The 60,948-nt window shown below is 53.4% G+C and overlaps 17 protein-coding genes across 18 annotated transcripts in view; 8 read left to right on the top strand and 9 right to left on the bottom strand.

Annotated features, from left to right (window-relative positions):
- Window positions 1–1,038, bottom strand: part of PV07_04992 (uncharacterized protein) — a 1,434-nt gene extending 396 nt beyond the window's left edge. The window contains exon 1 of the mRNA XM_016391853.1: window positions 1–1,038. This exon is cut by the window's left edge and continues 396 nt beyond it. Coding sequence (XP_016249372.1) covers window positions 36–530 — 495 coding nt within the window. The 5' untranslated portion in view covers window positions 531–1,038 and the 3' untranslated portion in view covers window positions 1–35.
- Window positions 814–3,010, top strand: PV07_04993 (uncharacterized protein). Its single transcript, XM_016391854.1, has 2 exons — window positions 814–853; window positions 907–3,010. The coding sequence occupies exon 2, from the start codon at window positions 1,692–1,694 to the stop codon at window positions 2,526–2,528; it is 837 nt and encodes a 278-aa protein (XP_016249373.1). The 5' UTR covers window positions 814–853; window positions 907–1,691; the 3' UTR covers window positions 2,529–3,010.
- On the bottom strand, window positions 2,849–4,790 carry PV07_04994 (uncharacterized protein; the record flags this gene model as incomplete). Its single annotated transcript, XM_016391855.1, has 6 exons — window positions 2,849–3,349; window positions 3,417–3,801; window positions 3,870–3,988; window positions 4,046–4,323; window positions 4,384–4,683; window positions 4,742–4,790. 6 exons carry the CDS (start codon window positions 4,788–4,790, stop codon window positions 3,044–3,046), a joined length of 1,437 nt encoding a protein of 478 aa, XP_016249374.1. The 3' UTR covers window positions 2,849–3,043.
- A 2,497-nt stretch (window positions 4,791–7,287) lies between these two features.
- On the bottom strand, window positions 7,288–8,170 carry PV07_04995 (uncharacterized protein; the record flags this gene model as incomplete). The annotated part of the gene is made up of 1 exon (XM_016391856.1): window positions 7,288–8,170. Exon 1 carries the CDS (start codon window positions 8,068–8,070, stop codon window positions 7,288–7,290), a length of 783 nt encoding a protein of 260 aa, XP_016249375.1. The 5' UTR covers window positions 8,071–8,170.
- Window positions 8,171–12,280: 4,110 nt separating this feature from the next.
- PV07_04996 (uncharacterized protein) lies at window positions 12,281–15,394 on the bottom strand. Its single transcript, XM_016391857.1, has 3 exons — window positions 14,198–15,394; window positions 13,994–14,100; window positions 12,281–13,945 (listed from the first exon to the last, which is right to left on the bottom strand). The coding sequence occupies exons 1-3, from the start codon at window positions 15,113–15,115 to the stop codon at window positions 12,772–12,774; spliced, it is 2,199 nt and encodes a 732-aa protein (XP_016249376.1). The 5' UTR covers window positions 15,116–15,394; the 3' UTR covers window positions 12,281–12,771.
- A 76-nt stretch (window positions 15,395–15,470) lies between these two features.
- Window positions 15,471–18,773, bottom strand: PV07_04997 (uncharacterized protein). The gene is made up of 4 exons (XM_016391858.1): window positions 17,624–18,773; window positions 17,094–17,570; window positions 16,966–17,040; window positions 15,471–16,909 (listed from the first exon to the last, which is right to left on the bottom strand). Exons 1-4 carry the CDS (start codon window positions 18,366–18,368, stop codon window positions 16,161–16,163), a joined length of 2,046 nt encoding a protein of 681 aa, XP_016249377.1. The 5' UTR covers window positions 18,369–18,773; the 3' UTR covers window positions 15,471–16,160.
- An 826-nt stretch (window positions 18,774–19,599) lies between these two features.
- Window positions 19,600–21,207, bottom strand: PV07_04998 (uncharacterized protein). The gene is made up of 3 exons (XM_016391859.1): window positions 20,650–21,207; window positions 20,269–20,423; window positions 19,600–20,164 (listed from the first exon to the last, which is right to left on the bottom strand). The coding sequence occupies exons 1-3, from the start codon at window positions 21,033–21,035 to the stop codon at window positions 19,743–19,745; spliced, it is 963 nt and encodes a 320-aa protein (XP_016249378.1). The 5' UTR covers window positions 21,036–21,207; the 3' UTR covers window positions 19,600–19,742.
- A 3,931-nt stretch (window positions 21,208–25,138) lies between these two features.
- PV07_04999 (uncharacterized protein) lies at window positions 25,139–27,244 on the top strand. The gene has a single exon (XM_016391860.1). It carries the CDS (start codon window positions 25,162–25,164, stop codon window positions 26,836–26,838), a length of 1,677 nt encoding a protein of 558 aa, XP_016249379.1. The 5' UTR covers window positions 25,139–25,161; the 3' UTR covers window positions 26,839–27,244.
- Window positions 27,245–27,504: 260 nt separating this feature from the next.
- Window positions 27,505–30,610, bottom strand: PV07_05000 (uncharacterized protein). Its single transcript, XM_016391861.1, has one exon. The coding sequence runs from the start codon at window positions 30,544–30,546 to the stop codon at window positions 28,612–28,614; it is 1,935 nt and encodes a 644-aa protein (XP_016249380.1). The 5' UTR covers window positions 30,547–30,610; the 3' UTR covers window positions 27,505–28,611.
- Window positions 30,611–30,886: 276 nt separating this feature from the next.
- On the bottom strand, window positions 30,887–32,467 carry PV07_05001 (uncharacterized protein). Its single transcript, XM_016391862.1, has 2 exons — window positions 31,255–32,467; window positions 30,887–31,172 (listed from the first exon to the last, which is right to left on the bottom strand). Exon 1 carries the CDS (start codon window positions 32,196–32,198, stop codon window positions 31,416–31,418), a length of 783 nt encoding a protein of 260 aa, XP_016249381.1. The 5' UTR covers window positions 32,199–32,467; the 3' UTR covers window positions 30,887–31,172; window positions 31,255–31,415.
- A 265-nt stretch (window positions 32,468–32,732) lies between these two features.
- PV07_05002 lies at window positions 32,733–36,117 on the top strand. 2 transcript variants are annotated; one of them, XM_016391864.1, is made up of 5 exons: window positions 32,733–33,322; window positions 33,387–34,727; window positions 34,779–35,077; window positions 35,125–35,428; window positions 35,525–36,117. In XM_016391864.1, the coding sequence occupies exons 1-5, from the start codon at window positions 33,299–33,301 to the stop codon at window positions 35,525–35,527; spliced, it is 1,971 nt and encodes a 656-aa protein (XP_016249383.1). In that variant the 5' UTR covers window positions 32,733–33,298; the 3' UTR covers window positions 35,528–36,117. The 2 variants fall into 2 exon arrangements, with proteins under 2 accessions (XP_016249383.1, XP_016249382.1); XM_016391863.1 differs by having other exon boundaries at window positions 35,567–36,117.
- A 212-nt stretch (window positions 36,118–36,329) lies between these two features.
- PV07_05003 (uncharacterized protein) lies at window positions 36,330–48,781 on the top strand. The gene is made up of 2 exons (XM_016391865.1): window positions 36,330–36,709; window positions 36,774–48,781. Exons 1-2 carry the CDS (start codon window positions 36,652–36,654, stop codon window positions 48,254–48,256), a joined length of 11,541 nt encoding a protein of 3,846 aa, XP_016249384.1. The 5' UTR covers window positions 36,330–36,651; the 3' UTR covers window positions 48,257–48,781.
- PV07_05004 (uncharacterized protein) lies at window positions 48,674–51,619 on the bottom strand. Its single transcript, XM_016391866.1, has 2 exons — window positions 51,350–51,619; window positions 48,674–51,301 (listed from the first exon to the last, which is right to left on the bottom strand). Exons 1-2 carry the CDS (start codon window positions 51,444–51,446, stop codon window positions 49,239–49,241), a joined length of 2,160 nt encoding a protein of 719 aa, XP_016249385.1. The 5' UTR covers window positions 51,447–51,619; the 3' UTR covers window positions 48,674–49,238.
- A 209-nt stretch (window positions 51,620–51,828) lies between these two features.
- Window positions 51,829–52,752, top strand: PV07_05005 (uncharacterized protein; the record flags this gene model as incomplete). Its single annotated transcript, XM_016391867.1, has 1 exon — window positions 51,829–52,752. One exon carries the CDS (start codon window positions 51,829–51,831, stop codon window positions 52,750–52,752), a length of 924 nt encoding a protein of 307 aa, XP_016249386.1.
- A 386-nt stretch (window positions 52,753–53,138) lies between these two features.
- PV07_05006 (uncharacterized protein) lies at window positions 53,139–54,088 on the top strand (the record flags this gene model as incomplete). The annotated part of the gene is made up of 2 exons (XM_016391868.1): window positions 53,139–53,163; window positions 53,211–54,088. The coding sequence occupies 2 exons, from the start codon at window positions 53,139–53,141 to the stop codon at window positions 54,086–54,088; spliced, it is 903 nt and encodes a 300-aa protein (XP_016249387.1).
- A 680-nt stretch (window positions 54,089–54,768) lies between these two features.
- Window positions 54,769–56,228, top strand: PV07_05007 (uncharacterized protein). Its single transcript, XM_016391869.1, has one exon. The coding sequence runs from the start codon at window positions 54,782–54,784 to the stop codon at window positions 56,120–56,122; it is 1,341 nt and encodes a 446-aa protein (XP_016249388.1). The 5' UTR covers window positions 54,769–54,781; the 3' UTR covers window positions 56,123–56,228.
- Window positions 56,229–57,127: 899 nt separating this feature from the next.
- On the top strand, window positions 57,128–59,414 carry PV07_05008 (uncharacterized protein). Its single transcript, XM_016391870.1, has one exon. The coding sequence runs from the start codon at window positions 57,365–57,367 to the stop codon at window positions 59,147–59,149; it is 1,785 nt and encodes a 594-aa protein (XP_016249389.1). The 5' UTR covers window positions 57,128–57,364; the 3' UTR covers window positions 59,150–59,414.
- Window positions 59,415–60,948: the final 1,534 nt, after the last annotated feature.

Raw genomic sequence — 60,948 nt, forward strand, 5'->3', positions numbered from 1 at the left:
AACCCAAATCCATCCTTCCCGGCCCCTGACTGATATCAAATTTCCCGTTCCCGGGCTTCTTTGCCCCTGTCGTTGGCTTCTTTCACGGCGGCAACGGCTCCCAAGGCCTCGGTGATCAGGTGGATGACGTGGTGCCGCCTGTCGCCCAAGAGCTCCTTTCCCAAACTGTACGCTCCCACAGCCTCCTCCAAGAGCCGGCGGTGATGACCTGGCTCCTCGTGTTCGTGGTGATGTTCATGGTGCGAGTACCGACGGGGCCGTGGCTCATGGCGATGGTGATGGCCCTCGTCGTCGCTGCTCTCGTAGTCGTCGTCCTCACGCTCCCGCTTCTGCTTCTTGAGAAGCTGGTAGGCTCCGACGGCGACGACGGCGCCAACGGCAGCCTTCACATAGTGTTCGTTGGCGTCCTTGTAGTCCTCGGAGATTGCCTTGCCGAGTTCGTTGGCAGCATAGACACCGCTGCCGGCCATAACAGCCACCTCGGCATTGGTCTTGAAGGAGTGCAGGCCGTTGTTGTTTTGTTCCGGCATGGCCGATTTTTCTTTTCTTGCTTGCTTGCTTGCTTGATTGCGAAGATGGATTTGTTAGGGGGGAGATGGATGCCAACGCGACTCGAAAAGATGGCAATCAGGATGCTCTTATACTTGTGGGGTTCTGGGGTGTAGAAACTTCCGGTCCGTCGACCATCAGGTGCTCAAGATCAGCCCGCTGGTTCGCCCCGTCCCATAGGGAAAGGTTGGGGCTGGTGTTTACGAGCATCAGGTTGTTTTCTCGAATTCATTCTCCTTGGCAGACCTACAATCCCCGATCTTGGTCCATGGTACATCAATACTGCTTGCGAGGCTGTTCGACGGTCCGTACCAGAGCTAGAGTCTGGAGCCTGGCTAGACTAACGGATGCGGCCAGTTGTGGTGCATGCTGACACCTCTGGCAATCCCAATGCAGGTGATGCCAATCTAACCTATCCCTATCACGCAAGACATGGTTTGTTCACGTCCTCAGAGGGCAATCGAGAGAAGATTGCTCGAGGTCATTGGCCAAAATCACACCGGTCGACAGTCGTACCATTGTTGCATGGGGCAGGCGGAGCCAGGCATACACCGCGTCACATGAAGCAACACGGACTATATCTGAAGACGACACCCCTTTCCACCAACTTTGGACTGTGCCAAGGGAGCTGCCTCGCAACAGCATCACCATTTTAACGATAGTGTCGTTGATCGAAGAGTCACTCTCTTTTTGTTCTCTCGCTAATACCTCTGCTGGTGGGAGAATGTGGGAGAATATCTCCAGATCCCCCAGAATCAACTAGCTCACGCGATCATCAGTCGGATGGCCGTCCGAGGCTCTTTTCGATCACACCACCCGACAAGGCCAAATCGCGAACACTCTAGAACCGTCAAATAGTCTTACCAAGACACTTGTGGACTGGAAATCGTTGGATGATGCGAGGTGGAGTGAGCCATAAAGCCCGCTATGCCACGTGACCCTGTGAGTACAATCCCCTCCACCACTCCGCCCCTTGCCCTGCTTCGCCGTCCCAAACTCATGTGACGGATCTCTGGGTGTTTGTCAACGTTGGTCGAGTATAAATAAGGGAATGTAAGAACAACCCCCCAGAAATAAAGGAAGAAGACAAGCTGTCTCGAACTACCAACCAAACCACTCGACATAAAGCACAGTCACACACAATGTCTCCGTTGAATCTCAACACAGTCCTCAAACCACCGCACGTTACCTTCGACTCGCGCGGGCCGTACCACCGCTCATCCATCCGCTCGGTGTTCGACTTCTTGGGCGCCGGGGAGCTGGACACGGTGTTCAACCAGAAACATCATCGCCGCCACAGCCAGGGCCACTCGGTCTACGAGGAGGACGTCGTCTTCCCGAACTTCACTGTCAGAGAAACGGCCGAGGCATACTTTCTAGAAGGCGACTTCCCAGGCATCCACAACCCGAACGACATCAGGATCGAGCGCCTGGGCTCCCAGGGCCTGCTGGTCGAGGCACAGGCGCCGGAACTCGATCTGTACCACGAATGGGGCAATGTCTGGGGCATCCGGCCGGAGAAGGAGGCGCGGGTGGAAAGAGGCGCCAGCCAGGCCACCGCCGAGGGTGGACCGGGGAGTGCGAAACCCCGGGGCGTCGACACGAGCACTCGCTCCCCGGACCACGAGCACGAACACGGTCATAAACACGAACACGCCCAGACCGGCGACGGCGACGGCGAAAACCCACACGGCGACAACGAGGGCAAAACCGGCGGCGAAAAGGGCAGCGAGCCCGCGAAACCCCACAAGCTGCACCGCAGGGAATCGTCCTCGCACGCCGAGGACGACGAGCCCATGGCGACGACGCTGCTGTCGGAACGGCACGCGGGCCGGTTCCTGCGGTCCTTCACCTTCCCGCACACGGTGGACCTGGACCGGATGAAGGCGCGGCTCAAGGACGGGGTGCTGCGGATCGCGCTGCCCAAGGCGTCGGTCCGCGAGAGGGGGTCGAGCTACAAGGTTGAATATGGCGGGTGAGGTGAGGTGAGATGAGGTGCTGTCGCTCTTAAGTTTTCATAGGACATGTACCCAGCTGGATCTTCGGGAGCAAGGAGTTGAATCTGGCTCGCGCGGTCAGCCCACGGAGCTGCTCGGGAGTGCTCTGCACGCTCAACGAGACTCACCTTTAAAAGCTGGGCTTGACCTAGCGTCGGACGGTCGAATAGTCAAATAACCCCTCAAGTTGTAATGTAGCCATTTCATCCCATCAGGCCTGTAGCCTCACTGTGCGTTGCCCGTCTCCTGGGGCTTCCTGGACGAGCACTACTTGACACCCATATAGATCTTGGAAGACAACGCAACTTTTCAGCCTCGAATCTCCGATCCAGTCAGGGCCACCACCAGGTTTGAACCAGCGATAGGGGGTCTGACTTATGTTGCTCGCCGTCGAAGAAGAGAGGTATGATGGTCATCACTTTTAAGGATTCACAGACACAAAACCCTTACTTTGGAGTTTGCACGTTATTCTTTTTTTCTGCAATGTCGCACCCCTTCTACCCGGCACCGGACATCACCTCCTCCCAAAACGACCTGACCTGCTGGTAAAACGCCTTTTCAGACCAGACGAACTGCCTGAGAACGTCGACTAAATCGGGCCAAGAAGCAGTCAGGTCGCCACATTCTGACGCATATTCCTGCCGCAAGAGGCCGACATAGCCCGACCGGACGGCGCCGGCGGGAGCGAACGCGCCTCCGATATACAAAGTCCACGCCAGCAGGTCGCCATGGCCGTCCCAGAGTGACTTGTCGTGTTGTTCTTGCTGCTGCAATTTCTGCAGGAGCTGCGCGGAGATCCACGGCTAACGGGGGCGCACTCACATGTCAGCTCATATACGGCCGCCGCTCTGGCTAGGTGGTGCTACTTACTGGGATCACGGACAACCGCCAGATCTTGCAGCAGAGCATCGACGCAGCCAAATACACTGCCCAGCGACAGCATTCCTGAACGAACGGCAGCGTCGGAAGGCCCACCAGCTTGGACTGCACCCACGCCTGCTGATTGTCCACGTGCATCATGGATATCGTGTCCTCGTACGCGAAGAACGCCGAGTCCCGACAACATTGCATCGCGTGTATGTCGACGAGGACCTCTAAAAACTCCTCGGGGAATAGCTGTGCCTTTCTCTGGAATCCTGGAGACAGGACAAAGATGTCCGGTGGAAATATATCTCTCTCCCACCGCAGCTCGTGGAACGTATTATGGGTCACGATGCGTTCCGAGGCGGTCAGGATGTGTGCGTACAGGTCCTGCCTATTCGATTTTCCATCAGCCCAAAAGGCGAGGAGCAAGCAGAAAGAGAAGATGGATTCGTTGCTCACCAGAAGATGGCACGCTTGATGCCGTCAGTCAGGTATACTTGGCCTATCTTTGAGGATTCAAGCAGACGGTGGATGGCTTTCAGATGGATTTCGACTTGCGCTCGCATCCCCAGGCGCGTCTGAATACGCGAGGTTAGCGTATGCGCAGCGGAAAAGGGGCATTTGGGTTGTCACACCTCGATACCGGCGAGGAGAAGAATGGCACCCATTGTCGAGACGGTGGTAGTAGGATCAGACACGCTGATCCTCTCGCGGATGGCCCTGATCGTCTCGCCCTGGTATTGGAGGTACTCGTGATCAAGCACGTTTTTGGTCGCGGCGAAGGTCGCTGTGAGAAGGACCGCGTTCAAGAGGGCCGGGTCGTCCACCCCTGTGCGGAAGACGGAGCGGAAATTCTGAAGAGCAACTTCGTCCCCAAGGCTGAAGACGGGCTCAAGAGCTTGCTTTGCTTCGTCTGCGTTCCACGTGAGAATCGGCGTAGAAAATCTGGGTGCGACTACGTCAAAGGACCTACCAGATCTGAGGAGGGACTTTAACCTTGAAAGACTGGCCTCACCGTCCTCCGAGGGACTGTGGATTACGCCGAGGGTCGAAAGGGGTGAAGAGGCCAATGCTCGAGTCTGTGTCGCCTTCTCTCGGGTATGTGAGGGGTCGGGGTTGGAAGGAGCGGAACGAAAATGCTGGCTCCGGGATCTCTCGTCCCTTCTTTTACTCTGGAGAGCCTGCCTGACGGCGTGTGACCGGATAGATCGCCTCAGCTCGCGGTCCTTGGACTCTTCGGGGTCTTGTATGGTAACGAAGCGAAAGGATTGATCTGTGATATGTGTTGGCGAGAGACAGTGAGGGCTACTGGCGCTGAGACCGTCACTTACCTGCGCTCTGACCAGTGCTATCCGTTGGGCCTGAACCACCTGGCTCCATGTTTGTTTTTCCCAGCGATTGGCTTTATGACCGGCGCCTCTGAAGCAATGGCTCACGGCAAGCAACACATATCTTTAAGTGGAAAGAAGTTGAGATCTTTCCTAAAACGCGTGATGTGTCAGCTGGTTGCCGAGCTTCTTACATGGCGGACCCGACGTCATCGATGGTGTGGCTGGTGGTGGGTGTCGATATAAGTTCAAGTTACTAAGCGCGACTAAATGGTCCACAAGGCTCTGCCGCTTCGCCAGCTACGTGATAGCCCCCGAGCACGAAACGAGACAAGTCCACTATTGACCCAGCAATATTAACCTCTAGAGTACTCAAGTAAAAGAGGCGAGTATTACCACTCACACAGCCGCCGGTCGGCCAAGACGAAACTATGAGTTCGTATACTATCTACGCCATAGTTGCTGACTACGAAGAATCTGGGAGCAAGATCCACTGCCTGGAAATGGGCCTACCTTTGTTTAGAGTCATGTTGAGGAGCAGTTGCTCGTCAGCAGGGGAAAGACGGCGAGACAGCCACTAACGCGGCAAGCACATCGGTGTCAAGCATGAGTAACTACGGTAAGGAGGGCACGGATAGAGTGAGTCTGTGCAAATGCCGAGTTCTATATAATCGGGGTATCTGGCTCCCTCAATCTCTTCATACACCGTGACATTCAACGCCAGACCGACTAACAGCACAAGCATACCTCCGTCCACTCTCCTAGCTCTAACCTGCGTCGCCCTCCAAATCGAAGAGAGACCGCTTCACCATGGCCGAATCACGTCTATTCACACCAATGAAGATTGGGAATATCGAAATCAAACATCGCATTGTGATGCCTGCTGTGAGCCGAATGCGAGCCACCGACGACCATGTGCCGACAGACATGATGCTGGAATACTACTCCCAGCGGGCCGCCATGCCGGGCACGCTCATCATCACGGAGGCCAACCTCCTCTCTGCAGAGCATAGTGGCTATACGAACGCGCCAGGGATCTGGAGGCCCGAACAGATCACGGCCTGGAAGAAAATCACAGACGAGATCCACCGCAAAGGGAGCTTCATGTTCCTCCAAGTCATGGGCATGGGCCGCATGGCCGATCCATCCGAAGCTCAGAAAGAGGGTTTCACCATCGTCGGAGCAAGCGCCATTCCGTGGACGGAAGGCGCTGATATCCCCCGGGAAATGACCGTCGAGGACATCAAGCGAACAGTCCAACAGTTTGGCCAAGCCGCGAAGAACGCCATCGAAGCAGGGTTTGACGGCATTGAGCTGCTGGCCGGCAATGGAATGCTCGTGGAACAATTCCTCCAAGATGTCACCAACCACCGGGACGATGAGTATGGTGGCAGCATCGAAAACAGGTCCCGATTCGCGGTCGAAGTGCTCCAAGCCATGGTGGACGCCGTCGGCGCTCAACGGGTCTCAATGCGCCTGAGTCCCTGGAGCAAGTACCTCAACATGGGCATGGAAGACCCGAAGCCACAGTACTCGCACCTCGTCAGGAAAGCCAACGAGCTGAACCTTGCCTACCTGCATGTGATCGAGTCGCGCATCAAGGGTGGTGACGACGTCGTGAGCTCGGACAAACTCGACTTTGCCTACCGCCTGTGGAACGGCCCCGTTCTCCTCGCCGGTGGGTACAACGGCGACTTGGCCCGCAGGCTGGTGGACAAGGAGTATCCGGAGCGGGATTTCGCCGTCAGTTTTGGACGCCATTTCGTCGCAAATCCGGACTTGGTGTTCAGGATCAAGGAAAACATACCGTTGAACGCGTATGACAGGGCTTACTTCTACACCCTCAAAGAGCCGAAAGGATATCTTGATTACCCGTTCAGTGAGGAGTATTTAGCTACGGTGAAAGCATAAAGTCTGCTGTACTATTCTTTAGATAGGGAGTTTAGAATCCAATTACAAGACATGCAATAAATTTCTTCTTGGCCACCAAAACTCGACCTGAGACAACTTGTCATCTAAGCTGAGGTTGAAAAACAGACTTCCGCATGCTACACTTGCCACATACCACTTCTTGTCGTTAACCGTGCACATTGTTCGTTCTAGGCAAGACCATTGCTGATAAAGGGGACTCGTTGGTGTAGGTGGACATATTTCATAATCACTCCACGGACCTGGATGGAGAAGATGCTGCATGTGAAAACGCAAAGATCCAGCTTCTTCCCTTGCAGATTCGAGGGCACCAAGGGTACCTCCTGACATCGCCTTCTTATGCGGGTGCCTCTCTGCCACTGCCACCTCTCTCCACCATGGCCGTGTCAGGCAGGGGAACGGCTGACTGAAATGGTTCCCCGAACACTGCCTTAGGCATTAATTACACTAGTTACGAGAAGCCTTGGGCCTAGCACACGAGTGAGACCTAATTTATATTGACTTGAAACTATTACACATCTTGACTTAGATTCTTAGCATGCTTTTTTCGATTTTCCAAGGCTCTGCACATGCGGCTATATTTTGTGCAACGGGACAGCTCGGGCCAGCAGCTTGGAGGACTACATGCGGGCCTGTTCCAGCAAATGCTTCGCTTGCCGCTCGTACTCGGCCATGGCAAGAAACGTGATCGTCGGGCCGACACTGATGCGCGCGACTCCCATCTCCGCCAGCTCCGCGACGGTCAACCCGCCGGTCCACTTCAGGGAGACGTTCAGGCGGCCGTCAAACGCCTTGACCAGCTGCGCGACCTCCGCCTTGCTGACGCCGCGCTTGCCGCCTCCCCACACGAACACGGTCGTGGCCCCGGCGGCGAGGTACTTGCGGCCGCGTTCGACGGCCTCGGCCATCCCGCCGCCCTGGACCAGCGTGTCGCACCGGGCGTTGACCACGAAGTCCGGGAGGCCCTGCTTCACGCCGACGGCGACGGCGGCCTTGACGCGCGCGGCCGCCTCGTCGGGCGAGTAGAACCGCCGGTTCTCCTTGTCGTAGTCCTCGAGGTTGATCCCCACCGCGCCGGCGTCGATGGCCCCGCGCACCGCCTCTTCGAGCCGCTCGCCGTACCCGTCCTGCAGGTCGACCGTGAGGGGCTTGTCGTGCTCCGCGGCCACCCTGCCGATCAGCCGCGCGGCGGCGAGGTTCTGCTCCAGCGTCAAGTCGTCATCGGTCGTGCCTGCCGCGAGGGCCACGGCGTACGACGCGGTCGCGAGAGCGTGGCAGGATGGGAGAGGCGCCACCGCCCTGGCCGAGAGGACGTCGTACACGTTGGCCAGGACGAGAGGTCGGCCTGGGCGATGCAGGCCGCGAAACGACTTTGCCAATTCACTGAGCCCCTTGGGTGCCATTTCTTTGTGTTTAATAAAGCACTGGCTTGACACCAGAAGGACACTGCTGGAAGAAAAGAAGAAACTAGTTCTCTGTCGGTCTGCGTATCTGCTGTTTGTCTGTAGTTTGCTGGCCTCACAAAAGCAAAAGCCAACTAGCAGTATTTATTTCCACCAGAGCGCTTCGAGGACGATTACACCGAGTGCATCAGCCTTGACGCCATACCGGTGCTGTGCTTTGAAAGCAGCGAGTATAGTAATTGTGGTCCTGGAGCCGGGAGGTATTATCAACTGCGCCTTTCCTGATTCAAACAAATCTCGTTTCCGAATTCGGCAAGATCTCGAGGTGGCTTCATATTATTAATAATGGTGGGACCATTCCCACCAGAGCACTAGCGCATCCTCGCAGTACTCACTCATACGTACCTGGCGAGTTGGCCGCACGGGCGGAGCACTTGCTTACAGTTACAGTTGACAGTGTCGTAGGACACGCAGAAATGTGCCTGGCTAGTCTCTGAATCTAGAGCGGGCAAGTCTTCGCAGACGACCCTCATATCTCTCCACATCGGGAGTTCCTGCAAACTCCGAATTGATGGAGACGTTGAACAGACGAAGAGAGCTTCTCCTTTTTGACATGGCGTGATGATCCTCACATGCCTTGGTAACTTGACCTCACATATACGTAGTACGCTGAGAGATATTCACATAGCAGGGTTGAGAATCTAGTTTTGTCGCCGCCCAAAAGTCCTTCCTTGGACCAGTCACCCTTCGCACCCTTCGCACCGCCACCCCCGCCACGACCCTGGCCAAACTAGAGGGTTAATTGGCGCGCTTTCTCGACAACAAGTCCGAGGGGTGTAAGTTGGGTGGACGCACCTCGCATAAGCCAGATGAATCCACTCCAGTTCGGATGTAGCGGGTCAGTGGCCGAAGCGTACGTTATACATTTGCTCCACTCGATGAATGAAGCTGGCCTACATAATCGCTAACCCCATCCTGCTGCGCCCACGTGCGATGACTTATCAACACGCTTCGTTGAATCTAAGGTAAATTCTTGTCTAGTTATATTACGAATTGACTTTCTAAAACGTCCTGGTAGAAACATGCATGCGTGTGCGCCTGCTTCAGGGATGTTGTCCAGCAAAACTCCACCTGCCACCAGCCAAAACCATCCTGCAACGATAGTGTCTTTTTTTCGAGTGATTTCCTTACCCAACTCCCTTGAGAGCTTCCCGACCAAGTGGGACGCCGCAATAAATTTCTAAATCTGTTGTCCAAGTCCTTTCATACCTTGCTCCCCTCTTCTAAGATTTGTCCACTGGTCACCGACCAAGCATTAGTTCAATTTGTGACTCAGGCCTGCGCAAAGCTCGAGCGAGCCCGCAGTCTCGCGCCGTAATAGTACAAGCCAAACATGCCGAAGATGCCCAAGACGCTGATGGAGGCCAGGACGGTGACGCCCTTGTCGACGCCGAGGTTGACGAACAAGGGCCGGGCGAAGAGGACGCTGCCGGCGGCGAAGGAGGATCGGGACAGGTCGTTCGCGGCGAACAGGGACGCCGCGTACTGGGGGTACGAGAGCGGCACGTAGACGAAGATGCTCTGCAGGATGAAGAAGGTGCCGAAGACGAAGAGGACGATGCCCAGGATGGGCACCGTCCAGTGGACGTCCGGGCGCGCGGTCCAGGCGAAGATGAAGAGGCCGATGGGGAAGAAGAACGAGCCGAAGATGCCCGGGACGAGCCGGTGCTCCTGTTCGCGCAGGCCGTTCTTCTGATTGTCCGGGATCATGTACCACCGCAAGTAGGCAAAGTACGTAAGCAGCCCTATCGTTGCGCCGATCTGGCACGGTACAAACGCGACTCCCGTCTCCCCCAGGTTGAAGCCGTACATCACCGGGAAGACCAATGGAAAGACCTCGAAGAAGGTGAAGTACGTGGCGTAGAACAGCGCGGTGTACAGATTGGCGAAGAAGATGGCCGGGTCTTTGATCATGATCTCAACCGGTTTGATCAGGGCGTGGACGGCAATGCTGCGCGCTGTGAGATTCCTCTGGTCGATCTCGCTTTGAGACTGGAACATCGGGGACCCGGTGAGCTTCCTCAGCCGCTGTGCACGCCGTAGGAGGATGTTCGCCGCCGAGGTTTCGGGCAGGAAGAAGAAGAGGACGATAACCACGGGCGCCGTCATCCAGACCATCTCCCAAAGACCCCAATGCCAGTTTTCGGCGCTGACGGCGAAGCCACTCAACAGCGGTCCCAGTGCAGGCCCTCCCCACGCAGACCAGACCCACCACCCCAAAGCATAGGGGAAATACATGATGGAGTAGACGTCTCCGAACGAGGCGCCAGCATTTGCCACGGCCGGACTTCCAAAGAAGCCCTGCAAGAACCGCAAGACCAACAAGGCTGCAAAGCTGTTCGTCACGGCTGTTGGGACGGAAATGATGAAGAAAAGGATAAAAGTGATGATATAGATCGAGTTGCGCCCGATGATGGGAATTTCCGTCAGTGGCGCGAACAGCAGCGGTCCGACACCATAAGCCAGCACGTAAAGCGATAAAGGGAGACTGGCTGCTGTGTGTCCGACTCCAAACTGCTTCATGACACCTTCTTCGCTCGCCGCGTAGATGGCTGAACCAATATAGACGACCCAAGTGTAGAGGCAGAGGAGAAAGATGATAAAGGACTTTTTCCTGCTGCTCCAGTTTAGCGGGTTGTCTTGGTCGTCCGTGGTGTACCAATCCACCAGGATGATGCCGTCGTTGGTCTGCTTGGGCGCGATGGACAGGGACTTTGTCCTTTCAATCTCAAGTTGTCGTTCGATGTCGAAACGCTCGTAACTGTACGGGAGACTCTCCGCTCTGCTTGGGATATGGGAGAGGTGAATGTCTTTCTCGATTTCTAACTCATTCGCGTCGCCATCCTTCCCCTTTCCAAGGAGTGATTGATATTGTGGGGGAAGTTGAAAGTCTGGTCTGTCTTCCGGGTATTGAAACAGGCGATTCCCAGAGGCCCATCTCATGAGCTGTCCAAAGGCAGCTTCGCGCATCAGCTCCGACATGATGGACTTGTTGGCGTCTGGTCGTAAGTATCAGGTGAATGAGAGGTCTGGGAATTTGATATCTGCTATTCCTGTCTGGGTTTCTTGCTGAAATTCTGTCGAGGATGAGGAGTGAGGAGGTGCTGCCTTGGTACATAGCTGGATATCTCGTGTCCAGGCTTCTCGAAGTATTTATAAGGATCGTCCCCAGCACCTGCTCTCATTGATACTGGCGGCCCGATGAGACCCATCTGCGGAAGCATTACTTACGTAGAAAGGGGCCTGGATGCTTGATAATTCTGTAGGGTGATTATTCAGAAGATATCCATTGACGCAGAACAAGGAACGCCCTCATGTTGTCTGCGGCGCTGGACGGCAGGTCGCCGGCACTGTGAAACCGAGTGGAGGGGATTGGAAATCTGTTCAGGAGGATGCCGTCTCGATTGTTTCCAAGCTCAGGGCTTTCAAATCCGCTCATTTGTTCGCGGCAGCCACAGCGGTAGGTAGTGCAAACGGTAAAACATAGATAGTTTGCATGCACGGCACTCCTCAGGTACGTCATCATCTCTTGCTGGCAGACGCATAGAAGGTGAATTCTCATGATGAAAAGCCATCGAGGTCTAGCCTGACGGCTATGTGGACTGAAGAGCATTCGGGCTCCACAGTTGATCGTCTTGCCCAATCCGGCGAAATTTCGTTTCCCTATTTGGCAAAATCTTTAGCGGAGAGTATCCAGTAATAGTGACTAAGCACCCACAAGTGAACATGCAGGAAACATTGCCAATGGGTGGGTTGAAGACTAGGACCATCTTTAGGTAAACCCTGGGTCGTTATACCAATACAGATTGAATCCCCTTGTATGGTCCATCTATGCGAACTTCGTTGCTGAACAGGAGGCACTTTCGTTTGATCTATCGAATTGCACTCTCGACCGCCGCACCGTCCACCCCCTCCTTCACACCTCAGCGATGATGCTGCTTGAGCTCCCAACCGAAATCCGACAACAAATTTGGTCGGCCTGCGTCGAGATTTTGACTCCAGCCAATGCTCAAAATGATCAGATCTGCACGAACGTCGACAGCTTCTGTGGGCGGCAATACCATGCCTTCAGCGCACGTCTGACTCCCCTCCTCTCGACGAGCCGACAGGTCCATGCCGAAGTCTCGATTCTACTGAAGACGACAGCTCCGAGCCATAGATTGAGGTTTTGTTCTCCAGGCTGTATTGTAAATATCATACCGAGGTTGACTGGTCTCCAGTTGGCCATGACCCGGAGCCTGGAGATGTACGTCTATGGGACCTGGGGCGTTCCCGTGGAGGCGGTTCATCGAATTCGTTCCACAATTCTGGGTGATTTGCAAGACGTCGCTGAGAAACAGCTGCAAAGTCGAGGCTTGGAAGATATTATGAAAGAGTGTGACTCGCGGTGGGAGGTGAGTTTCAGCGAGCGGCAACGTGGAGTCTCACCAAGCTGGGTGCTGGAGTTTCGTCGGAAGACATCATAATGTTGGAAGTAACGAGATTGACATGTTGAAGTCTCAGATTGCTTTGAGGAGGTTTGCGGAAGAGGAATTGGAGACGTCGTGATCTTGGGGAGAGGAGAAATAGAGGATTTGTCTGCAGCGTTGCTGATGCCATTGCCATTTGCCGTACAGCCTTCTTTGAGCAGACGCCCGTCACTTACGGGACGGCTCGTTGAATCTGCTGTTCAACTTCATAAATCTCATCAGTGGCGTCCTCGTCAGATGTCTCATCTTCGTCCTCATCGCTGCCTTCCAGCTTCAGTTCATCGTCGCTATTTCCCAAATGTAGTCCATCGATGTGCAACTGATCCATATCATCAGCGCCTTGTTGACTTCCCTCGGCCTCATCGCTGAGCCAGCCTCCCGGCGCAGGATAGGTACGCCGCACAGAAAAGTATTTGGCCTCAATCCAGAACCGAAGATGATTGTGTGTCTCGTTTGCTTCAGCGTTGTCCCGAAAGGATAACTGAACGTACCATTTTTGGTCGAGGAAATGTTCGGGAAACTTCTCCGTGGACGTCGAAGAAACATAGCACTCAATGGCATCCGCTGCGCCACGCTCGCATTGTGTGACGAGGTAGCGAAGAATATCAACCTTTGCCCTTCCCAATACTTGCAGCCAGAGATTCAAGCCGCTAGTCAGAATTCGTGATGCAAGCTCAGGCTGCCAGGCACGGTGCTTGGACATATAACGATGAAGGCTCATGGCAGTAGTCCACACGAGCAGCGCCCATCTCCTCAAAGATTCTGCAGTCTCAATCGCACCTGCCTGTACCAGTTGATCCAACATGAGTATAAGGCAACGCAAAGATTCACCCTTAACGAAGGGTAGAATTGAAACTAGATAGTCCAAGATAGTTGCCCCACTGTCCTCGTGGAATTTTGCCAATCTTGACAAATCAGTAACTTTTGAGAAAGCAGTGAATATCCTGCGAGGGTCCGAGTTTAGGACGTAACACTGTATGAAGGCCACAGACATATAGAACATATCCAATTCTTTGCCAACAAAATTTATTCTCTCTGGCGCCATTAGCCAGAGAAAATCTTCTGGCGTACATCGGGACAGATGAACAGGCGTCCAATTATTGGAATACTTAACGTGATCGGGGTTGCATGAGGGTGGTGACCAGCCGAAGTCAATGCAGCTCCCTCCCTGCTCGACAAGAACGCGGACAGTATCCGTATTCACTCTGGCATACGGACGTCCCCCACCAACTTTGCTTTTGTTGACACCCAGCCAATAGTCGAACCAGGGGTCAACGTGACGGCTGAGAGCCGTAGCCGAAGACGGTGGAAGGTAAGTTCCATTTAGAGCAAGGGTCAGAGCAGTCCTAGAGGGATGATTAGACCAATCAATTGAAACCAAGAAAGTGCCATACACTTGGAGTGTAATATCTCCGGAAATCTCAAGAAAACTTGCGGTCACATCTGCACCTGCATCAAGAAGAACACGGCATACTTCGGCATGCCCGTATTGGCTGGCGACCTGCAATATTATCATCGTTAGTAGGTGCAATCGATGGTAGGTAAGTGGAGCTCCAGCATCCGTCTCATGTTGAAGGGGGATTTTGGACTTAACACACCATTAGCGGAGTAACTCCCTCGTAAGTAACGTCGCAACCTGAAGCTTTTCCATCAGCAATGGACCGCCTAACACCCATCGCGTCACCTGCAGCACAGAGGTGAAATATCTCTGCATCTGGTCGAACGAGTCGATTGATTTGTAGCGCCACCCGGATCCCTTGTGGCCGACGGTCGAACATGAAGGACAGTGCAGTGCTGAAAATCCAAGACGCAAACGAAACAGACATCCTAAGCCGGTTTTGAGGCGCACCATTCTCGGCCTCAGCTCGTTGTGGACTGTGATTGCTTCTGACGTACACATTTGCGATCCCTATGTTGTACTTCGCGATCCAGGAGCCCGTGCTTGTAGTCCTTGTGCTTGTGGCGGGTGCTTTGAGACTGGTCGATTTCGCGGAGAACGCAGCAACTTCTGTAGACTCCTTTCTTGAGGGCTCGTTGATGACGATTCCGTTCTCGGGGATCCTGGGTTTCGAACTCGGATTCGTCAGGATGGCAAGGACGAGTGTCGACTTGGCTCTCTCGAGGGCCGTCTGCAGTTTGACAAATCGCTTCCGGTTGAAGACGGCCTCGACCTTAGCCCAATTGATCAGTCGCTTCGAGCTTGAATTTCGCATCGTCGTTTCGAGCTCTTGTGCAATATTGTGTAGAACGCTGAGGACTCTGAAGCAGTGGTCCAGAGCTTGCTTCTGCACCAGAGTCGGCGGCAGACGGTGAGTATCAGCCACTCCAGAGACATTGAGATACTGAGAGAGAACGGTGCGCAAGAGGTCGACTTCGTCAAGGATCTCGCGGACATCGGCAGGAGCGTCGCGAATGTTGGCACGCAGTTCGTGAAGCTTTTGGGAAACCTCGAACAGTTGCAGCGCAAGGCTAGCGAGGCCCGCACCACCGGCAACTACACCAAGAACCTCGGCCATGTTCTCCGGGAATGAGGACAGAGAGACAGAGGCTGCGAAGATTGTCGAGCTTCGACGGGGAAATCTGAGTCCGTGGGATGCCCAAGAGCGAGCGTGCTCAGCAGACTTGCGACAGCAGGCGAGACATCAACTGTGCTCCGCTTTCAGACCTATCTTGAAATAAGCCAAAGTAATCGACACGCAAAGGCGACAGGGTTGGAGTGAAAGAGTGGAGAGCAAAGGCAGGAGGAGGATGATGGAAAACAAGGCCTTTCCAGTTGGCGATCGTTGAGGCGGTGTTGGGCTGTAAGCGCCTGGTGAGGCTGAGCGTGACCATCATGCATGCGGAAACAGGACTGCATGCCAATCATAATGGCTGCCATCACCTCACCATCTTCCACGCCAGTCAGCCTCACCAGCATTTCCTCGAAAGACCAGGATTGCCCCGCATGTGGCACTGCATGTCCATAGGATGAAATGAACCGAATATGCCTTGCGACAACCCCCCTCAGCCTGATTGAGCGTCCAGCCATGTTTCCAACTTCCAGCTTCCTCGAGGCTGGCCAGGGATTCATATTGGTGGAAATTGAAAACGAAACCGAGGGTCGTCGGGCTTTTGCCAGAAAATGTTAGCCAGGTGTCAGCCTTGTCCCACGTATCAATTGGAAGGCCAACAGCTGATCCACCCTGTCCTCAGCCTTGCCATCACTTTTATAGGTAATCGGCAAAAGGAAAATCCAGTTCCTTCCACCTCCTCTCAAGAACCAGCGCATAAGTCAGAGAATTTGAAATGTCAAAGAAGATCCAAATGGTGCTGATTTTGGCCAGAGATCACAAGACCTGTGCGTGGACTTTGTTACGACGAGGCCAGTATTCTTATCACCCAAGTTTCCGCAAAATAGTATGGACATCACCATGCAGTCAATAAGGGAACAGATGCACCTCTTCCATCCTGCCCAATTGCTTATCGTATTGGGGTCATGTCGGCTAGTACGAGTTTAAGAGGCCTTCCTCCCCCAACGCCATGCTTCTGTTGCAGCTGGATCGGCAAATTCGACAGCCATGCCTAATGACTCCCCGGATGAACCTGGTCCGCAGTCTCTTCGTCAATAACTTCGAAATTCGCGTCTCGCCCTTGAGCATCACGCTCGTGTTCCAGCCTCTCTCTCTTGTGCTTCTCCACCTTCTTGATGGCTGTCTGGGTCAAGGCCTGTCTCTCCATTCTCAAAGCCACGTCCTTCTTGCGGGTTCTTCGGTCTCCGATGGCGATCAAGATCCCGGCCATGATATTGCACGTGATGGAGCACGACAGAATCGTCGCCGTCAGGGCTTGCGGGCGGCTGTGGTAGTCGATTGACCAAGTACAGGTACCGAGCGCGATCTGGAACAGGGAATGACAGTCCAGAAGCACCACGATGGCCACCAGCAAGCGTAACGGGAAAGCGTAGTGGGTGCTTGTTTCGTGGGGCTTGTAGAAGGAATGTGACTTGGAGAACTTGGCTTGGTGGTGATGGAGCTTTTGCTGTTGCTTGGGCGTCAAAACCGAGAATTCGGAATCCTCCGGAGTCCCCGACTCGGGGTCAGCTTCCTTCTCCGCTTGAGCAGGGAGGTCGTTGTGGTCGCGCAGCTTTGGCATGCCCTTTTCTCGTCGTAATCTCCACGTCAAGTGATGATAATGAGCAATAAAACACATGTGGTATGTGTCAACAGCTCGGAACGGTGCCAGACCATCACCGACAAGGGCAAAAAGGGCAACAAGCACATTGTCGATTACATTGACGTCGTATTCCTGTCGGTCTCCAACATAAATCCAACCTGAGGAAACACCGTCAGCTATCAAGATCATGTCGAGAGTATGCATTCAACCCTACCGATCAAGAAAAGAACCCAAGCCAAACCAAATAGAGTAATTAGAGTCGCATACAAAAACACGCAAAATCCAAGTGCTGTTGTCATTGTCAGCGAGCGGGCAAGAAGCCTTGGAGATTTCACCACTCACGTTTCCGGATATACTTCCCAAAAGCAATCATTCTCTGCTTAAATTTCGACCGTTTCGAGTGCAGCATGTGCCTGACATGATCGTCCAGGGCCTCCTTATCTTCATCACTCCATCCTTCGAGGGAGACACCGTGTGGTAACACGGCAAAGTGAGAGTCTGTAACGACTGATGAAATGCTGTGGGTGCGCTCAATCTGGGGTTTGCGTTGATATGACCAGGTCCTTTGCATGGTGGCGGGAGCACCCAATTCCTCCTCCTCTTCCGGGCCTGCCACGGGTGGCTCCTCTCCTGGTGCCGCCTCAGTGGTGACCGGAGTGATGCCCACTTCCTTTTCTTCAATCGTCTCGGGTCTCCGCGTCTGCGTCGGCCGACGACTCAGCGTGTAGGTAGGTCTTCGGTTTAACCATCTTCCCAGGTCTGGCACGAACAGCGAGTTTTGGACGTTGTTGAGCGTAGTCAGGGTTGAGACTTCGGGATCTAGAATTCAATCAGCATCGCCCATTCTTATACATCATATGAATACCACTTACCAAGCACATCGAGCAAGTCGACCACTTCTGTTTCATACTCAGGCCCTTGTCGTTCGCGCGACGTGTCGCTCATTCTGCTGATAATGGAACGTGCAGCATTGCTGATGCTCCGTCTCCTACTTACGCCGCCCGTAACGTTCTCATTCATGGTGTCCCGATCCACGGTGCCATCTGCATGTTCCGGTGCCGAGGGGGTTTCGGCGAGGGTTGGCAGGAGTGACTGTCTCGTGCTTTGCCTTGTTAGTGTGTTTAAACCCGGAATGCCCAAGTTCGGACGTTGTGGTGCAGAACTGCTGCGTCCTCTACCAGACCCAGCCCGGCTGGGAGGTTGACTTGATGAGGTCTCTGCATCTTGCGCTGCCGCTCGCAGGTTTGACGAGGGCAGTCTCCTGATCCCGACTGGCCGGAATCGGTTGATCTGATTGATCTGGTTGATCTGAGGAGCGGTATAGGTGGTTCTCGTTACAGTCGGGTTCGTCGCGGTCGCATTAGTTATGACAGTGTTGTCGGGCGTGGACGCAACAATGCTGGGAGTTTGGCTCGGGGGCTGGGTGGAGGTTATGGTGTAGGGTCTCCCACGATGAGGGATGTGCACGGTGGTCGTCGTAGTCGTGGTGCTGGTCGTGGTGGTATTGTTGCTGGCAGAACTTGGGCCTGCCGGCGATTCGGGTATCGAAGGGAAGGGTTCAGTATTGGAGTTGCTGACCGAGCTGATGCGGCGCGAACCCGGCCGCGACGAAGACATTGTGTAGAGGCCTTGAGATACCCTCAGGGACGTCGCATCAAGGACACGGACACAATGAGCGTCGGCGATGAGGACCGGAGGTACAGGCGCAGACACAGAGGGAGTCGTGGGTGAGCGGCCTGAGTGAGCCGAGTTGAAGTTTGAGTTTGGAGGTCGGCGATCCCTCAGTGAGATGGCGATACGCAGTCAGCCCGCCACTGTCAACGCACACCGAGGAATCAATGGCAACAGTATACAGAGGGCAAGTAGATCACCGACAGAGCTCGATCAGAGCAGCGGATACAACAAGATGCAGACGAGTGTTGCTAGAGAGGAAAGCCGCAGCCAGCCCAAGTCGGCAGCGCCGTCTCCTCTGGGCCTCGAGACTTTTCCTCTTTCCGTGGCTTGCCTGGCGTTGGCCCGCCGCCCTTCCAGGTTGTTTTGGGGGAGCAACTAGGGACCTCCCAGGTGATCCCTGGTGATCCCAGTGGTGCGCCGCGCCTAGGCACAACGATGGGAGGCGGGAAGAATCTCCCTTTGGGCAGTGGGCACGCCGGGGCACGCCTAACAAACAGGGCATTTAACCAGAGCAAAGATGAGCAATTAACTCAACTAGACCCTAGCGCGACGATCGCGGACGGCCTAGAGTAATTAAGCATTCCTCCCTCCAATCACCCGGCGGGCTAAAAATCCTTTAACGAACTCTAGAGGCGCTAGTCCCATGTACAATGACACGGCACTGACGTCGAGGTGCGCGCTGAGTCAGGCTGGCGACCATGACAAACACCCAAGACGCCAAACGACGCGAATCCAACAATGCAATCTGATCACAGCTGCCCAGATCAAATCATCTGCCCGCCCGCGGCCCTCAAATGAAACTCTCTCCTCCCCAAGCTGCCCACACATTGTCCTGTTCCGGCCGTTCCATGCAGGGAGCCTCTTATTCCGGACATCCGGGGCTGCTCGTTGTTGCTGTGTGCCAACCAGACAGCCACGCAGCTTCATCCATCTCCTGCGGAGCCGTTATGATGTAGACACTTTTCAGGTTTACCTCCTGCCGTTGCGGATTTATCCATCTCTGATCCTTTGCATATTTGTCGGTTGACGGCGGCCTCGTTCTGTTCGGCTTTACAGACCTCCGCTGTTGGTCAAAAATAAGGTGGTGGCTATTGGTCTACGAGTACGAGTATGACTTAAGACGAAGAACAGACAAGGATCACCGAGTTCGATCCCTTGTGGCAAAAGCAATACGGGGTGCTCCGTACAAGTACAGCCTCGTCTGGGGCTGAACTCTGATGACTTTTCTGGCCCTGTCCATGGTGCGATGCCTTAAACCAAATGACCTGGCCAGTCCTGACCCTGTGGGTATGCGACTTTGTTCCCTTGTGTTCATGACTACAGCTTGGAGGCCTCCCTGAACCCGTGTGCAAAAGTCGGAGGATCTTCATCCACTTCCTCCTTCAACCACTTGACCATGCGTCTCGCCGCCCTCCGCGGGCCTAAGCCGTCCGCATAGCCCATGAATGGTTGCATATGTTTATATCCCATCATCTCCACGATACGAGGCGGGATTGAGTCCAGCTTTCTGGGATCCACGGCCAAAATTTGATTCTCGATGGGCCGGATGTAAGGCTGGCAGTACTGCACCGTGGCGCTCTGTCGAGGCTTGTCCGACACGTTGGCTCCACCGCCATGCCACAAGGTACTGATGAAATACACCACTCCGCCTTCGGGACAGAGCGCGGGGATGGTTTCTTCGGGCGTGCCTCGCCGTGAGCTGTCCCATTTGTGTGAACCGGGGATGATTCGTGTGGCACCTGAGCAGAACAGAAGCGCCCAAATCGTCAGTCAACAGATCCTGAGTCCTCGGTATTCCAAGCTCGCGCCCGCAAGGAAGACTTTAGAATGTTCAAACACTTACCATTCTGAGCCGTATACTCGTCAAAGGCAACCATTATCGCCGCTCCAAACGGCAACCTTGGCCGGGGAAACTGGATATACCCGTCATCGTGGTGCAGTGCCTGTGCCTGCTCGCCGGGATTGATCGAGATGGTGTGGAACGCCGATAGCAGGTACCTATTTTGGCGTTTGCCGCGCTCAGTCAGACCAGATTAAATCAGATTCGATGAGATCATGTCAGATCCTTTGCCTCCAAGAATGAAAGCGAAGCATGTCACGATTACTCAACCCTCTCTTCCACAGCACAGCACAGCACAAGCAAACCCTCAAGATCCCACAACATCCTTCAAACCAGGCCGCCAATCATGAATGTATAGAAAAACGAAATCCCAGAGATACACACCCTTGATCGAGGAAAAAGTCATTCAGGGCGAGGACACGGGGCAGGATGACAAACTTGTCAAAAACCCTCGACTTGTTGAGCAGCGAGTAGATGCGGTTCGTGTTGAGGCCCTCGAAGCTGTTGCGCCCGACCAGCGGCTGCTGCTGCCCCTCGGGCGACGAGTCCTTGGCCAGAAGGCGGCTGATCTCGTCGCGGGCCTCGCGGGCCTCGGCCGCGCTGAAGCAATTGGGGATGATCACGTAGCCGTGCTCGAGGACGTGCTCGACGTCGGCGCGCACGGCCGGGTCGGAGGGGAGGGGTCGGCGGGTGAGCGCTTGCGAGTAGATGTTGAAGGAGGCGCTTTCGTCCTGGACAAGTGATGTTGGTGCTGGTGCCGGTTGTGCCATGGTGACGGGCCTGGATTCGTCGGGGGTGAGGGCAGTGAGCAGGTAAGCAATGCCGAGCCACCTCCTTCGGGCGATCACGACAGTCGAAGAAATAGCCGCAGTCACGCAGTAGTACAAGTGTGAATTGCGGAAACAGATACAGGGACGTCTCACAAGATCTCGGTAAAATTGCTTATAGGAAGAGTACACCTAGCTTTTATAGTCTCACAGCCCTCACTGGCTTCAAGTAACCATCCGGTCCAGACATGCTTTGCCCAGACCATTCCCCGCAGTTTGAAGACCCCAAGGTCAGGCGAGCGTCAGCAGTAAGGCGGTAAGTCAGCCAGAGAGCAGCAGTGGCGGAGAAGGACGAGGAGGAGAAGCAGAAACAAGCCTCGGTATCTTTTTGGCGCAGAGGAAGCCGCCAAGCCTGATATTGAAAATGGCCTCCCTGCCTCCCTGTGAAAACCGCCCAGCCTTGCACCGAGAACATTGAACTCTTCTTTCTTCATCCATGCCCATCTGCCCGGACATCTATTCCCATTTCCACTTGGGATACCTATATGAGACGACTACGCCTTTGTGACTGGGATACGCACTTCATACAAATCTAGGCGACCTCTCTATCTGTCTCTGACTGTGGATTTCTGGGAGTTTAAATGCTCTATATGTGGACGTGGGAAAACAACGGACCAGGAGACGGGGTGCGGTGGTGTGAAAAACCCAAAGGAGCAATGGCAACGATGAACGCCCCTGATTCCGGAACTGCGCTTCAACGCCAGACATGCATCCTGTCGCCATTTGGCTTTCCCAGCTAACACGGATCGGCCTTGAAGTTGGGCAAGCTAGGCGTGGGTCTGATGACTTTGAGCATGGCGGCCCTTGAGTCGCTTGGTAAAGTCTGATTTCTCAAAAAGGCCACCCCAAAACAATTTGAACAACGCGACAATCGAGCGTCGAAACGTCCCAAGCGAAACTGGCATCACCAGCAGCGCTTCTGTCCGTCTTCAGGGCGCCATTTCCCAATACCATCAACGCGGACACCTCCGAGCTTCTCGAGTTCATCGGCATCAACAATCCCCCTACCGTCGAAGATCCATTTTGGCTCTCTCATGCTGTAGACGATGCGAGCCCATTCGACCGGGTCGGTTGAAATCGGACCTCTGGCTTTCGACCTGCAGTCGGGACAGTTGTCCACACAATCGGGTTGAGGAGCGAGTCGGTAATTTGCAAAACTGGCGCCCAGGTAATCGTCTTGTTCCTGTTTTGGCAACCCCAATCTGCTGGTAGGTCGATTAGCGGGTGAGCTCGTTTCGGACGCATTGCTGCCGCGGAGCCTTTGAGGCGAGGTTTTGAACTGATCACAGTCTGTTATGATGAGTATGGCGTTCGACTCCATACAAGCCTCATATGGATCTGTGTAGATCTTTACGGAGGAGGTTTCACTGGCGAAACCAGGCGCATTGCCGACAGTTGCGTTGATCTCTCGGAGCATGTCGTCTTCGTCACAATAGGGATCAAAAATTGCAATCTCCGCAGGTTGTTCCTCCAACAGCGTTCGGATCACGTCCACAGCGGGAGACTCGCGTGCGTCGCTGGTGTTCTTTTTGAATGCAAATCCCATCAAAGTGATCTTCTTGCCAAACAGATTTTCGTTGAACCTTTTGAGCACTTTTCTCGCGAAGCGATTACGTTGCATGACGTTGATCGAGTTGACCTGGCTCCAGTAGTGAGCCACTTCTTCCAACCCCAGAGACTCTGCGAGGTACGTGAGGCTGGCAATGTCTTTCCTGAAGCATGACCCCCCGAAACCAAGACCGGCTTTCAAGAATTGCGGCCCTATCCGGGTATCCAGGCCGATCGATTTCGCGACTTCCTCAACGTTTGCGCCTGTCGCCTCGCATATGGCACTGATTGAGTTGATGCTGCTGATCCGCTGTGCGAGCATCGCGTTGGCCACCAGCTTGGAAAGCTCTGATGACCACGCATTGATCTGCAGAATCTGGGACGAGGGGATCCATGCGGCATACAGACTGGCGAGAGCATCCGCTGCAAGTTTGCCAGAGGGCGTGCCCGAAGACCCAATGATCACACGATCTGGTCTCATCAGATTTTTGATCGCTGTCCCCTCGGACAGAAACTCTGGATTTGATAGGACCTCAAAGGGCTCGCCTGGTCGCAACGCATCGAGCTGGTAGATCTCAGTCAGAAACCCACTTTTGCCTCCCGCGTGGAACGGGTCACTTACCGTGTTCCTGATGCGCTGGGCGGTCCCACAGGGTACCGTGCTCTTCTCGACAATAATAGTACCGGGCTTCGCATACATGGCCACATCCTTGACTGCGCCATCCAGAGCCATCATATTGGTGGCTCTTCCTGCACCGACTCCCGTGGTCTTGGTGGGCGTGTTGACTGCCAGGAAAACCATGTCCGCGGTGGAGATGCTGACTTGAGTATCACACGTGAAGAAGAGGTTCGGCCCGCGTCTGGAGACGTACTCAGACTCGCCATTGCGCCCTTGAGAGCTCGAGCTGCGTTCGCCCGGCTCCTTTATTATTGCACCGTCTCTTGTCAATCGCACAATCTTGTTCAACCCTGGCTCATGGATTGGGAGGTGAGCGGAGTTCCATCGTTCAATGCGTCGCTGGTCTCTGTCCAGAACCTCGACGCCAACCTTGGGGTTATGCAGCGCAATGACTGCCGCCGTAGGACCGCCTGAAGACGCAGGGTTCAATTAGTTCACCTCCATAGCCCACGTATCTGCTCTAGATGTGGGGGTTGCATACCAACATAGCCTGCGCCAATCACGCAGACCTTCCTCACGTCACTGGGGACCGGCGCAAATAGGTCCGCAAACGAGGGGATAAAAGGGCTCTCGGCGCGGGCTGAGGGCGGATCGAGTCGGCGCCTCTTGGGCTCTTCCAAAGCATGAGCGAGGCGCGTCTCAAACGAGTCTTTGGGGTGCGAGGGGCGGAACAAAGGACTGCTGTCTGGTGTCAAGAGACCCGTGGAGTCGTTACATGAACTGCCGTCGGAGGTACCGACGAGGGAGGGGACCGCGAAATCCATGGCGGCAGCAAGGACTCGGGTTCCAGCTATCTGCACACTCTGCTTGGGAGATGGAGGAGAACAGCAACAAGCACGAGAAGTGAGATTTGACGGAATCAGGCCATATTAATCTAAGCACGAGCACGGCGGTGACCAGCACCGACGAATTTTAACAAGCCCGCAGATAAGAGAAGCCTGGCTTCAAGAGCAGGCAAAGGCGCCGCCGGGCAAGCGCAAGCAATTACAAGATTCCGACTTTTCACCAGGGTGGAAGACGAAAAACGGGGCGAATGTGTGAAGCTTCGAGCGCGACTCACATGGTCATGGGCACGGCGGTGGTCATGGGCGGGTGTGTCGAGCGCGAGGGAATCAACACAAAGGGCGACTGTATCAAAGGCACCAGAGCACGCGCAGTCAATCGACGCATCTGAGTGGCTGGCGACGGGCGTTGCTGGAAATGCTCGCCTTGACACTGTAAACATGGTCGGGAAGCCTGCTGTTCACTGTGTTCAGCGCTCGCACCCACGTGGGAGCCGTCAGCTTCTGCTACGCGTCCGAATCGACTTTGGTCAAGGTCGCCACCATCGGCCTAAGTCTGGTCTGGTGGGCAGCTCATGACCCGAGGGGCGCACGAGGATCCGGGGATCAAGGCCATAAAGAGATCATCTCGGGAGCGAGGCATCTTACTGAATGAAATCATAACAAGGTCATCGGGACTGCCAGCGCGAGGAGGAGAAATAGGGAACGACAGTGAGAAGAGGCAGAGCAAGAGAGCCACGTGCAAACCCAGGAACGGAGAAGAAGGGAAAGAACTGGACATGCAAAGTGACTAATTCTGCGTCTGTCTGTCTGTCTGTCTGTCTGTCTGTCTGTCTGTCTGTCTGTCTGTGTCTGTGTGTCTGTCACTTACTCACTTTTCTCCTTCATTTTCTCCCCCAACAAAAGCCCGGGAAATCAAAGGTTGTGCGGTGCGCGATAAGCAGCAGCTGGACAAAGGACCAGAGGATAAGGATAAGGCGAGGGGTAACTGCGCCTCGGAAGACGGAACATCTTTTCTCCTTTATTTTTCCGGCACCCAACGAACCAAGCACCAAGAACGATGCGGGTCGACGAGGCCAGCGGTCGAGAGAAGGACACGCTGCCTGCTCCCATCACGGCCAGCAGCAATGACAGGACGAAGACAACGACACCAGCTGCACCAGAAGCACTATCTCCTCCTTCGTCCAAGTCGCCGCAGCCACAAGCAGCTGCAGGCACTGACACTGCTGCGCCCGACAAGCGAGATGCCTTCCCCTCCTACCTCCAGGGCAAGCGAGTCCTCCTCGCCACCGAATCCCTGGGCCCCGTCAATGGCGTGAGTCGAACCACCCTCATGTTGATTGAGTACCTACGCCGGAACGGTGTGCAACTGGCCATCGTCGCTCCTCACTCCAGACAGTCGCGGCTCAAGCCAACCACCGGCGCAAACCTCACGGAATTCCGACTGCCGGGCTATGAGTTGCCCTACAATCCTGACCTGACCGTCGTATACCCCTTCCAGCTCGACGATGTCTACAAACACACCTTCAAGCCCGACATAGTATATCTGGCCAGTCCTGCCTCTACTGGCTTTCAAATGCTGTTCCAGATCCGCCAGCTACACGATCCACCGGTCGTCCTCCTCAATTTCCAAACCGATCTGTCGGCGTACAGCGAAATCCTTTTCCCCGGCCCCGTTGCCCGATTTTCCGTGTGGCTGCTGGGCGTCGTCCAAGGGTTTCTGTTCAACCATCGAACCGTCCATACCATCTTCTACCCTTCCTCTGGCGTCCGCCGTTACCTCGAGAAAGCGGGCGCTCCGAGCAACAAGATGGTCCGACTGGGCCGAGGCGTTGACACGACATTGTTCAATCCTTCTCAGCGAGACGAGGCGTACCACAAGGAGCTGGCACCCAATGGAGAAATCATCTTAGTCTGCGTCTGTCGCTTGGCTCCCGAGAAGGGCTTCGAATTCCTGGCCCAGGTTGCCATGCGGCTCGCCCAAGAAGGGTTTCCATTCAAATTGCTCATAGTGGGTGGCAACATGAGCGCGGAAGTTGAGGACCAGGTCCATCATCTCTTCGATAACGTGGCAGAGCACGTCATCTTCACCGGCTTTCGCACCGGTGTCGACCTCGCTCGTGCATATGCCACCGGCGATATTTTCCTACACTGCTCCATCACCGAGACATTCGGACTGGTCGTTTTGGAAGCAATGGCGAGCGGTCTCCCAGTGATCGCTCGTGACGAAGGAGGACCTTCGGATATCGTCCAAGACCGAGAGACTGGATATTTGGTCCCTCCCCACAACCTAGCGCAGTACATTGCCCTCATCAAGAGTCTCTCAACTGACAAGACTTTTCGTGCGAAAATGGCAATCGCAGCCCGAAGATACACCTGCGACGTAACCTGGGAGAAGATCAATAGGCGGGTTGCCTGGCACATGGCCGATGGTCTGCAACAGCACCTCCAGCGAAAGCGCAGAAGACCGATCAGAAACTTCATTGTCGCCAGGTACCATGAATTACGAGACGGTGTGGTCATCCCCGTCGTGGTACGACTACGACTGTACATGGCGGCAATGATCGTCTACCTTATTTGGCTGATGACAGCCGTCGTGCTTCTGCTTTACGGCCACCGAGTGTTTTCACGAGCGGCGCAACTCTTGCGCAACCCACCCCTCGTTTTGCAACGCATTCAGTATCGCGCCTTGAAGCAAGGCATTCAGGAGACGCTAAAGAGCTTGAGCACAGAATGAAATGCTTGTCGCGGTGGAAGTTAGAGAGAATGTCAAGACATGATCAATCAGCCATTTTTCATTGCCTATTACGACGGAATGACCATTCTACCCTGGCGACGCCGGCGCGGAAGACTCACTTTATCTCGGACCATGCCGCTTCAGTTGGTCGATTCCAATCCAACGGCATAGGCGCCGGGCACCGCATCCGCACGCCACGGACCTCTGACCTTTTTTTCGTGGGGATGATATTGCAGCTCGGACATGCCCTGCAACTGAGCGGCCACTCGACGTTGAGCAGATGACGGTAAGACGCTTGAGCACATGTTAGATAGTCGGCTGGCACTTAGCACATACATGCGCCGAAGTATCCCTTTCGCCAACCCCTTTTGGCGAAGTCTCGACAGAAGCAAGCTGGCAAGCGGAGTTTAGGGGTGGGGGGGGGGGGGGGGGGGAAGTCAAGACGGCAGTTCTGCGAACAGATGAGTATTGCTTAGAATGATATCCAATCAACTTGTAACTTGTCACCCATGAGCCTCTGATGTACACGCACAATCTTCATCTCCTGTAATGTCACAGAGCGTGACGCGTCGGGACACGAGCTATGTTGATGGGCCCTCCGAGGGGCGTAAGCAGAGGGAACATGTGCAAGGATTGATCGGCAAGCAGGAAGATAGAGTTGAAAGACATCTACATTGCATAGAGGAGGGTAGTTCTTGAAGCAGTATCAACCCCCGGATGACTCAAAAATAGACTCCATGATTTCGCCTTCGTGGTGCCCGAGATACATAGGTGCCTACCTAATACCTAGATAGCTGGGGCGATATAGCACGGACAAGTCACAAACTCGTCGACATCTCCATAGTCGAGCAACGGAGAGCAATCGCCAACTCCAACCCAACCCAAACCACGGCCCCTTTGACCATGGCGGGTTGCACGACACCTTTCACCGTGGTTTGCGGAGAACAGGAAAGACCACATAGAACCTCCTCGATGTCGGGTTGTCCCTCACCCCCTACGCCCAGCCTGCGGTTCAAATCGTGCCTTGCGTATCGCAAATAACAGACTCCACTACCATCATTGGCACTATATACGTGTTGCGGCTTCTTTTTCGACTGTCTGGCGTGAATTGTCCCGAGTAAGTGATATGTAGATATCAAAGACAGGTAGACCTGATACAAACATCTCCACCTTGTTTGAGAGGTGTGTGCGTGCGTGGGAGAGTGACTGGTTTCTTCCCCCTTCCTTGGCGCAGGGGGTGGAAATGCGACTCTGCGGTCGCGGCCGGTCGGATTGTCAATGTATGACGAGACACCACACCGCGCCATGCTGTACGAACCCATGCTGTACGAACTGTCCAGGCGCTGAGAATGGTCTAGAGAGCAAGTACGTTGCAAGTTCAGTGGGGGTCGCGAAGCGCAGGAGGGATGAACTCCTGGCGATGTGGAATTCAAGAAGTGAGTGGGGATATTGTCAGCATCGACAGATGATTGGTTTGCTTGCTGCTCCGAGAGACTGCGATTTCTCAGCGTGCCGAAAGCGATGGTTGCAGAAGCACAGAAAAATCCATTCAATGGAAAGGAGCAGCTGAGACTTGATGACAGAAGTGCCCTTCAGCCGCTGCGTTGACCGGGACAGTTGGGGCTGTGGAGGGAGAGTGACGCAGGTTTCGTGGTTAGGGGATGATATAAGGACTGACTCCCACGACTCCATCAAGCAGGCTGTGTACGGCTCAGAGAGCAAGGAGAGAGACTGGTGCATTCGTCGCCTCAATACATACTGCAAAGTGTATACTCACGTGGGTTTTGGTGAGAGAGTCGATACGGTGCTCGGACTGGAAGTCGCCGTCGCGGTTGATGCAGAGCTGGTTGTGGAGGGTGATGATACCTGGGGTCGGAACGGACAGAGACCCATCGCTTGGGACATTTCCAGCACAGTCTTTGGCGCACCAGCAATGTGCTGGCGGATATGTGCCCTTATCGCCTCGGAATTCATGTCAAATTCCGGAAAGTCCAGCGGATGCTGCAGGGACTGAAGGATTTGCTCTTTTGGCTGATTGTCAGTGTTCCCACGACTGTTAGTCTCGGCATGGATGTAGCGCGTCTTGTGTTGCTGTTGCCCGAGAACGAACTCCCGTCGTTTCATAGCGGATTGCCAAACACGTTTCCAATGGGCACCGATTTCTTTGGTATAGAAGAATGTGCGCAGAAGCTTTTCCAAACGAGCCCATTGACGCGCTTGTGGGTAAAGATCTAACATGTGTTCCATAACCAAGTGGGACTTGGGCATGGGAACTACACGAAGACCAAGGGCTCCAGCAACAGCCATACTGCACCAAACCAGGGCGTTTTGTTCTTGGAGCGAGCTTGGCTTGGTGTGGGTGGGTAGCGTGGTAATGAATTTATGGAGGATGGGGTCGTAGAAGAGGTTTACGGGCGCCAGACCTCGGAGCTGGAAGATATAGGCTAGCAGGCCCATGGTGAGATTGTACTCGATTGGGCAGGTGGATGTCAAGGACATTCGCTGCAGGGAGGACAGGATGGTTTGTATCATGGTTTGCTTCCATTCTTCGTCGTACTGGGACGAATCGGGGAGGGGTAGTTCTGAAGGTGGGGTCCAGGTGCGGTCAAGGAGGTTTTCGTAGCTGACAGTTTCAGTCGCGAGGAGGGTGGTCGCCGCTGAAATGGAGGCGAGGAGCTTGATCATCTGAACCGATATTCTAGATGCAACACAGAGCTCCGAGACCCCCGAAGGCAGGCGAGAGAGGATGATGCACAGGTCCGGTGGGAACGGAGTTTCGGGATAGGCGAGTGGCTGATCGAGGTGGAGTTCTTGGAACGTCTCCCTGAGGTAACCGACCGAGTCGCGAGGCAGTTCTGGTGGCTGGCCTGTCACGAAGGAGCCTAAAGCCTTGTACGCTATGAGACCATGTTTGACGAATTTCAGCCAGCCTGATTCCGAGTCCGGATCGTCTTTGTCATCAGAGAGCGGCCCGCGGAGTTCAAGCATTTTCTCCAGACCTTTGCAATGCATTATCACGCCTCGCTGGTTGCCTGAAAGGTACTCGAGTGTCATGAGCATCGTAACAGTCAGCAAGGCTGCATCGTCTGTAGCATCGTGGGATTGGAGCCTTTCGTTAAGACCCGCGATGGCGCTGCCACGGTGATGAACGAAGGCGTAGTCATCCCATATGGGTCTTCCAAGGGAAATGAGAATAGATGCTCGACAGACTGATATGATAGACTCGAAGAGAATAGTATGCTTAAGTGCGTAGGGTAGCAAGAGCGAGAGATGAGGATTGACTGGGCCGGGGACGACGGATTTCGTATTGTTGAAGCCTTTGCAGATGGTGATGTAGTAGTCCAAGCTGTCTTGAACGGTCTCAGTTGACTTGATGGGCAGTGCTAGGAACGGATCCTCGCGTGTTCCATTCAGCGGAAGAGGCTCAACCGGAGAGACAAAGACTAACGACTTCGACTGCGGATTTTGTCTGGGGTCGCTCGACTTTGTTTTCCGTTGGATAGTGTCCTCCTGCTCCTCATCTCGCGCTGCGTCCGGCGGTTGCCACTGAACAAACTGGTCCGGGGCTGAGTTTGGAGACTTCTTGCTGGGATCGTACTTTTTCCATCGGATCTTTTTGTAGGCGTGATTTCGGCCACTTGGGATCCGAGGTTTGTTCGTCACGGAAGGGAAGATGGTTTGGACCGGTTGTCGACTATTTGTGGCCATCGCTTTCAAACATGGAGACAGTGGCAATGATAGACTCGTGATGCATTGGCAGCACTGGTGAAGGATCGAGCGATAAGGAGGGAGGAAAAGATCGCGTAAGCGGGGCTTCTTGAGAGAGTCATCGGCGCAATGAACTGGCACGGCTCGGCAAGCACCAGGGGCCTTTTGTTATTGGTCGGCGGCTCGCCAAGATCGCCAAGACATATCGGAGCCGGCGGACGGTCGGCTGGCTGCTGACTAACATTCTACGGTGCATCACGTGGCAGGCGCAAAGGACAGGTATGCAAGGGGCAGCGGCGATACATCCCAAGAAGATGCGGAAGCAAACTGTTATAACACTCGAGGTCAAGGCTGGGCATTTTCCAAGTGTATACAACTAACAGCCGCCTAGTAAGAGCATGGCTTCATCCCATTTTCATGTTCTCTATCTGCAGATCCCCATACATATAGACATTCCGTTGGACGACATTATTCCTTTCAACATGTATCGACCAACAACTTTCACCCAACAGAAATCGTTGACTATATTGTTGTCTTTGTGGTATTCCTTCATCTGGATCCGCTGGCGATAGCCGCGGAGTCTCCTCATTCAGATACGTGACCCTAATTTCTCATCGGAACGCGCACTGTTAACGTCAGACGCTGGCTCGCCAAGAGCGGTTCCACGAGCAGAGCGGACAGAAGGAAAGAGCTTTCAATGGGACTTACTTCAGGGCATCACCCTTTAAGCTCCAGAGTTAGGAAAAGGTGTAAATGCCGAAGGTATTGACTCAGGCCACCAAGCAAGAGAATTGTTTTCCCTATAGCCTAGTGTGCGAAATCTGAGGCTGTTTTATGACATTCACCGGAGTAGTTGGGAGTCAAAACGCTCAGGTGGCTTCATTATGCAACGTCTGTTGATCCTGCGGTTGGCTTTGACTTGTGGGTGGTTGCGCAGACGCATCTGTATCATCTAGGGTCTGGCTTGCGGAGGTAGGTTCGACGATGGCCTTTGCGGCAGAGCCCTGACGATATGTGAAGTTGACCGGGAGATTCTGCGCGGAGAGAACCGGAGGAGGAACAGCCTCGGCTTCTGCCTCAACGGAGGATCGAGGGAAAGACCACTGCTTGAGCAATGGATACCGCTGAGGAAGAATTTTGGATTGTATCTCGCTCAAAAATGAAGATCCTTTAGACGAGTAGGTGAAATCTGGCATGGTACGCCAAATGTGCGTAGAGCCAGTCGGTCCCACGACCTCGGCCTGGTAGCGTTCGCGATTGTCTGCCAGTGACTGCAGGAGGTATTTGACGTCTCTTCGAGGTTGGGAATCTGTGGGTTGCTCGAGATACTGCCCATCAGACCCCCGCTTCCTTTTCCTGCCTGTTCGTTTGGGAACTGTCACTTTTAGCAGCAGATTGTTGGTTGGTTTGTTGTAAGACAGCACCGTACGGCTGCTTGGATCATTGGGCTGAAATTTGAGTCCCAGCGGCTTATCCCATCCAGGCTCAAGACTCTGCGCGATCTCTGTAGGTCTTCCGAGCATAGCAACAGCCTTCTCCACATTTTGAACGATGCATGGATGCTCGATAGATACGACAGGGATATCTGGGACTTGGAACGACGGCGCAACCTGGCCGTCTCTTGCAGGGTCTGGCATTTCGGGTACTGGCATGAGTAGCTAGATAGGTGAGGTGACGAATGGGCGATATATGGCGTGTACTTAGTCACGCCCGCCTCCGACTCTCATAATGGCACCTCACCCTACTCGTCCAATAGCAGCCGGATACAGGCGGACAAGCGTCTCACCTTGGTTGACGCGGGGAAGGACAAGGCCAAGGCCGGTAGTTGCAAGGAAGTACCGTTCGTGCTGAAGCTTGGTTTCTTTCCAAGTTTCGGGTGATATATCCCTGTGACTTGGAGCGTGGTTATCTTTGGACCCCATGACTGAGGTGATGAAACAGAATCTTGATTCCACAGCCAAGGGATTAAACTATGTGACTAGTGCTCCACCACGAAGCTAGCAACCCATCCCAGGCAACTATTCCGAGCACCCAAACAAAGTGACCCCTACTTGTAGGTGCCCGCTAAGCCTAGCCCCTAAGCCAATAGGCACCTTTGACGCCCACTGGCATCACTGGGTCAATGTTGGCCTTGCCTAACTTGCTAAATTGCACCTCAACCCGGCCGCGTACTGACACCGAAACACTGAACCCGTCCCCGCCAACCTGCGACTGCGACTACACTTTGACTTGCATCTGGCCTTGGAGCTGCGCACAACTACTCGACTATTCGTCACCTTGACTGCTCTTCAATGGATGCCCTTCCCAATGCACATAAATCATTAAACCACCCTCAAACTCGACGCCTTTGATCATAGATCGATTCTTTCTGCCCTTCTCCGCCGCGCTCTTCTTGGGGGCTCTGCATCCTTCTACCGAACCCTCCCCCAGCTCCTCTCAATCACGCCCTCCACCAGCCGACCGTGCTGCCGTTCTTCCTCTGTGCCAGGGCTGTGCTCCCAAGAATGAGCAATTGATAGAAGAGAAGGACGTTGCCGGCATCACTGCATCGTGTTGAATTGATCTGGTCTTCCCCGACACCCCTACCCGTCGCCTCCTACTGAGCAGCCGATCCGGTGGTTCTGACTCGGATGAAACGCACATAACAGCCTCGTGGCTTCCTGGAATCGACAAGGCGTCGCATCAACTACGACAAACGTCTTCACTGTTACTGGTGCGTGAAAGCATCCGATATTGAAGAGAGTCTGGCAAGATGAAAGGTTTCAGACAGAGAGTGGTAGGTCTCCAACCCGCGGCCTGTACTCTTCCCATCCAAATGCTCCCACTCACTGATATTTTAGCATGAGCAGTTGTCGAGGGCAAAAGACGGCAACAAGTCTTCCAAGAAGAAGGATGCGAATAACTCGGGCACCGCGTCTCCGCTGTCATCATCCACTACGCTCCCCGGTAGTGATTCGAGATCTCCCAATAGCTCCAACACCGCAACCCCGACGTCCTCGTCAACAAATCTGAACGATCTGCGAAACAAGAGCGGGAACCATGAGGGCACCAACACCAATCACGGATCCACTCAACATCATACTGGCTCTGCCGCAGGGTCGGGCTCGCTGGCTTCCCATTACATGGCGCAAGGTTCCGGCCATGGGCCAGGCGGACCTGGAACAGCCGCGGGTCGTCATCACATTGCTCCAAGTGTTATCATAAGCCCAAGTGCTCCTCACATTCCCGGACCCGGCGCGACTGAAACGATGCCTGGCGACCTAGCGCCTCCCAAGGCCGGTCAGAAATCCCTCCTCTTCGACAGACTGCAGTCTACCCCAAAAGATGTGCCCGAGGGCGTCCGAACTCCCAAGAGACAACATTCGTCGAGGTTTGACGTATCGGATCAAAGAGCTCGTGATCTGGAGAAATTGCCCGGTTTCCATGAAGTCCCTCCCAATCGAAGACAGGAGTTATTCATGCAGAAGATCGATCAATGTAACATCATCTTCGATTTCAATGACCAGACCGCCGACATGAAATCAAAAGAAATCAAGAGACTCGCCCTCCACGAACTCCTGGATTATGTTGCCAACAACAGATCGGTGATAACCGAGCCGATGTATCCGAAAGTCGTCGAAATGTTTAGCAAGAACCTCTTCCGCCCAGTTCCTCCTCCTGTCAATCCCCAGGGTGAAGCATTTGATCCTGAGGAAGATGAACCGGTCCTTGAGGTGGCTTGGCCTCACATCCAAGTTGTATACGAGTTCTTCTTGCGATTCATCGAAAGTCAAGACTTCAACACAAACATTGCCAAGGCCTACATTGACCATCATTTTGTCCTACAGTTACTGGAGCTGTTTGACTCGGAAGATCCTAGGGAAAGAGATTTTTTGAAGACCACACTTCACCGCATCTACGGCAAATTCTTGAATCTTCGGTCCTACATTCGGAGATCGATCAACAATGTCTTTTTCCAGTTTACGTATGAGACGGAGAGGTTCAACGGCATAGCCGAACTTCTCGAGATTCTTGGCTCCATCATCAACGGCTTCGCTCTTCCGCTGAAAGAAGAGCACAAGCTCTTTTTGACGAGAGTTCTTATTCCCCTACACAAAGTCAAGAGTCTGAGCATGTATCATCCCCAATTGGCCTATTGTATTGTGCAATTCCTGGAGAAAGACGCGGCGTTGACAGAAGAAGTAGGTCGTCCTCCATATCATCGGGCGCTTAGTATGCTGACGATACTGCAGGTTGTGCTTGGTCTATTGCGCTATTGGCCGAAAGTCAACAGTACCAAAGAAGTCATGTTCTTGAATGAGGTCGAGGATATTTTCGAGGTCATGGATCCGCAAGAATTTGCCAAAGTCCAGGAGCCTCTCTTCAACCAATTGGCCAAATCGGTAGCGAGTCCTCATTTCCAAGTGGCCGAGCGTGCGCTGTATTTCTGGAACAACGAATACTTCTGCAATCTCGTCAGTGACAACGTCGAAACCATCCTCCCGATCATGTTTGCTCCGTTGTATGAAAATTCGAAGGGCCATTGGAACCGGTACGTATACTTTCTTTCCACTTTGGCCTCGGCTAACCTGAGGTCAGCACAATACATGGCATGGTTTACAATGCAATGAAACTTTTCATGGAGATCAACCCTCAGCTTTTCGACGAATGTTCGCACGACTACAATGAAATGCAAAACTCTGCCGCCCAACGGGAAAAGGCACGCGAGGCGAAATGGGCCAAGCTCACCGAGCAGGCCAACCGCATGAAGGCTGGACTGGCAAAGCCACCGACAACTCCTAGTATCAAGGAAGTGCCAGAGACGGATGCTGCACAGGACAACCAAGCGAGGCTAGATGCTCTCAAGTTGCATGATGAATCGTCATCGACCAAACCATCATCGGTAAGCCGCATCTGCTCTGCATAGCGCAACTCAGCAATACCCTCGTCACCCCTTTGTCATCTCCACTTTGGCTAAGACATTCTCTTATCATTATAGTGACGTTGATGGCTATTTCTGACATGGCTTTGGAATCTCCAGAGGCGACGCGCAGACTCACATGGTCAGACGAGATCTCGCCGGTCTAATAGCAGCTTGGATGGCAAATCGAGAAGACATCGCACCCATTCTGGAGGATCCATCGAATTTCACCGGACCGTACAAATGCCTCATATTCAACGCCCCGGAAGCGGTGTGTCGCAGCGTTGACACGAGCCAGTTGGGCTGTCGGTGGGGACAGTGAGCTATGACTGAGTGAACCAAAGTTCATCGTGAATCGTCAGCAAGCGGTCGGCTTTGATTGAAGTTTTGGTTTACTTCGAACTGAGGCCCAGCTTGCGCAGGGTTCAGACACCCGGTGCACACCATGAATCTTGCGTTGGGTTTTGGCGATGTCCTGTGGATGATAGAGTACTTCGAGGCCTAATCGACATGTTCAGCCTCTGAATGAAGATACGAGCAACGTGGCGGATCAACCGCCTATGGTGGAAAGAGGGAGTGACAGAAAGACAATGTCCGAGTCGTAAAGAAATGTCTTGACCTTCACTTCCCCGCTGGCAGTTTCGCTGATCGTCCTATCATGCTTTGTGCCCTTCCCAGGCTGCCCTCGAGGCTGCGCCAAACTCCACATTAGGAGGCCCCATTGCCAGATCGAGAATGATTGGTCTTTGTCTATCCTGACTATCCCATTCAGGACTGGCCTAATCACGTGAGCTGCACGCTCGAGGCAAGCAGCAGTCCCCCCTCGCTTTCGCTTTTCTACCTCGCGCCTTTATTCTCCGCAGAGTCTCCATACAAATTTGGTCGGAGGAGGCACTCCAAGGTCAACAGGCAACGTGCCTACACCCATTTCTTCTCTTTACATTCTTGTTTGTTATTGTTGCAGGGAGCGTACTTAATTCCATTTCACCTCTTCATCCAGTGACCAGCCATTTTTGTTGCACACCTGTTGTTGCGACCCATTTACGCCTGCGATCCGATTCAAGTTCGCGGACGTGCAAATGGGCCTTTGCAGAAGTGAATCCTAATGAGGGCGCTCAAGCGCTGCGACACACCTCCCTCTCTACGGAAAGCCAACCCTTCTACTCCTTGGTGCGGTCAGGAGGTAGATTAGGAACAACAACGCCATGGATGCCTCTCAGAAGATCGATGTCTATGCCGCGAGGCTCAGTGACCCAAAGATTGGCAAGTCGCGCACCCGCCGTGGGCAACTTCCATGATATCCCCACTAACTTTGACATTGTGGTAGACACGCGGACAAAATCGAATGTGGCTACAGAACTGCGGGACTCTGTCGAATCTCTCTGCACACCCTCTAGCGTTTATACAAAATTCCTGACCAAGTTATGGCCTGTCTTCAAGAAGATTCTGGAGGGGAAACCAGATTCAAACCCGACCTCCTTCGAACACATCCTTCGGAACCAGATTCTCGAGATCCTGCACAGACTGCAACATCAACTGCATGAGGTTGAACCCTTTGCGTTGGACATGGTGGAAACGCTAATGGAACTGGTGAGGGTGGAAAATGAAGACAATGCTGTGCTGTGTTTGAAGACGATAATGGACCTCGAGCGACACCAACCGTCGGCCACCGCTCCGAAAGTCCAGCCCTTCCTTGACCTCATTCAAGAGATGTTCGAGTTAATGGAACAGGTGGTTCGCGAAACTTTTGATTCGCCCGCGCCTCATCATCCAGCTCCATCTTCGACCTCCATCCCTCAAAGCCAGACCTTCCAGTCCCCACGACCTGGCTCGCCGGCCACAACAGTGTCAGATCCGGGGACAGAAAAGAAGGAACACGCGCCGCTGGCGAAGGGCATGCAATCGTTCAAGGTTCTGTCAGAATGTCCCATCATTGTCGTTTCCATATTCCAGGCGCATCGAGGTGCAGTTGCTGCCAATGTCAAGAAGTTTGTGCCTTCTATCAAGGGAATTCTCTTGCTGCAGGCAAAAGCGCAAGAGAAGGCACACGCAGAGGCAGCCGCCAACAAGACCATATTCACCGGTGTCAGCAAGGAGATTAAAAATCGGGCCGCATTCGGAGACTTTATCACAGCCCAGGTCAAAACCATGAGTTTCCTGGCGTACCTTCTCCGGGTCTACGCAAATCAGCTCACAGACTTCCTACCAACTCTGCCCGGTGTGGTTGTCAGATTATTGAAAGACTGCCCAAGGGAGAAATCCGGCGCCCGCAAAGAACTGCTGGTTGCAATACGACACATCATCAACTTTAACTATCGCAAAATCTTCTTGAACAAGATCGACGAGCTGCTGGACGAACGTATCCTCATTGGCGATGGCCTGACTGTATATGAGAGCATGCGTCCATTGGCATATAGCATGCTCGCAGATCTCATACACCACGTGCGGGACTCATTAGACCGCAATCAGATACGGCGGACAATCGAAGTGTATACGAAGAATCTTCACGACAACTTTCCCGGCACAAGTTTCCAGACGATGAGCGCAAAGTTGCTGCTCAACATGGCGGAAAGCATCACCAAGCTGGAGAGCAAGGAAGATGCGAGATACTTCTTGATTATGATTCTCGACGCAATCGGCGACAAATTTGCCGCAATGAACTACCAGTATGAGAACGCTGTAAAATTGAGCCGCCAATACGGAGACAAATCCAAGGAGAGCCAAACAGAGACGTACATGGATGACAAAGATGAGATTCCCGACTGGGATGAAGTGGACATATTCAGTGCCACTCCTATCAAGACGTCAAATCCGCGAGAGCGAGGTGCCGATCCAGTGAACGACAACAAATTTCTCTTCAAGAACCTTGTCAATGGCCTCAAGAATATGTTCTACCAGCTGAAAACATGCAACCCTCCGGGACTGAACGTAGACCAAGCCAGCATTCCCATCAACTGGAACGAAGTCTCCTTTGGATATAATGCTGAAGAGACACGTGTTGTCACCAAACTCTTCCACGAAGGTGCACGGGTTTTTCGCTACTACAGCGCAGAAGCGCCAGCACCAGACATGCAGTATTCCTCTCCGGTGGACTTTATGGCGAGCCACTCAATGGCACAAATGACCAGAGAAGAAAAGGAGTTGTTGGAGAGCTTTGGAACGGTATTCCATTGCATCGATCCAGCCACCTTCCATGAAGTCTTCCAAGCGGAGATTCCGTACCTCCATGACTTGATGTCTGAACATACGGCCCTGCTACATCTCCCTCAATTCTTCCTTGCTAGCGAAGCTACATCACCGGCATTTGCAGGAATGGTCTTGCAATACCTCATGAACAAGCTACCCGAGGTTGGATCGTCAGACATTGTCCTATCTTCGATATTGTTGAGGATGTTCAAGTTGTCATTCATGGCCGTGACGCTTTTCTCCGCGCACAATGAGCAAGTTCTGCTTCCGCATATCACGAAGATCATCACACAATGTGTGCAGCTTTCGGTGACGGCAGAAAAACCTATCCATTACTTCATTCTTCTTCGATCCCTGTTCCGAAGTATTGGTGGTGGGCGCTTCGAACTTCTTTACAAAGAAATCCTTCCGCTACTTGAAATGCTGCTGGAGACTTTCAACCATCTTCTCCAAGGGGCTAGAGACCCTCATGACCGGGATTTGTATGTTGAGTTGACGTTAACTGTGCCGGCTAGACTCAGTCACTTGTTGCCGCATCTCAATCATTTGATGAGGCCTCTGGTTGTGGCTCTTCGAGCTGGCCCTGATCTTGTTGGGCAAGGGCTTAGAACGCTCGAGCTCTGTGTTGATAACCTTACAGCGGACTATTTGGATCCAATCATGGCACCAATCATGGATGATCTGATGACTGCATTGTTTGAGCACCTGAAGCCTCAACCATACCAACACTTTCACTCTCATACAACCATGCGCATCCTTGGTAAACTCGGGGGGCGTAACAGGAAGTTTTTGAATCATCCGCATCGCCTGTCCTATCGGCGCTACACAGATGACGAGCCTAGCTTTGACATTCGACTTATTGACACCAGCCGAGATCGAGCATTTCCGTTGGATACTGGCGTCGACCTGGCCATTAGAAAACTCACTGAGACGGCCAAGAACACGAATTCGAAGGCTTTGGATCTCTATTACAAGCAGCAGTCTTTCAAATATATTAGCAATCAAGTGAAGCTGTTCATCGGTCAGGACCATCTTCCTGACGATCTCGCAACTCTGCTGCGGCTTCAGGCGAATGATCTCCTTGCCCGCCGCTTCTCGACATACGCTGACATGCTGGCCGAGAACGAATTTGGGAAGTCGGTGCAAAAACGTCGAGAGCAAGAAGAGAATTTGAAGAAGCTCATCAAGGCCTGCTTCACTGCAACGACTGTCCCGGATCTGAAACCTCAAGCCGAAGCTTTCATTCAGAGCATCTCCCGCCACTTTGCTATCGTAGAACTCGGCCAAGCTCTGTGTGATGCTGGCAGGAGAACTAAGGAATTCGACGTCAATCTCGGCGAAGGTGCAGTCCACCTCAGCACTCGCATCTTAGCCGACGTTATCTGTGACTGCCTGGCCTCGGACAACATCATCATCCGTGAGGCTGCCGAAGCATCAATGCTGGCTGTTGTTGATACAGCTCGCACCATCTTTGGTACCGAAGAAAAGGCTGCTAAACTCCCTTTCTTCACGCATCTCACCCAGACATTCTGCCACAGATGCCGTGAGGTGGAGTGGTTCACCAAGGCTGGCGCTACCTTGGGAATACAAATCCTGGTCAAGAAGCTCAACCTAGGCAACCCATTTCTCAACAGTAAGCAACTCGAGATCATCAAAGCTTTACTTTTCGTGATCAAGGATACACCTCAAGAAGTTCCAGCGAGCACCCGCATTACTGCCCAAGAAACATTGGAATTCATTCTGCGGAAATGCTGCGCTGGCCAGACCCGGGAGATGCTCACAAACGAGAGAAGCACCATTCATGCTCTTTCTGTCACCTTCAGTCTCGAGCTTTCTCATATGAACACGCACGCACGTGAGACAGCGCAACACGCCTTCTCGGTTATGGCAGAGGTTGTGGGTGTTGAGGTCTATGAGTTGATCGCCCCAGTCAAGGACAGATTTCTCCCGCCAATCTTCAATAAACCACTTCGAGCTCTTCCCTTCCTTTCACAAACCGGCTTCATCGACGCCATTACGTACTGCTTGGGTTTGGGTCACGATCTCGTCCCATTGAATGATCAGCTCAACCGACTTATGATGGAGTCATTAGCACTTGCAGACGCAGATTCTGAGATCCTCCATCCAAAACCGGACGAATACAACAACGCTCAGTTGATTGTCAACCTGCGCGTTTCATGTCTGAAGCTTCTTTCCATCGCGATGAGTTTGCCGGAATTTGCAACTGGACCCCAGAATTCTAGTCGAGCCCGAATTATTACCGTCTTCTTCAAGCTGCTTTATTCGAAATCGCCCGAAATTATCGAGGCTGCCAATGCCGGTTTGAAGGAAGTACTGGTCCAGACGTCGAAGCTCCCGAAAGATCTTCTCCAGAATGGACTGAGGCCTATTTTGATGAATCTCCAGGACTCGAAGCGACTCACTGTTGCAGGACTCGAGGGCCTTGCGAGACTACTTACCCTGTTGACCAATTACTTCAAAGTCGAAATAGGCGCTCGGCTGCTTGAGCATATGAGAGTCATCGCCGACGAGCAGCTGCTGCAAAAGGTCTCTTTTGGGCTGATCGAACAGAATCCACAAATGAAGATTGTAACGGCAATATTCAATATTTTCCACCTTCTCCCCCCTGCAGCTACCAGCTTTATGGGAGACTTGGTAAACAGCGTCCTTGATCTGGAAGCTAAACTACGCCGCACAGTCGCTAGCCCGTTCCGTCAACCACTCATTCTCTATCTTGACAAATACCCGAAGGAGACGTGGTCGTTCTTTCAATCGCGCCTGCAAGAAGAGAAGTACGGTCGGTTTTTTGCACAAATACTGGCCTCGGAGTCTAGCCCGGCTATTCGCGATGCTGTCATGAACGACACAGAAGCATTTATTAAGGCTGCGTTCGATGTTGAAGGGGCACCAGAACGCCACACAGCGGCAATCAATGGCATTTATGTAGTACACTCAATCTGCAGCTTTGAATCTGCCAAAGACTGGCTGCGCGATCAGCAGCAGATCAGAGCCAAGGTTTTGACTGCTGGTCAGGAAATCGAGGGTGAACTACGCAAAGATCAGCTGCAGCCTTCACAGCGCCTGCGTGCTGAGCAAACTGGAGACCAAGTGATGGAGATACTGACACAGTACCTGACATTCTCGCCGGACGATCTCAACTTCATGATCGAGCTCTTCTCTTCGGCGGCGCAGGGGACAATAAAGACACCCTTGAAGCTAATGAAGTATATCTTTTATTCCATCATCACGGATGAATCTGCAAGCCGCCGGTACAATATGATCGAGAGATGTCTCGATGTTTACTCTCAGAAGGCTGAATCTCACAAGGTGAAGACGTTCCTGTTGCACAATGTGGTCAACCCCATCATGGCAAGAGATGTGCAGAACAGCCGTCAAGAGGATAGCAAGGCCGCTCCACTAGCAGACAGCAAGCTTTTCAACCTGTTTTTAGAGCGTCTATGGAAACCGACAACCCCCGATGGCACGGACGACTCATCCCAGCCAGGTGTGGACCATACTCGCATGGAAGCGCTCCAGCTTTCTGCATTCATTCTGAAATACCACAAAGATGCCGTTTCGGAGGATCGGAAAGACATCATCAAATATTCCTGGGGGCATATCAAACTGGAAGATGTCATCAACAAGTACGCAGCTTATGTCCTGATATGTTACTTCATACGGTCTTATGATACGCCTCCGAAGATCGTTGTGCAAATTTACAATCAGCTGTTGAAAGCTCACCAGAATGAAGGCAAAGCTTTGGTCACCCAAGCTCTGGAAGTGCTGGCTCCGGTACTGCCAGCGAGAATAGGTGCCAGTGCTAATACCCCTGGAGACAAGAGAACACCTTCCTGGGCTCGACTACCGCGCAAAATCTTGAACGAAGAGACCGGAAACTTGCAGCAGGTTCAGAGCATCTTCAACTTTATTGTGCGTCAACCCGACCTCTTCTACGAATCGAGGGAGCTCTTCATACCGACAATGATCCAAATGCTCCACAAGCTTGCTCCTCCGCCAAATCCTTCGAACGAGAACAAAAAGCTTGTCTTGAACCTCATTTCGCTGATTCAGCAATGGGAAAGTCGGCGTGTGTCTGCGGTATCTCCCCCTCAGTCAGGAGCGGAGTTGACGCCTTCACGCAAGAGAGATACGGCTGGCGAACAGAAACTGGCTCCACCACCAGCCAAAGAGAAGGGCGAATATGTGATTACCCCCGAGCTTCGCGTGGCTGTTGTAAAGTACATGATCAACTTCATCACTACCTTGCCTGAACGTTTCCCCGTACCGGCTGCAGAGCTAAAGGCTAAGACCATGCAGAAGGCTCAACAACAGGGTCTGTCAAATGACATGTGCAAAAAGGGAGTCCAGCTACTCCGCGAACTTTTGGCACCCAATATGTGGACAGATATTGATGTCGGGCTTTACGAGAAGCTGCTCGATCCAATCCTGAGTGGAGAAAAAGCAGACAAGGCAGAGGAGAAACAGTTGACGTGCATGGTCAACGCCCTTCAGGTCATGCGGATTCTGTTGAGCACGAAGCCGAATGAATGGATTGTCGATCACATGGAGAAGATCCAGAAGCTGTTGGAGAAGCCGCTCAAGATGGAGGAGCCTGAAATCCAAGACTGTCTGCACCTGGTCACTGACGACGACAAGTCTCTTCCGTTGGTTCGACGAGTTCTCGAAGCCATTCCGACACAAAAAACGGATGATGCAGATGCAATGGACTTGGACGCCCCACCTTCGGACTTCCCAACTCGATATTCCAAGATCATGGTCGGTGAAGCCTTGTCTAATGGCAATTACATCTCTGGAATCAATAACCTGTGGACCCTTTCATTGGTGCGACCAGCCGATGTGGATGACCATATCAATGGAGCGATGAAGGCGTTGCAGCAGAAACTGGCCAAAGACCACATTAACGCATATGTCATCCCGCCTGGGCCACCTCCACAAGGTTGGCGTCTTGGTGAACCATTGATGGATCCTTACGAATTTGCGCTAGGCGTTGACCTCATCAAGAAAACCATTGATATCCTATCGTCGCGCATGGGAGAACTCAACGAACAGCGACGGCCATTCCTCAGTGTTCTTGCCTCGCTTGTCGAGAAATCCTTCAATGTTGAAATGTGCAGCAAAGTGTTGGACATGGTGGAGAAGTGGGTGTTCAACTCGACCGAGCCATATCCGACACTCAAAGAGAAGACAGCTGTGCTGCACAAGATGCTTATATTTGAAAAGTGGCCCAATCAAAATCTCCTCGAGCGCTTCCTTGAACTCGTGATCAAGATCTACGAGGACCCGACGGTAACGCGGACCGAGCTGACTGTGAGATTGGAGCATGCCTTCCTGATTGGGACCCGTGCCAAAGACGTGGAGATGCGAAACCGCTTCATGAACATATTCAACCGTGCCTTGTCCAAAACCGCAAGCTACCGACTCAATTACGTGTTGACTTTGCAGAATTGGGACACGCTGGCCGACTCATTCTGGTTGAAGCAAGCCTCACATCTCATCATGGGTTCCGTCGAAATGTCAATGCCTGCTCGCCTTCATCCAGAAGATGTTCGCGTTTGTCCTATGTCTCAGCTGTTCAACCACAACCTTGTCAGTCCCGATCAACCAAAGGATGATCCGATCGTCGAGGATGGCCTTGATGCGCTAGTCGTTGCGCAACGTCGCTTCAACCAAGAAATTCACGAGGTCAAAGTCCGTGACCTGCTTGATCCCCTTACCCAGTTGCAGCATATTGACGACAACGTTGCATACGATGTGTGGGTCAAATTGTTTCCGCTCTGCTGGTCTGCTCTGAACAGGGATGAGCGTCTTGACCTCGAAAAAGGGATGGTGACGCTTCTCACAAGAGAATATCACCAGCGACAACTGAACCTGCGTCCTAATGTTGTACAAGCATTACTCGAGGGTGCGGTTCGAGCCAAACCACGGTTCAAAGTGCCCCCTCATGTCATGAAGTTTCTGAGTAGAACTTATGATGCATGGTACACTGCGCTTATTTCGCTAGAAGAATCTACCGTTGACCCATTGATTGACACTCCGGCGGTTCGCGAAAGCAATCTTGATGCTCTGGTGGAAGTCTATGCTGGGCTTCAAGAGGATGACCTGTTCTATGGAGCATGGAGGAGACGGTGCAAGTTTATGGAAACGAACGCCGCCCTCTCATACGAGCAGCATGGGATTTGGGACAAAGCCCAACAACTCTGGGAGTCAGCACAAGTCAAAGCTCGAACCGGTGTTGTGCCATTCTCTCAGGGAGAATATTACTTATGGGAAGATCACTGGATGATTTGCGCTCAAAAACTCCAACAGTGGGACATCTTAGGCGAGTTTGCAAAGCACGAGAACTTCAATGATCTTCTGCTCGAATCAGCCTGGAGGAACTATGAAGCTTGGTCTGGCGAAGAAAATCGAAATCAGCTGGACGCGATGATCAAGTCCGTTTCTGACGCTCCGACACCAAGACGAACTTTTTTCCAAGCGTTTATGGCGCTTCTACGATACAATTCTAAGCAGATGTCGCGTGTGGAATTCCAGCATGTGTGTGACGAAGCCATTCAACTCTCCATCCGCAAATGGCATCAACTTCCCAAGCGTATAACAAATGCTCATATTCCAATCCTGCAGAATTTTCAGCAGTTGGTCGAGCTCCACGACGCGAGCGTTATTTGCGACAGTCTCATGGGGACCAACGAGCGCAATCTTGACAGCAAATCACAAGAAGTGAAGCTCCTCCTGCAAGCTTGGAGAGATCGGCTACCGAACATCTGGGATGACATCAACGCGTGGCAAGACCTGGTCACCTGGCGACAACATGTTTTCCAGCTTGTGAATTCGACATACTTGCCTCTTCTTCCTCAAGGCGGTAACAATGTAGGCAACAACTCTTATGCCTTCCGAGGCTATCACGAAACAGCCTGGATTATAAACAAGTTTGCGCACGTCGCCCGAAAACACCAGATGCCTGAAGTATGTATCAATCAACTAGGCAAGATCTACACGTTGCCCAACATCGAGATTCAAGAAGCCTTCTTGAAGTTGAGAGAACAAGCCAAGTGCCACTACCAGAACAAGGCCGAGCTGAACAACGGTCTCGATGTAATTAACAACACCAATCTTAACTACTTTGGTGCACAGCAGAAGGCTGAGTTCTATACGCTCAAGGGGATGTTTTTGGCCAAGCTTCAACACGCGGAAGAAGCGAACGAAGCATTTGGCGTAGCTCTCTACTACGATCTTCGACTTCCGAAAGCATGGGCAGAATGGGGTCAGTATTCGGACCGCAAGTTCAAGGAGAACCCATCCAATATCGAGGCTGCCAGCAACGCTGTCAGCTGCTATCTCGAAGCGGCCGGGTTGTACAAGAGTGCCAAGTCAAGGAAGATGCTCAGTCGGGTATTGTGGTTACTCAGTCTTGATGACGAAGAGGGTCACATTGCAAAAGCGTTTGAAGACTTTAAAGGGGAGACGCCAGTCTGGTACTGGACTACGTTTGTACCGCAACTACTCGGCAGTCTCGAGCACAAGGAGGCACGACTTGCCAAATCTGTGTTGGTGAAGATCGCCAAAGGGTTCCCACAGGCATTGTTCTATCACCTGCGTGCGACAAGAGAGGATTTTCTGGGAAAGAAAAAACAATACGAGGCCCAGAAAGCTAAACAGCAGAAGAGCCAAGAAGAAAAGAAGGAACCAGGTTCGCGACCAGGCACGGCCAACGGCGAAGCTCAGACCAATGGATCCTCATCTCCCAAGCCTAAACAAGAGCCTGATACTGACGCCGCCGAGGCGAACGGTACCGAAGCTGGCAAGAAGCCTGAAGAGCCTAAGAGGCCGTGGGACTACACAGATGAGATTATGGCTGGCTTGAAAACTGCTTTCCCTCTCCTTGCGCTTTCGATGGAGACGATGACGGATCAGTTGTCGAAACATTTCAAATGTCCGCCAGACGAGGACGCTCATCGACTCATTGTTGCACTCCTAAATGACGGGTTGCACTACATCAGCAGGGCCCCTATGACTTACGCCGAAGGCGCCAAATTGCCTCCTCAGACGGAAGCCAACGTTGCCCGATTCGTACAATCTGTTCTTCCAGCCCACATCCGCAAGTCATTCGAGGCGGACTTTGTCCAAACTAAACCGACAATGTATGAATACATTCACAAATTAAGGAAGTGGCGAGACAAGTTCGAACAAAAGCTCGATCACAGGCAGCAGTGGGCTCCCTTGGAGTCCTACAGCCATCACCTAAGCGAATTCAAATTCCTCAAGTTTGACGACTCAGTGGAAGTCCCCGGACAATATCAACAACACAAGGATAAGAACACCGACTTTGTTCGTATTGAGCGCTTCATGCCAACGGTCGAACTTGTGAGAGGAAACAGCATCTGCCACCGACGCCTAACTATTCGTGGCCATGACGGTTCTCTGCATCCCTTCGCGGTACAGCATCCAACAGGGGGCAAAGTTCGTCGCGAGGAACGCATCGTGCAACTGTTCCGCATCTTCAATCAGACACTAGCGAAGCGCAAAGAGTCTCGGCGCAGGAATCTGTACTTTCACTTGCCCATTTTCGTGCCGATAGCACCGCACATTCGCCTGGTACAAGACGATGCATCGTATGTCACACTTCAATCCGTGTATGAAGACCATGTACGCAAACTTCCCCCCAACACCATGTCCCGGGACGAACCTATCCTCTTCGTCCTCGAGAAATCACGCACCATCGCCGAACAGCAGAAGACAAACCCCAGAACACCTGAACAAGTTGCAATCATGAAGGCCGAGATCTTCACCACTATCCAGGAGAGGTGGGTTCCGAACACCATCGCCTTGCAGTATTTCCAAGCCACCTATCCCTCCTTCGAAGACTTCTGGCTCTTCCGGCGACAGTTCAGTTATCAGTTCGCAGCCACCACGTTCATGACATATATAATGCATATGTCAGCGCGGTATCCGATGAAGTTCTCTATTTCTCGGGCGACTGGGGACATTTGGGCATCTGACCTATTGCCCAATCTTAACTCAAGCCGAGCACTGTTCTACAATCCCGAACAGGTCCCCTTCCGGTTGACTCCAAACTTACAAACGCTTATGGGACCACTTGGGGTCGAGGGGATCTTCACCGCAAGCCTAATGGCGATCGCTCGATGCCTCGCTGAAGGCGATAACGGATACGAAATGGAGCAGCAACTTGCTATCTTTGTGAGGGATGAAATGTACAATTGGGCTGGTGGACGGCCTCAATCTAGCGGCAGTGGTGGTCAAGGAGGAGATCAGAGAATGGAAGGATCACATTTGAGAGAGCTGGTGGCGATGAATGTCGAGTTTATCACGCGGCGGGCGCTCACATTAGCGAAGACGCAGGGCAGTGTCGGCGCCCCTTCGGCTACTTCTTCGGGAGCACAAGCTGCCAATCCCAATGGCACTGCCTCTGGAGGAGAGGGAAGTGCAAGCAATGCCACGGCGGCGTCGGCAGCAACTGGGAACGCGATCCCCACAGGGGTCACCGGTGTGCTTCCCGCGTGTCAGAATGTGGTGGACCTGGTTAGCAAGGCGACCGATCCTACAAGACTCAGTGGGATGGACGGGCTGTGGATGCCTTGGCTGTAAAATGCGATTTCTCGGGAGCGATGGAAAGCAAGTGGAGGAATTTCACTCCTCACAATGGATTTTGAATTGGGTTTTCAATGGACTCACAGGGGCGTTTTCGGCTCAGTATGAATGGGTCAGTTCGAATGCAACGACAAACAAAGGCGGTCTCGGTTCTTTCTGAATCAGCTGGTTTCTCAGAGCATGGCGCTTCAAGGCAGCACGAGATCTCAAGGGGCACACAGACACCCCAAGCGACATGGCCTGGGCGGCGAGGGTCTGTGCCATCGATCAGCGGGCGTTGGGAGGCGAAGCGGGTATCTTGTCTGTCTCATCATACGAACACTTGCTTTTGGTATGGCTTGATGCGTCCTCGCGAGCCTCGCCTGCGGAATGAAAGGGGGGAGGGGAAGGGGGACTAAGTGCAGAGATATTGTCAACTGGGTGGCTTTCTCTTTCTGCTTGATGATCAGCCACTCAAAGCCTGTACATGATTTTCTATCTTTCTTGTAGCAAAGCAGAAACAGAGAGTTTTTCAGACAGACACCATCATGTCTTCCTCACTGCCACAATGCTCGTCAGGGGCATCTGAACGCGTCTAGGTATTCACGTTACTACAGTATTTCCATACTAATAATGCCTTGAAGAATAAAGATATCACTGAAAGCGTCAAGGCCGGCAGTCCACGTTGCCCTTTCCCAAACTTCATCTGAGCCACAATCAAATTTTGTGCAGGCGAATGGAAGCGACTGGCTCCCGATCAGGATCACAGACTCGTTGCAGGCGACCACGAGCTCCGCATACCCAGTTCAATGCAACATGACCTAGGACATCCTCTGCCCTTGTCGATAGAGTCCAATAACCAGTTTTCCGGACTCGACGACACTGCAGCAGTGCTGTCTGTAAAGAGGCTGAAGCTCAGAGCTCGGCTGGCCCTCTTGATTTCGACCACATCCAATAAATCCAGAGACCACCATTCGGTATCCTGTCACCCGAGACCATATTATCGTACAGATCCCAGTGCAGCATCGAGAATCTCATTCGCATGTCCGTCCATTCGTTGCCCAATTTTCTGTTCGTTACTCATGTGCTCAGCTGATGTAAGTGTTGCTGCAGCCTCCTGGCCTCTCCGCCTCGACCCCGTGCCGGCTTTTGATGCAGGTGCTAACGACCCTTGCTGTATTGTGGTTTCGAGGCTGTCAGGAGCTTGATCCTCTTCCAAGGCCCAGAACTCCAACGCACGACTCAGCAACGTCCCAGCGACACCACCACCACCGGCATCACCACCTAGGACTCGTACAGCCTCATGAAGAGCCATTACCGCCTCTTTTGTACGCCCAACCATGCTAAGAAGGACCAAACCGCGACTGGTGTGGATGCTCCCAATGAGGTTACGCTCGTCGTAGCCACTAGCTGCACCACTAGGACTGAGGCCTGTACTGGTGCCAGAGAGGCTGAGATGGGCAAAGGCGGTCATTCCGCGTCCTGGCTCGTAGGCCGATGCGGGAGCTGCTCCCCCAGTGGCTGTCCTCAAGCACTCGTCAAATTCGGCAAGCGCCTCCTCAAATCTTCCCATTCGTCTCAATGAATGTGCTAGATTTGCCCTTGTAGCAACCCATGCCGTCATGTTGCATCCCAAATCCGAGGCCAGCTGAAGGGATTTGTGAAAAAGCTTTGCAGCAGCTGGCAGATTGGACTGGTGGTACAATATGACGCCAATTTCGTTGAGCACCAGAGGGTCGCCGCCCAGACTAGCAGTATTATTGAATATCCTGTTGGCTAAATCATCCTCCGAACCCGATTTGGGGGTGCCACTGCTCATTTGGAATGCCGCGAGGCAGTATTCCCAAGCAAGCTGCATATTGTTGAGAGCTAGGTGCTGCATGCCTAGAAACAGCTGGGGCAGGTGGCTCCCTTGAAATAACCTTGCAGCCGTCGAGTAGGCTGCAATGGCCTGATCGTGCTCGCCCTCGGCCGCAAAGGTATGGGCAAATCCAATCCACGCCGCGGCGGAATGTGGATCCATCAGTGAGGCCTTGGAGAAGAATCGGCGGGCCTCAGGGATGCGATATGTTGATAGGTAGTACGTGCCAATGGCCAGGTAAGTATATGATTCGTGAGGAGCATGAGCTGCCAGCGTGTGGGAGAGGTGGAAGAGAGTGTTGTGAGACCCTGTTTCGTACAGAACGGCAAGATGTAAAGGATAGAGGCGTGGACTATGACCGAGCGAAGCGTTGGTGCTGCTTGACGAGGAGTCGACCGAGCCATCAGGGCTATTTTGCGAGTTAAGGATGCTCGTGGTGATCGCAAGAGCATCGTGAAAGCGACATTGAGTGTAGAGGGTCTCTGCTCGAGTCAGGAGCAAGTCTGGATTGGAGGCCAGATTGTAGTGGGTTGAGAGAGTTTCGGTGGCATTGGCGAGGGTTTCGGGGGCGGAATATTTTGACAACCGGGTGGTATACAAGAGCTTTGTGAAGTGAGCGGCTTCCTGTGCCATGGACTGGTCTTCGATGCGTATCGAGTCGAAATCCAATTCCTCGAGAAAGGCCAATTCCTCGGCAGGAGACATAAGCGAATTCTTCATAAGCTGGTCAAAGGCTTCGAAGCACTGTACGTCTATTCGAACCGCATCCTTGTAGCAGTCTCGTGCACGGTCAAAGGCGTTGCGTTTTGCGAAGCACAAGCCGCGTAGATAGCACATGCCCGCCTGGAATTTCAGTTCTTTTTCTGATTCTCTGTCCCTCTCTCTTTCTTCGCTGAACTCGATCCTGTCTCGCTGAGCTTTGGCTCCTCTTTGCGTGATATTCCTCTGGGAGTGGCCATTGATATGTGCCAGCTTTCTTCTGGCATTGTGGGAAGTGGTGATCAAGTGCGTAGGGTTTTCCTCGCCGAGGATGGCAAGGGCTTGGTCATATCTGCCTTGTTTGACGTAGCAATGGGCGGCCAGGTATCGACAGGAGAGACTCCGATTGATCAGGTCTTTTCGAAGCAGCAAAGCTAGAGCACGAGTAAAGTTATTGTGGCCAAAATGGACTTGGGCCAGCCAGAAGGCGTCAGCGTCATTGTCTGAATCGATCAGCACTGGTCTCCGAGTGAATGGCCGCACTCACATACTGGTCAGGGCAAGGACCTTGTCACCAATATAGATGGCTGCATCGTGCTGGCCCTTGTTGAGGGCGTCTTGCCGCCACGTTCGGAGGTATTTGTCCATTGTTGTGGTGAATAGTTCAACAAGGAAAATGCATCAGTAGCAACGCTGGCAAAGGGCTGGAAAGATGAGGAGGCATGAATGAGAGACGAGTCATGCAGCAAGAGCAATTGCTTGTGTGTCTTCTTTCCAAGAACCCATTTCGCCTTGGTCTCACTGCACCTCCTTGGGCGTAACTGCAGCACAAAACAATTGCATCCCTTCAAGGGCGGGTGCAAACGTGGGGATAGAGAGACGCGCCGAACAACTCGAACTCCGATTGGCTGTTGATGTTTGGCGGTACGCCGCTGCGGCCGGGACTTTTGCCTGCGGCCTCTGATTTATTTCATTCTTCCACCCACTTTCACAGTCCAGAGAGCACCGTCCAGTCCAGCAAATCGACAACATGTCTGAACGAAAGGTTCTCACCAAATATTACCCTCCGGAGTTTGATCCGTCCAAGATCGCTCGAACTCCCAAACACCTACGGCCAACAGGGCCCAAGACCATCCCCGTCCGCCTTATGGCGCCGTTCAGCATGAAATGCACATCCTGTGGCGAATACATCTACAAAGGTCGCAAATTCAACGCCCGGAAGGAGACCACTGACGAGAAATACTTGACTATCTCCATCTACCGCTTCTACATCCGCTGCACCAGATGTTCCTCCGAGATCACCTTCAAGACCGACCCGAAGAACATGGACTATACCTGCGAACGAGGCGCAAAACGAAACTTTGAGTCATGGCGAAACCCTGAAAATCCAGAGCTGAAAGAGACCGATGAAGAGCGCCTGGACAGACTGGAAAGAGAGGACGCCGAGGAGGAGGAAAATGCAGAACGCAACGCCATGGAGGAGCTGGAACAGAAGATGGAGGAGAGCAAACGAGAGATGCAAGTCGCAGACGCCCTCGACGAAATCATGCAACGGAATGCGCGAATAGAACGCGGAGAGAAGGGTGGCAAGGAGGACGAGGCTCTCAATCAAGTGAGAGACTTCCAACGAGAGGAGAGAGAACGACAAGAACGAGAGGACGCCGAAGCTGCGCGCAAGGCGTTCGAAGCTGCCAACGTCGAAAAGGCGAGGCTCGAGGAACAGGAACGGGCAAACAGGAAAAGTAGTCATCTTGCGAGGGACGAGCCAGACGAACCACACCGGCTTTCGCAGCCGCCTCCGTCATTCGAGAGGATTAAAAAGATAAAGAAACCTCTGGTGCCGGGTTTAGTGCACAGGACCGAGCCTACCACGACGTCGAAACAACAGCCGGCTCCAGTTCCTGCAAAGCCGCTTACCCTCGGTCTAGGTGACTACGATTCTGACGAGGATTGAGATCAGCCAAATCAGGCTTTCTGCAGTGCTTGGAAGTCGATCTTGCATATCCTCCTCACCCAGGCGCAGATGCTGGGATGGCATTTAATGAAAAGCAGCCATGGAGCTCCAGTTCCAGCATCTTCTCCTGCGCATGCCACGTCACATTGCTCATTTCTCGACAATGACTGGCTTGCATGCCTTCGCTACAGCTTAGCCTTATCAACCTGCATTTCTTATTGGCTATGACCCCAATCCTTTGCAACCCCAAACGATGGAGGCGCTCGTGAACGTGTTCGCGCCGAGCTGGGAAGGAGGGATAAGTGACCCATCTGGAGGGAATCAGTTCCTGTTCCTGCTGTGTTCCCTCGCCTTCCTCTGCTTTATCCGTAGGAGAGGCAACAGCTATGGCAGAGAACGATGTCTGGTTGAGTAGGTATGTCTATCCTTTGGGAGTATGAGGAAACTAAAAGTGCCAGTTACCGGTTGCTCCTCTGGACTGGGCAAAGCTCTTGCGGACTTCGCCTACAAAGCGGGCTCTGCCGTTGTAGCTACGGCTCGGAAGCCCGAAACGCTCTCATACCTACCTGACAGCCCAAACGTCCTCAAGATTGGTCTGGATGTTACTTCGAAAGATCAAGTCGCACAGGTCATCCAGGCGGCAGTTGATAAGTTTGGCCGCTTAGATGTCGTGGTCAACAATGCAGGGTACGGCGTGACTGGGGACACTGAAGTTCTTCCCGATGCCGATGCACGCGCACAGCTCGAGACCAACTTCTGGGGTGCCGTCAATGTCACCAAAGCGGCCCTGCCAATCCTACGAGAAGTTAACCCTCCTGGAAAGGGCGGCCTGTTCATGCAGATCTCGTCTGTGGGCGGCAGAGTTTGTTACGCTGGCTCTGCTTACTACCATGCCAGCAAATTCGCCCTAGAAGGATTCACGGACGCCCTGGCGAAAGAGATGCACCCGGATTGGAACATCAAGTTCACTATTATCGAGCTCGGCGCAGTGGCAACCAACTTCCCGCAGAATATGGTCCTGCCTCCGCGGCATCCAGCTTATGAGGACCCAGCTTGTGGATATAATGCGGTTAGAGCCTACCTAACCAGTGCAGCAAACGCTGTGCAGTGGAATGATGCAACAGTTTGTGCTCAAGTGTTGCACGAGCTTGCAACTAAAAGGAACGACATCACTCCCCCATTGAGACTCGCCCTGGGCGCTGATTCTTGGGCCGTTGTCAAGGCCGAACTGGAGGGTATCATGAAGGAGCATGAAGCCTGGAAGACTGTGGCAGAGAGCACCTCCCACGCCGAGAACACGAGAGCAACGGAGTTCCTGCTCAAGTCGGTGCGCTAGTTACCTGGCAAGAAGTTGAGCAGCCTCACTGTGGGGGTGTTAGAAACCCTGGTCTTATACACGTGGACAGCATTGTCAGAAGATGTGTCGAGTGATCGTCGTTCGCAAGTCCCGATTCTGCGTATTGCAAATGCTCTTGAACAACATCCGATTGGGTGGTCTATCGCCGGAGGCTCAGCTCCTGATAGCCTATTCTGCCTCTTGCATGGACTGTTCACGTCGAACAAGCGCTGAGAATATCGGAATTGGCATGCCGGCGGCATCAGGCACCGTCTAATCCCAGAATGCTTTAGCAACATACCGGGTCTATCCAGCGAGCCAGCTGCCCTTGTCCCAACCAAAGAAGGTGTGCTATTCTTACTTTGGTGGCGCTTCTTAGCTCGAGCAGCTCCATAAATACTGACCAAAATACGCACATATGATTGGTTTATCCATGACAGGCTCCCTACTTGTACAGTGAAGCGACCCATGAGAATAGACCGCATCTCATTTTTAGCGCCCAGATGGGCCGAAGATTCAGAAGAATAACAAGCTGGTGGCGTTACCCAAGAGATGCGGATCTGATGGCCTGCATCCCATGGACTCCACCGCGAGTCAACCATGGCGCTTATCGCAGATATTGAAGAAACCATGAATAGTATCACTAGGTGCGCCTCGTGGAGCTGAACGAGTTGTTGATGGTCTAATCCCTGCATGCAGCATGGGCAGCATCCAAGGCACAGGTCAAAAGCAAAGGTATATAGAGTGGTTCTCAATCTCCAAGATTTGTACCCCGTCAGAATCAACATAAAACAGTTTGTCTATACTCGAAATTACATGACGGATTACACTTCCACGCCCACCGATACAACCACAATGGCCAGTCGGGCGAGCACTCCATCTTCCATCACTTCTTCCTACTTGCCGATCAATCAAATCAAAAGCCCGGAGCACATTCACCCCTTTGCCTCCTTGTACTATCGACAGCACACCTTGATCCCTAACCGCATCACTGTCAATGAGATTCAGCTTTCCGACGAGCTCTGGAGCAGACATGCATTTAGCATGGGGATGCCTTTCAACGACATCTACCGACCCCACGCAGATGCCCGGAAATTCGCCCAGAAGATGCAAAAGAAACTCAAGATGAGCAACAAGCAATTGGCCGACTCGTTGCTCCCTCTGATCCAAACCACGATCAAGTCGTCGAAGAAGTTACGGGTCGAGACTGATGCTACCTTCCATCCTGACGCTGTGCCAAAGGGAAACCCCGCCGGGCGCATGTCAAACAGTCAAACAGTCCCATGGAGCATGCCGCTGCCCATCCCCAAGCCAAACATCACGGTTGGTTTCAGCTCCAAGAACTTCAGCTCGCACGAACTCGAGTTGCAGGACGGTATCATCTCGGACGCGCAGGGTGAACCGTGCAACCTAGGAAAGATCTCTCAACCCATCCGCGGACGCAACACGCTGCTCTGGCCATTTTTCAACGTCGAGATACAACATGAATCACTGAACGCCGCACAGAACGCCGCCGCGGGCTCAGGGTCAACCTGCAACAACGCGCTCGCGCTTCTCGCAGAAGCCGCAGATGAGCCCCTCGTTCAAAGCGGGGGGAGAAATCTGTTTTGGCAATCGAGAAGAGCGGTAACCTCGTTCTCCCTCTCAATCCACAACAGCTCGACCTCAGAGGGCAGAATGGCGACGCTGAACCTCCACAGCTCCGAAGGCGGACTGTCCCATGCAGTAGCCCCGATCCGAACTTACGATCTCTGCAATGAGCGGGACGTGGAGTACCTGCTGTCGCGGCTAGGCAGCATCTTTGTGTGGGCGGAGAATTGTCACCTCCAGCAGATCTCCACTCTCCTGGAAAACCTCGATGCCCTGGTCCAGCTCGAACAAGGGAAGGAGCATCTGTCGGACAGCTTCCCACACGAGACAATGGATATAGTCACGAGTTCTCCAGGTAATCTGAGCCCTCCGAGGAGGAAGCTGGGGTCGATTAGAAACGTCCTGGCAGAGATCAGTCCGAAGTGGATAAGGGCACAGGGATAGGTTTCGGCGACGGAGTTTACAGGTTGATATGGCATGTACAAGTATGCGAAGCTCACAAAAAGTTAATATATGATGAGCAACGACGATAATGATGATCATTTGAAAAGCCTTGATTTCTTTTTCGTATTGAGACAAGTTGATATGGAGAGAAAACGCCGTTCTCCGTGTGCTCGCTGTCTTCCGAAGCGAGTTGTTGGCCCGCCAGAATATTGATCACTCCTATGACATAATGCTCTGTGATTTGCGGAAAGCAGCAACGCATTCTAGGCGAGCTGCGTGCCTTGGACTGCGGAAATCTTCAATCTGAGAAAGCGGTGTGAAGACCCCGAGCATGGCAAGATCTGAAGAATGCCTCTAGAGAAAGTGATGGGGCGCCCTACGTTTGCTGATTGGCCGTCTTACCGCTGTGGATGACCCGCTAGATAGAATTAGGCTAAGCGCGTGCAGACTCCACCAATAATCATTCCGGTCCTGCCCCGCTCCTTGACTACAATATCTCGGCCCCCCTGCCTCGAAGCGCCCAACCCACCACCCATCACCAGCTCTACTCCAGACTTTTTCTCCCACGGCAGAGGCCGGGACGCAAAGCTAGGTCTCCTCCCCCACGTCTATCCCTCTTTTGTATACCTGAAACACAGCATCCTTCTCCTGTTCCGACGCTACTGGCAGGGCTCCTTGTGATAGCCGTCCGGACGCGACCAACTTGTCGAGTCTGCTGTCCCTCAGAGCCGCCCTCGAAGCGAGTGGCTTTTGACCAACGACGTGTATCCATCTGTCAAATGGAACCGGGCGTGGTTAGAACACGAGGCCAATGGGCGGACGTGATATTCCCCTCTACTCGTATCCGCATTTCCTTACGAATGTTGGACCGGGGGGGTGCATTTAGACCGGAGGCAGGGACGTAAGGCCATCCGCTCGTGTAACGCAGTGCTCTCTTATTTTATTGTGCTTGTTATATCTATGGATCCCGCCTGGCTTGGTTGCTGAGGTTTCAGGTCGCCCCCTCACCTTTTTTGCTCTGATCGGTTCCTCTGTCCTGTTTCATATCCGTTGTTCACTGCCCATTATTCCATGTACAAGTAATAGACCTGTCGCTGCTACAATACATCAATGCATCAAAGTCAATAGCGTTTTGTCGTTCCTCTGCTGCGTTGGGAGATCACTGAGCTGCTGGGACTGGACGATACCTCCTGGACCTCAAAAGGCCTGGCGTGATCAGTTCCCTTTCTTGGAGGGAAAGCAATGTCTTCAACAAGTGGTTCGTCGAACCCTTCGCCCTCTTCGGATGGTCTGCCACCGGCGTCCTACGACGGTAGTCACCTGCCCTGGCGCACTTTCCGACAAGAAGTCCTCGCACCACACCAGATCCGCATTCTCGACAGTCCGCCGAAAGACCGCATCCCGGCCGCCTTCTTGCGGATCGTGGAAGTTACAAGTCAAGATCCGTCCCGCTTCGACAATCAAAAGAATTGCTTCTGGAGCCAGGTCACGGCGGGTCGCGGATTTGGGCCTTCGCCGATCTTCCCACCCAACCTCCTCCCCCCGTTGGCGAGCGAGTCTCATTCGCGATGCATGGTCCCCTTCTTCGGCAGTCGCGAAGCCCTACCAGAGCGCACCATAAATCACCCGGCGCCCTTCTACGAGCTCTCCGTTCCTCGTCCCGGCCTGGGATGTGGGTTTTCCGCCGCGGCCTTCACAGACGCAGAGCTGGCTGCCATGCCCCTATGGCTTCAAGCAACGGGGACAATCGTGCATTTCGAGACGGGGTACATCGCCCCCGGCGCCTCGCTCTACTGTCCCTTTCTAACCTTTGAACGGGCGTTTGGGAATAAGAAGCAGCGCGTGGAGTCAGCGAACAATCAGTGTGCGATTGCAGGCGCATACTGCACGCGCGCTCTGCAGATGCTGTACACGCGGGCACGCAGGAATCTGGACGAGCAGGCGACCACGACTCTTACTGAGCTGCCAGTCTCTTTCTCATGCACCATCGACAACACCTTTGCGCTGCTGAACTTGCATTGGATTGATCTGGAACAGGGGCAAGCATATTGCATGGCGCCGCTTTGTCAGTTTGACCTCAGCAAGGACGAGCATTTCGGCAAGTTTCTGGTCTGGACGCAAGCCATTGGCGATTGGGCTCTGGCTCATGTCCTGCCGGCGATCAAAGAGGCGCTCGAGAAAATCCAGCAAGCCCCCAACGGAACTCCGACAGCTCCTTTCCAGCCGCAGTACAGCACCACACCCACGAGACTGCGGCTGGACACCGGCCCAGCCCTCATGAAAGATGATCTCCTCCTCTCGTCCCTGAAGACGACATTCGAAAATATCCCCTGGCGCTTTGAAGACGAGGGTTTCTCGGGTGTCTCATCCTCCACCGCCTCCTGGGGCTCGCCCATGGTGTCAGAGCATACCTTCCCAAAGGTGAACTACCCGACCGTGCCCGCAGCCAGAAGCAACGTCAGCGCTCCGAACTCTTCCATCGTCGCTCGAAAGCGACTGGGCGGACTTGACGTGTTACGCAGCCCGGTCACGCCGCCACCAGCATATCTACAGAATCAGGACATGGTATGGCAAAAGCGATTCAACCTCGCGATGGAGGAGATAAGGCAGCTGCAGAGCCAGGTGCAAGCGTTCAGAAGGGAAGTCGAGGAATGCAAACGCCCGTTCCGGGAGGGGCAGCCATCATCGCATGTAGAACAGGCACCGAGTGAGAACAGTGAGCTGGAGTCTACGACTCCAAAGGTGCAGAATCCACCTCTCCTCACCCTAACTTCTCACAAGCCTTCGCCCTCGGTGGTCACTGATCTATCCGTGGCGAGCTCCCCGGTGTGGAAGTGCGCAGCCATCGTCTTGTCGGGCCACTTCCTGGCCTCGTTCCTTCCCAACATGGCTGTTCGGCTGTTGACTTACGGATGCGTCACAAACGCGTGCCTTTGGGCGTGTCTAACCCCGAGGTCCATGGGCACGGGAATGCCGACTTCAGCGACCACGAAGTTACCGACCTTTGCGAGCTGGAGATGGTGGTGACGCCCCTAGCTGGAGACGAGAGTCGACCGGGTTTGTTCAGCTAGTGCGTTGTTTCAGATTGTCCGACTTGTGCAGATTTAGCGAGTATTGGAGGAAATTCCGCGGGTTGCGTATGATATGAAATTGCAAGGGTTGGCTGGTCGTGCCCACTGTATCAGTAAGGTCATTTGTTTGGAAGTTGGATGTGTTTCCGGCCGCGAGGAGGGAGAAAATTGCGCTCTTAGGCAAGGGCACCAAGATCAAAGGCGATATAATTGATCCTAACAGGGGAATCAAAGATTCTACTTAGGAAGACAATAAACTCGCGGTATTTCCACCACCTCGATGGCCCCTGAAACCCCCCTCTTTGTTCGCTCAACGGCGGACATTTGCAGCAATGCGATTCGTCATGAGCGATGACGAGTTGCCAATGAGCAAGCACGCGATACAGGACAAGACTCCGAATGGCAAAGCCGTGTACCAGACATACTTCAGGCTCTCGGCGTAGGCCCAGCGTGCACCCACCGTGGCGCCTTGCAGCACCGCCGCGTTGAGCCCGCGGACCACCTCCGTGGGGCCGGCGGGCGCGGTGAGGTTCTGGGGGGCCAGCAGGAACAGCTCGACGAAGGTCGGGACGGACGCAAGCGGCAGGCCCGCCTCGACGGCGTACGCGGCGACGTATTTCGGCAGGTTGTGCTTCAGCTTGGTGCCGAAGATGTTGGAGTAGATGGCCGTGCCGACGGAACCGCCGACTGTGCGGATGGACAGGGAGAGCGCCACGCACGTCGCAATCAGGTCGTCGGGCGAGCCCACCACGGCGGTGGTCACGGCCATGGCCACGACGCCGCCGATCCCAAAGCCCGCGATGGTCGCCAGCGCCACCGTCTGGACCGGGTTCTCGGGCGTGCAGGTGATGAGGGCGGTCCCGAACGCCGTGGTGAGGACGGCGCAAGAAAAGAGGATCCATCGGTTGTGGTTCTTCCAGACCGAGAGCAGCATATTTGGCACCACGGCTCCCGCGGTCACTCCGAGCGCGACGATGACCCCTTTGAGGCCGGATTGGATCGGATCAGCTCTGTAAACGTCCAGGTAGACGACGGGGAAGAAGTTGAGGAGTCCGTAGAAATACATCCCGGCCACAAAGGAGACCAGGAAGCTCATGGTGACAATGCGGTGGCCGGCAAACAACTCGCGAGGCACCATTGGGAAGCTGCTGCCTTTCCATTCCCAGGCCCCGAAGGCGATTATCATGACAATGCCGATGATCAGCGGGCACAGCACCTTCGCACTCTCCCAAGGAGCCGTGTACCCGCCCGCGGTGGTCCCTATCAAGCTGGTGTTCGGTTAGAGGGTTGTTTGGAAGTGGACATGTCACGGGAAACATACAATAATGTCAGACCGCCGATTGAAAGCAGTGCCCCGACGAAGTCTATCTTGGGCAGGATCTCGCGGACCGTCTTCCGCTGTCCACGCACTTGAGACTGGGGGAAGTAAAAGATGGCAATTCCCACAGTTGCCATTGCGTTCCAGATCCTATGTCAGGGTTTGTCAGTTCTCGCTCACGCTCCATTATCACGAGTCGACAACCAAGACAGCACGGACAGGACAACGGCACTCACAAGGCTATCCAGATCCCCCACCGCCAAGTCGAATGCATCCCGAGCTCGGTGGTGTAGATAGCATACGGCGAAAAGGGCAGAATGCACCCGGTGACCAGCCCAAGGTACCATCCTCTTTTCCTCACGGGCACGAGCTCAGACGTCCCGGCCAACGCCGTCAGCTCGCCGATGGCGGCGCCCACGCCGGAGATGGTGCAGCCA

The sequence above is a fragment of the Cladophialophora immunda genome (assembly GCF_000835495.1).
Source record: "Cladophialophora immunda strain CBS 83496 unplaced genomic scaffold supercont1.3, whole genome shotgun sequence".
NCBI lineage: Eukaryota > Fungi > Ascomycota > Eurotiomycetes > Chaetothyriales > Herpotrichiellaceae > Cladophialophora > Cladophialophora immunda.

What these genes read in the sequence shown, in the direction of transcription:
- PV07_04993 (XM_016391854.1), top strand. Translation starts at nt 1,692, where the DNA reads ATGTCTCCGTTGAATCTCAACACAGTCCTCAAACCACCGCACGTTACC.
- PV07_04996 (XM_016391857.1), bottom strand. Translation starts at nt 15,115, where the DNA reads ATGGCCGAGGTTCTTGGTGTAGTTGCCGGTGGTGCGGGCCTCGCTAGC. An exon ending in AGGGAGTTACTCCGCTAATG is followed by an intron (nt 14,101 to 14,197) that starts GTGTGTTAAGTC and finishes ATAATATTGCAG; the next exon opens with GTCGCCAGCCAATACGGGCA. An exon ending in GGAGATATTACACTCCAAGT is followed by an intron (nt 13,946 to 13,993) that starts GTATGGCACTTT and finishes TCATCCCTCTAG; the next exon opens with GACTGCTCTGACCCTTGCTC.
- PV07_04997 (XM_016391858.1), bottom strand. Translation starts at nt 18,368, where the DNA reads ATGTCTTCGTCGCGGCCGGGTTCGCGCCGCATCAGCTCGGTCAGCAAC. An exon ending in TGGGAAGTATATCCGGAAAC is followed by an intron (nt 17,041 to 17,093) that starts GTGAGTGGTGAA and finishes CAATGACAACAG; the next exon opens with CACTTGGATTTTGCGTGTTT. An exon ending in TTGGGTTCTTTTCTTGATCG is followed by an intron (nt 16,910 to 16,965) that starts GTAGGGTTGAAT and finishes GTGTTTCCTCAG; the next exon opens with GTTGGATTTATGTTGGAGAC.
- PV07_04998 (XM_016391859.1), bottom strand. Translation starts at nt 21,035, where the DNA reads ATGGCACAACCGGCACCAGCACCAACATCACTTGTCCAGGACGAAAGC. An exon ending in GACTTTTTCCTCGATCAAGG is followed by an intron (nt 20,424 to 20,649) that starts GTGTGTATCTCT and finishes ACGCCAAAATAG; the next exon opens with GTACCTGCTATCGGCGTTCC. An exon ending in CGAGTATACGGCTCAGAATG is followed by an intron (nt 20,165 to 20,268) that starts GTAAGTGTTTGA and finishes TGTTCTGCTCAG; the next exon opens with GTGCCACACGAATCATCCCC.
- PV07_04999 (XM_016391860.1), top strand. Translation starts at nt 25,162, where the DNA reads ATGCGGGTCGACGAGGCCAGCGGTCGAGAGAAGGACACGCTGCCTGCT.
- PV07_05000 (XM_016391861.1), bottom strand. Translation starts at nt 30,546, where the DNA reads ATGGCCACAAATAGTCGACAACCGGTCCAAACCATCTTCCCTTCCGTG.
- PV07_05001 (XM_016391862.1), bottom strand. Translation starts at nt 32,198, where the DNA reads ATGCCAGTACCCGAAATGCCAGACCCTGCAAGAGACGGCCAGGTTGCG.
- PV07_05002 (XM_016391863.1), top strand. Translation starts at nt 33,299, where the DNA reads ATGAAAGGTTTCAGACAGAGAGTG. An exon ending in ACGCGGCGTTGACAGAAGAA is followed by an intron (nt 34,728 to 34,778) that starts GTAGGTCGTCCT and finishes ACGATACTGCAG; the next exon opens with GTTGTGCTTGGTCTATTGCG. An exon ending in CATCGACCAAACCATCATCG is followed by an intron (nt 35,429 to 35,566) that starts GTAAGCCGCATC and finishes TGGAATCTCCAG; the next exon opens with AGGCGACGCGCAGACTCACA.
- PV07_05003 (XM_016391865.1), top strand. Translation starts at nt 36,652, where the DNA reads ATGGATGCCTCTCAGAAGATCGATGTCTATGCCGCGAGGCTCAGTGAC. An exon ending in GCTCAGTGACCCAAAGATTG is followed by an intron (nt 36,710 to 36,773) that starts GCAAGTCGCGCA and finishes ACATTGTGGTAG; the next exon opens with ACACGCGGACAAAATCGAAT.
- PV07_05004 (XM_016391866.1), bottom strand. Translation starts at nt 51,446, where the DNA reads ATGGACAAATACCTCCGAACGTGGCGGCAAGACGCCCTCAACAAGGGC. An exon ending in CAAGGTCCTTGCCCTGACCA is followed by an intron (nt 51,302 to 51,349) that starts GTATGTGAGTGC and finishes TGATCGATTCAG; the next exon opens with ACAATGACGCTGACGCCTTC.
- PV07_05007 (XM_016391869.1), top strand. Translation starts at nt 54,782, where the DNA reads ATGCAGCATGGGCAGCATCCAAGGCACAGGTCAAAAGCAAAGGTATAT.
- PV07_05008 (XM_016391870.1), top strand. Translation starts at nt 57,365, where the DNA reads ATGTCTTCAACAAGTGGTTCGTCGAACCCTTCGCCCTCTTCGGATGGT.